The 72,089-nt window shown below is 40.4% G+C and overlaps 3 protein-coding genes across 3 annotated transcripts; 2 read left to right on the forward strand and 1 right to left on the reverse strand.

Moving 5' to 3' along the window:
* Positions 1–4,018: 4,018 nt before the first annotated feature.
* Rat1 (5'-3' exoribonuclease 2 Rat1) lies at positions 4,019–46,506 on the reverse strand. Its single transcript, XM_076201600.1, has 18 exons — positions 46,321–46,506; positions 21,797–21,973; positions 21,068–21,245; positions 20,017–20,168; positions 18,656–18,887; positions 17,059–17,262; positions 16,652–16,749; positions 16,133–16,315; positions 15,743–15,849; positions 13,085–13,291; positions 12,659–12,752; positions 12,242–12,462; positions 11,529–11,685; positions 9,892–9,968; positions 7,504–7,758; positions 5,489–5,644; positions 4,470–4,607; positions 4,019–4,361 (listed from the first exon to the last, which is right to left on the reverse strand). Exons 1-18 carry the CDS (start codon positions 46,393–46,395, stop codon positions 4,199–4,201), a joined length of 2,874 nt encoding a protein of 957 aa, XP_076057715.1. The 5' UTR covers positions 46,396–46,506; the 3' UTR covers positions 4,019–4,198.
* A 9,964-nt stretch (positions 46,507–56,470) lies between these two features.
* LOC143034751 (uncharacterized) lies at positions 56,471–57,829 on the forward strand. The gene is made up of 2 exons (XM_076201100.1): positions 56,471–57,370; positions 57,533–57,829. The coding sequence occupies exons 1-2, from the start codon at positions 56,471–56,473 to the stop codon at positions 57,827–57,829; spliced, it is 1,197 nt and encodes a 398-aa protein (XP_076057215.1).
* A 4,133-nt stretch (positions 57,830–61,962) lies between these two features.
* LOC143035083 (uncharacterized) lies at positions 61,963–68,023 on the forward strand. Its single transcript, XM_076201601.1, has 7 exons — positions 61,963–62,115; positions 63,103–63,266; positions 63,683–63,890; positions 65,150–65,323; positions 65,783–65,970; positions 67,413–67,584; positions 67,702–68,023. Exons 1-7 carry the CDS (start codon positions 62,113–62,115, stop codon positions 67,789–67,791), a joined length of 999 nt encoding a protein of 332 aa, XP_076057716.1. The 5' UTR covers positions 61,963–62,112; the 3' UTR covers positions 67,792–68,023.
* Positions 68,024–72,089: the final 4,066 nt, after the last annotated feature.

A 72,089-nucleotide genomic window follows, 5' to 3' on the forward strand; every position in this document is an offset into this window, starting at 1 on the left:
TCATTCTCCAACAGTCTTATGAAGTGACCTATTCAATTTTCTACTTCCATACTGACAGCCAAAGCTTGTTCACCCCCACCACTTCATTCCCTTGGTGACCCTCCCTCTTCGTCCACTCCAAGATTTTGTGGAAGACGACATCCTTTTGAGGAAAGTCATTCCTTTATCCACGTATAACCTCTTTCCATTTGTTCCTATCATTTGCACAACCTTGCTCAACAGATATTTCTTTTGCATCTAGTACCCCTTTCACCTCATCCATCCACCATATCCTTAATTTTCCTTTTAATTGAGCTCATTCACTTCCGTTTCTCACTCTATTTTTTTCTTACAAGTCTTTCTTCACTCTTTCTGTCTATATGCCCAGACCAACTCAGCATTGATCTACCCTGTCTGACGGCTCTGTCCACCTCCATTGATAATCACACCAAAGTACCTTTTCCTCTTTACAAGGGGGAATGGCCAAGTCACAGCAGAGCCACCCTACACTTATCCAAAATCTATTCATTGCCCTTCCCACAATTCTGGTCAAAGGCAATGCACCAAGACACTGCTTCTCCACAACAGGGTCTAACAACCGGAGCTGGTTTACCGATGATGCTTCATTATATGGTGACCCCCTCCGTCCCACATCCACTTTAAGAATTTAAGAAACAGAAAAACACCACTTATCACTCATCCCTCTCTCTTCCTTGCCAGACATTACTCTTTCATCCAATGCCCCTTGTACCCCATCCATAAACCTCATCTTTGGTCTTCCTCTTCATTTTACTCGATCCATTTCTGCTAACAACTTTTTTTTTTTTTGCTGGTCTTTCCTTATTTTTTCTATATGTTCAAACTACCACAGCACTTTTTCATCTCCCCTATATAACAACTCTTTTCCAATACCATTCTATTTCTCTACCTCACCTCTACGTTTCTCATTCTATCCATCCCTATAACACACACATACACATATACCATACATACATACATATACCAAGGCTTTTTCCCCCTTACAAGGGAGGTTGCCAAAAAGAAAAGGGCATAAAATCATTCCCACCCACTCCATCCCTAAATACACTCCACTCCCCTCCACCCTTCCTCTTATCTTAGCACCTCCTGGATGACGGGTCATCCCTGCATCTTGTCCACTGCCCTGGGTCAGAGGCAGTGTCGCAAGTCACAGCACATCCACAGCAAGGCCGCTTCATTAAATCGGCGACCCCCCCTGCATAAAAGGAGAAGACGGAGAGAAATCCCTTTGGGCTGTGTCAAACTTTGCTCACACATACTAACTCATCCCCCATCCCCCACCCATTCCACCTCATGCATCACAACCTCATCCATATACAACCATTCTCCAATCACCCGTCTTCTGTCCTCTCCCGTCCTTCCTCAACAGACATTCCCCTCTTTCCCAAAGCCCCCTTCACCCCCATCCATTCACACACACACACACATATATATATATATATATATATATACATAAATACATACCAAGGGCCTCTTCTCCACATACTCCATTCCCATCCATTCATATATATAATATATAAATATATATATATATATATATATATATGTATATGTATTATATATGTATATATATACACATCACACTTGATACAGCACTGTAATAATGATAAGGCAGTACATACATATATTTATATATAGCATGGCTACTCCCCTTATAAGGGGGAAGAAGCCCTCAGTATATTAATATACTAAAAGGCTCCTTTTCCCTTATAGGGAGAGGTGTTTGGCTGAGTCAAAGCATACACCTACCTTTCACCTATCCAATAACCTGTATCCCCATCCTGTGGTACTGACTACATGTTACCATGCACTCAATACTTCAGGAGATTTTTGAGGCACCCCATCAGAACACAGCCATCATTCATTGATGTTAATATTTACTCATACAGGAATGATGGTACATTTGTACTACTGCTGTCCCCTAAACCTGTCCTATACCATTTCTGTGACTCTGACCTTTTCCTGATCCCCTGGTGGTGAGGGGGAAAAGAATGTTGCCAGGATGACCCCCATATTTGTATTTTTCTCCTAGGGAAAAATCAACACCAAGATATAAGGTAATAAAATGAAAAAATATGCAAGCTTTACACACCTTTAAAGATACAATGTGCATTTACAGTCCTTTCGGAAACGAGTACAACAATGAAACTATGTCACTGTTCACATTCAAATTCTAGTGAACACTGGTTTACTAAAAGGCCAAGAGAGCATATCTTTCTTGACTGCTCCTTTTCCCTTGTCATAATGATCTGGATTAAATATTCTGACTGTGGGAATATCATGATGTTCATCTACAAACATGTGACCAACAACTGGTACCTACAAGTGGCTGCCCTTTGAGAAACAATGGAATCATTTCCAAGCTGACCATCTCCAAAATTCAAGCAACACACTCACTTCCATCTGGAAGTACAATCTTCTGACACTAAAATTCTCCACCAATTCCAACATATTTCCTCCATCTTTTAATGTGAGGAGAACTGACAACTGACCAACCGACAACAACTCCTATCCTCTTACTACTTCAAACCAATGACACAGAAGCATCCTACACAAATACAACCCACACAAGAGCTCAACATTTTTTCACAGAGAGACCTATGGAATGATATCGGATCAGTTGCCACCTGCTATTGGGCTGCAGGTTCCCAGTCAGTGAAAAAAGGCAACCATTATCATTTATGTGAAATGAAGTACCCATTCATGCTCAACATAAACAAATTCATAACTGCTTCTTGAACTGAGACTGGATTGTTCTACTGAACTCCACATTTGACACCCAATAAATGTTATGGACATGCTTGGATCCCACCACTACCACCTACATCCAATCAGCCATTACTTGTAAACCATGAGTTGACAAACAAAATCTAACAAAACGTATGTATTGTAAAAACAAAACCAGTTTGGACTATGGGCAAGAAGAAAAAAGACAAAGAGAATGAAAAAAGGGGGGGAAAAAGCAAGAAAGAATAAAGGGATGAAGGAGAGGAAGAAAGAAGCAAGTCTCAAAATCATGAGGGAAACACATCAGGTAAAGAGTTCCTGGGTTGGCAACAGAACGAAACAAGGTAGTCACATGATCAAGTTCCAAACCACTCTGGTATTCACGATTCGAACCAAACTTGTTTCTCAATAATACAAACACACACATGCACAGTCCAGGTAAGATGTTTGCTTTGACTCAGCTACCCCACCTTTCCAGGGGAATTAAGATATTGTTACGTAAATCAACCACTCAATTATATCTGGATGATGAAAACTGCAGGGAACTGAAAATTTTGTTGGCAACTACATCTAATGTTGATTTATATAGTTTCAGGTCATATGTGTACAAATCAACAAGTCTAACCTTTTTGCTTCAGCAAACAGACCACTAGACAATTCTATTTAGCTTAAGACATACTCCTAAAGTCAGTCTTTGAACCCACAACAGTCAACCTCAGTTAAAATAGGCTTCTTGCTGGTTACAATTATTCAGCAAACAGACTTTTTACAATTCCATTTAGCTTAAGAGATACTCCTAAAGTCAGTCTTTGAACCCACAATAGTCAATCTCAGTTAAAATATGCTTCTTGCCAGTTACAATTCTTGATACTGCCAGGCAAAGAAATTCAGCTGTAGTGAACCAATTAATCTTATGTTAAATGTGAAATTTTGTTTTGACAATACCTGATAATTTTATTTATCTCAAAGATAATAATCCTGTTAATAAAGTGGAGCAACTAAGTTGCATAAAATAGCCCTTTGTTAAAAATAAATAAATAATAATAATACATATACCAAAGGCTTTCCCCCCCCTTACATAATAATAAATATAAAATAAAAAGAATAAAATATAATGCACCTTTCTGACAGTTGGTAAATTGGAAATTATATCTGAAAGAGGCATGGAAGTAAAGGATATTCTTGAAAGAATATTATTTAAAAATGCCATGTGCTGATTTTCGAATGGTCTTTGAAGATTTTTCTATATGGGACTCACACTTCCCTTATCTTAAATATAAAATACAACCATTTTCTTCCCATATTCTACAGCTCTTTTGTGAGACCAGAATTCTAGTATTGGATAATCTGACTTTGCAGGACATTAGAAACAGGACCTGTGAACCAAAATTTCATAAAAAGTTTATGTCTAAAAAACCATTAAGCTACTACTAATGTATTAGATACAAATTATCTATCTTTGGTAGCTTGATGTATAATAACCATAATGACCACCGCTGCATCCTCCTCCTCCTCCTTTACCTCTGCCACTTCCTCTTCCACCTCTGTTTCTGTCATTGTACCCTTGGTATCCACCTCTCCCACCTCTGTTACTATTGCCTCCGTAATTATCTTGTCTGAAACGATACAAGGAAATATGTCAGTGCAAACATTTATTTCAATTAAAAGAAAACAAATGTGACATTAACACAGAGTATGAGCATATGAAACTAAGGGCACCTTACCTCTGGTACTGATTATAGTTGCCTCCATTGTTGTAACCACCACTATTTCTGTTGTTATATCCTCCTCCTCCACCTCCTCCTCCTCTGTTGCTGTATCCACTTCCACCACCCCGGTTGTTATAACCATCACGGCTTTGACTGCAAAATAAATAAATGATCAACACTGAGGGAGGTGACATGGATAGTTGGTACCTCACTGGGTGTAATTTGAGAGACAGCGAGCGAGCGAGCGAGCGAGAGAGAGAGAGAGAGAGAGAGAGAGAGAGAGAGAGAGAGAGAGAGAGAGAGAGAGAGAGAGAGAGAGAAAGAGAGAGAGAAAGAGAAAGAGAGAGAAAGAGAGAGAAAGAGAAAGAGAGAGAGAAAGAGAGAGAGAGAAAGAGAGAGAGAGAGAAAGAAAATGAGAGAAAGAGTAAGAGAGACTACATGTGTATGTGTGTGGAAAGTAATTTCCAAAAGATGAGAACCCACACACTGGGGGTGGTTACTAGATTATCCTTTTGTGCATTCCATGTAAGTAGTGTAATGATACAGAGTACAATGAAAGATGATAGGGCAGGAGGAGTGTATTTTTCAGATAGGAAATCTACCTATATACTAAATGCCTTTTCCCCCTTACAAGGGAGGTAGCCAAGTCAAATGGCACATACCCACTCCCACCCATTCCACTTCAATCCACCACCTTTCCCCCTCATCTTAGCTCCTCATGGATGATGGGTCATCCATGTATCCTGCCTGCTGCTCTGGCTCAGAAGCAATGTAGCAAGACAGAGTAGAGAGGTAGAGAGGAAATGGCTGTGTATATAAAATTCTCACTCTAAGACTGCTCAGCAGAAAAACATGAGAAAGAGAAGTAATTACAACTTCATTTTATGAAGATTTCTCCCCTGTATGTACATATATATGTCACAAGATGGACATGAATAAGAAAAAAATAAAAATGCACGTAATTCAGTTCTAATCAAGGAATGTTACCAATATCTGTGAATGTTAGTCACAATTACCAATTGTTGTAGACATACCTATGACCATAACCTCCCTGCTGACTCATTAAGGATCCATAGGTACTTGGTGCTCCCAGTAAGGACGACTGCTGGTTTGGTCTTGCTCCTAGAAGTCCCATTCCTGGTGGAGGGGCATTGCTGTACATACCCTGGCCTGTTTTTGGCGTGTAGTGTCTGAAAGAGTCATAATTTCAGCTACAAAGAAGCACAGAACCACATATGTGGATAGAGCAATATATTTCTAAGGTTTTTTTAGTCTTCCTACAAAATGAACTTTCCAGTGTTTTCTTTCCTTATCTTTCATATTTCACTTATACCCTTATCAACTTCTGCTTTCTCCTCACATCTAATCTACTCTCATCACCTTTCCCCTTCTTTACATAAACCCTATTACTCATTTTTATTAAATTCATACATACAATTCAACCAAGCGGTAATGCTGTCCCTACATTCTTAATACTGTCATGTACCACTCCTCTGAATATATATTTCCATTTTTGCATACCCCTGTGGTTGGGGAGGTAATAATATTGCCACCAAGTTTTCCCACTCATGTCATAAAAGGCTGGAGGATGGGACTAGGCATCCTGCTATCTGTAGCCCTAATGGATAAATTCCTACATGAAGTCAAGGCATAAGAGGTTCTGGTAGTTAATCAACCAGAAACCTAAGAGGTCTGTTGAGCAAGGGAGAATGCACGAGATAGGAGTGAGTGGTGAATGGATGTATATGGATGGTACTGTGAGGCAAGGGAAGGGAATGGGTGGGGGGAGTGGGTTAGGGTGTGGGCATGTGTGAACGATATTTTGATGCAGCCAGAAGGGGTTTCTCCCTGTCTTCTATTTTTCTGCACAAGGGGATGGGGGGGGGGGGGTCACTGATTAAGTGAATCAGCCTTGCTGTGGATGTGCTGTCTTGCTGCACTGCTTCTAACCAAGGGCTGTGGGTGAGATGCAGGGATGACCTGTCATCCATGAAGAGCTAAGATATGAGGGAGGAAAGGGTGGTGGATGGGAGTGGAATGGGTGGGGAGGAAAGGGTGGTGGATGGAAGTGGAATGGGTGGGGAGGAAACGAGTGAAGTGGATTTATGCCTTCTGATTTTGGATACCTCCCTGGTATGGGGGAAAAAAGCCCTTGATATATGGATGTGTGGATGCAGTAATATGACCTAACTCCACCAACCCTAAACCATAACTAATTGATATCTGTTCCTTGTGCCACATAACTTGTATATACTGAGGTGCAGACTATGGCAAATTGAGTTTAACTTCCATCAAGATCCTGTTTTGTTCAGCCTGTCTCCAAATTGATCAAATTGTCACTCCTGAAAATGGTTTATGCTCATTCATTCATATACCAATGGCTTTTTCCCCCTTACAAGGGAGGTAGCCAAAACACAAAGGCATAAAATCCACTCTCACCCATTCCATACATCTTTACATTTCCTTTTAACCTCACATTTACCTTCTCCAATATTTTTATATATACATCTACCCAAACTGAAAAATACATACACAAATCCTATATTCAAACATACATAGTGGAAAGGAATGAATCAGAAAGCTAGAGTATTTTATTCCTAAAATGAATGTCTGTATGGCAAAAATAATTGAATTAATTTTGTCTGTAAGACATTCCCTGTAGTTGGCTACCAAGCCAAAACATAGGAATAAAAATCTCTATTTTTGTTATTCATCTCATTCCACCATAATATACTCAATTGTCATGATGATGATATGGTTTAATGTCACACACTCCACCCCCCCTATTGGGAGGCTTGGGCAGTGCCTCTCACAGAGGGCTTTGTAGTGTGGAATTTAATGAACCATGCCCTTGGTTCAACTTCGCCGATGGCAGGATTCGAACCGCCCTCACCTTGACCTTCGCCGCAAGTAATAACATACTATCCTGCTCAGCTAGTGAGCTTCCTTTATGAATTCAGTAAATATACATATATACATAATCTCAAACAGATGCACCAACAAAACCTGCTATACACTTAATTATGACATTATCAAAATTGTTACATACCCTAATGTTCTGTGACCTGCATTTCCTAGTGAAGCTCGTGGCATATTCTGGTTGAAACCAATTACAGGACGGTAATTTCGGTTCTGTTCCGCAGGCAAGTCACCTGGCTTGAGAACCTTTGGTGGGTCAACTGCTCCTGGCAGTTTTTTTGCCTCAAAAACAAAGTCTGAAGGATACTTGGGATCTCTAAACCGGACTGTGACCACTTGATTGTCGTGAACTGGATCCATACCACTTACTGGTGACTCGAGTGTGCTGTATGAAAGAAAATTACAAAGAAATAGTACATAGGCTGAAAAATATAACAACCAACATACACACTCATATATATATATATATATATATATATATATATATATATATCTAAATATATATATATATATATATATATATATATATATATATATATATATATATCGGACTACGTCAGGGATGTGTTATGTCACCCTGGCTGTTCAACTTATACATGGATGGGGTGGTGTGAGAGGTAAATGCAAGGGTGGTGGGTCAGGGATTGGAGATGTTTAAAGAAAAAGGAGTAAAGTGGGAGGTGAGTCAGCTGTTGTTTGCAAACGACACTGCGCTTGTAGCAGGATCAAAGGAGGGATAGAGGTTGGTGACAGAGTTTGGGAGAGTGTGTGAAAGAAGAAAGTTGAAGATAAATGTGGGTAAAAGTAAAGTGATGAGATGTACAAAGGGTGAAAGTGGCAGCAGACTGGGAGTGAGCATTAAGGGAGAGCGACTGGAAGAAATGGATAGTTTTAGATATTTGGGTGCGAATGTGGCAGGAAAGGGTGGAGTGGAGGTGGAGGTAAAATGTAGATTGAGAGAAGCGAGTAAATGCCTTAGTGGATTGAAATGTGTAATGAGGAATCGACATTTGGGAATGGATGCTAAGAGGAAATTGTATGAAGGAGTGATTGTGCCAACAGCACTGTATGGGGCAGAAACATGGAACATAAGAGAGGAAGAGAGAAGGAGTTTGAATGTGTTTGAGATGAGGTGTCTGAGAAGTATGATAGGGGTTACTAGGCTGGATAGTGAGAAATGAGGAGGTGAGGAGGAGAACAGGGGTGGTAGGGGAGTTGGGAGGTAGGATGGATGAAAGGGTATTGGGACGGTTTGGACAAATGGAAAGAATGAGTGAAGAAAGAAGGAGTTTGACTGTGTTTGAGATGAGGTGTCTGAGAAGTATGATAGGGGCTACTAGGCTGGATAGAGTGAGAAATGAGGAGGTGAGGAGGAGAACAGGGGTGGTAAGGGTGTTGGGAGATAGGGTGGATGAAAGAGTATTAGGATGGTTTGGGCACATGGAAAAAATGAGTGAAGAAAGACTAGTAAAAGAGGTATGGAAGGCAGATAAGGAGGGAGTGAACGTGAGGGGGTCACCTAGGATGAGATGGATGGATGGGGTGGGGTGAAAGTGGCTCTGGGGAAGAGGGGAATGTCTGCTGAGGATGGACGGGAGAGGACAGAAGACAGGGGTAAATGGAGAATGGTTGTATATGGATGATGTTGTGATGTATGAGGTGGGATGGATGGGGGGATAGGGGGTGAAGCAGTATGTGTGAGAAAAATTTGATGCAGCCTGAAGGGATTTCTCCCCATCTCCTTTTCTGCATGAGGGGACGGAGAGGGGGGGGGGTCACCGATTTAATGAAGCGGCCTTTGTTGTGGATGTGCTGTGTCTTGTGACACTGCCTCTAACCCAGGGCAGTGGACAAGATGCAGGGATGACCCGTCATTCAGGAGGTGCCAAGATAAGAGGGTGGAGGGGAGTGGAGTGTATTCAGGATGGAATGGGTGGAAATGGCTATTATGCCTTTTTCTTTTTGGCTACCTCCCTTGTAAGGGGGAAAAAGCCTTTGGTATATATATATGTATGTATGTATGTATATATATATATATATATATATATATATATACAGAGAGAGAGAGAGAGAGTGTATGTGACTCAGCATGATCTTGGATCACGTGTTGAACTCGTGATTGACAGCTATTTCCCTCCCGGAAGAGAGCTCAGAGCTCATACATGACCGATCTATGGGTACTGTGACCTTACACGCACACACACCCCCAACTCCCTGCCCACAAGAGTTGGAGTAACGGCTTGCAGCGCAGCAATACCGAAATTATTTCAGCCATGGGCGGGATTCAAAACAAGACTACCATAGTGGCAGCTGGGAACTCTACCACTGTGCCACTGAGTTGTGTGTATATGTGTAGGGAGGGGGTGGAGCAGCATTTGCAAGAGTTGCATTAAATCCCAGAATAGTTTAAAATTTGATATTGTCCAAGCTAAATTCAAAGCTAAATCCAAAAACAATTCCAAAGCTAAGTATGACACTTGGGAAAAAGATCATTATCATAGTTATGATTTCTACCTACCCATTTGGTGGGACGCAATCAGACGCCAACAAGACCGTACCTCTTACGCCTTGGAAATCTTTTCCAGAAATTGGGACCTGCAATAAAATTCAATCCCTGGATCATAACATGAATAAAATTTTAGCAATATAAACACTATGTATCACAACACTACATTCATAATAAAATTTGACGAAGTCCTAAAACAGTAAAATAACATATATTTACTAATATGCTTTTCCCACCTTATAACAGGAAGGGAGGGGGGTGGTTGGGAGTGGAGTATGTGGGGATGGAATGGGTAGGAATGGATTTTATGCCTTTGTCTTTTGGCTACCACCCTTGTAAGGGGGAAAAGGTCATTGATAAATGTATGTTCATTTTGTTGACTGTTGGGAACCATGTTTTAGCAGCATTCTCAAAGATGGTTCATGAATTTTATGTCCACATTCTGCAGCTACCATTGATCTAAGGTTTATTTTACTGTTAATTTTTCACTGCCAAATCTTTGAAGTGTGGGCTGAAGGTAATATGCGAGACCTTGGATTTTTGGTTTTCTTCTCCAATGGAGGGTTGCCTTTTAATTCTACTAATGGGGGGGGGGGAGGTGTCGCTGATTTAATGAAGTAGGCTTGCTGTGGATGTGCTGTGTCTTGCGACTGCCTCTGACCAGGACAGTAGACAAGATGAAGGGATGACATCATCCAGGAGGTGCCAAGATAAGAGGGAGGGTACAGGGTGGAGGGGAGTTGAGTGTATTTGAGATGGAATGGGTAGGAATGGTTTTTATGCCTTTTTCTTTTTGGCTACCTCTCTTGTAAGGGGGAAAAAGCCTCTGTTATATGTATGTATGTTTCATTTACGGTCATCTGTAGTAAACAGTGTAACTAATGATTTTTGGGGTGGGGCTTGCATTCTACAATCTCTGAGCCATTGCTCTAGTTTGCCCAAGTAGGCTAAAGTGTTCTTTGCTGCCATTTTGTAGTTTCTACACTCAGTTATAATTGCCAGGTCATCTATGTAAGCAACTGCACCCATGTTACATTCTTGATCCAGTGTTGAGACATCACTTGGGATGAGGTTAACATAGGTGAGAGTATTGCTCCTTGTAAGACTCCATTATACATTGTTGTTGTCCAAGAAATCTGGTTATCTTGAGTTACTCTCCACTACCTACATGCTAAAAAGCAATTTCTTTTCATTGCTGTGAATATCCATCTATATGATCTATATAATCCTTCCTGCTGTGAAGGTGCTGTGTCTTGCTGCACTGCTTCTGACCCAGGCAGTGGGATGGGTACAAAGATGGCTTTTCATCAACAAGAAGCTAAGATAAAAAGGAAAAACTAATGGGTGTTGGATGTATATGGGATAGGTGAGAAGAGTGCATGTTTTGGCTGGAGCTTTATAAGGGGGAGATTAGGGGTTACTGGTAAATGTATGTGCATAGTGCACTGGTGGCATAAACAGAAGTGTGCTGGTCTTGCATCTGCTTGGTTGTGGGTTTGAATCCCTTACTGCTTTCCAATTCCCTGCAGTGACTGTTACCTGGCCTACCAGGCCAAGTACAGGGGGCAAAGGTGACAGTTGCCTCCTGGCACAGGCTCCTCACCAAAAGTTCAAAATGAAGTCGAAGCTAAAACATTAACTTTACGTACCTCTGTGTCCTTATCCATGCCAAGTCTATACAGATCAAGAAGCTGCGAGTATGCCTTATGGGAACGCTCCACATATAACCTGTCATCACCTCGTACATTACGCCTTTGTTCTTCATCTGTGAGGTCGCACTCCAGTTTTTTCAACTCTCTTTTCAATCTAGATATTAAAAGATAAAACCAGAAAAGAATTATACATACATACATATACCAAAGGCTTTTTCCCCCTTACAAGGGAGGTAGCCAAAAAACAAGGCATAAAATCCACTTCCACCCATTCCATCCCTACATACTCCACTACCATCTCCCCCTTCCCTCCTTCTTATCTTGGATCCTCCTGAATGACAGGTCATCCCTGCACCTCAACCACTGCCCTGGGTCAGAACCATTTATAAAATATTATAAATGCCCTTTCCACTTGCAAGGCAAATATCAATTAAAAGTCTCCAGGAACAAAACAATTAACTTCAAACCACCTAATTTTCCCCCTTCACAACTCATGAATTATATTTGGGTAATAAAATGAAAATGAACAAACAAGTAAAATGGTTCACTCAATGGTAGATATCATTCCAAGTCTTCAGTATAATGTGTGCATCAGCAAAAGAATTAAACACAGAAGTAACAGACTTTTTTATGTAAAACCCATACATATTCCCTGGTATATATTTGCACTACTTCAGCAACACAGTACTCCCTTTATCACCTTTCCTTACCTCGTTTCATCTACAAAAGGTAGAAGAGCCACCCCCTGCCATGCAAATTTCTTTCCATTCAAATCTATCTTGAAATCTTCTGGGTAAAAATCAATGATGGGTGATTCCGGATTAATCATCCGCTCACCCCAAGATTCTGGTACATGGTCCCTAGAGGCAGCTGGGAAAACACCCATCAATTGCTGTAGTGGTTTGAAAGGTTCTCCATACTCAAATTTGACCTGAAAATGTTATATTGAGACTATAAGAATGATAAAAAAGTTCTACCATGCATAACATACACTTACAGATAATGCCCACACATTTTCCTCCTTATAAGAAATTGGCCACCCACACACCTATCTGTTGTCTCTTTTTATCTTAAACTCTTCATTGATGGAATATCTATAAAGCAATGGGTCATACACTAAAACTAACCTGCACATTACCACAACTGACAAAGTCTGATGCAAAAGGAGCATAATGGAAGGGGAAGTACCACTTCCAGGAAACACAGCCTTGGTAATAGTACCTGTAATATCGAAAAAGGAGGATGAGAATTAGGTTTCAATACCAGTACATGTTAAATATCATGTTTAATGCATATTCCACAAACAGCTCCCTCCCCTATTTCTATCCACATTCTAAATGTTTTACAAACTACTTCTACAATTATCATTCACACTCTAAAACACAAGAACACACAGATTAACATTGAACAAACCTGTGTTCTTACTCATCTCCATATATTTTACTCCATTTCCAAAGCACACATATTTTACAAACACCTCATTTCAAAAAATATGCTACCAGTACTTCACCATCCATTCCATAAACAAATAATTCTTTAAAGATATGTCTTACTTCAGCACCCAACACAATCCAAGGGCATATTCATCAGCAACCATGTATCTGAAGCCGACATTGTCCGATGTCACTTCAAATTTAGATTCATAGTATCTGTCCTTTGCTCCCTCCTCATACAGTCGCACTTCATCTGGAGTTTCCTCCTCTTCATCAGAATCCTCATGTGAACGTTTTGTCCCGCGGCTTGTGTTTATTCCCATCAGACTTGAAATATTTTAGAGAGAGAAAAAAAAGAAGCACTTAACACTCATATGGAATCTAGTGGTGAAATATCAACTACCTTCCTTTACATCTGAAAGAGATGCATATGTTTTCTTTGTTATTTCAATTACAACATGAGACATCATTAGCTAAATTATTTCTTTTACTGACCATAAACACATTTCCTCTCACAAGTGGAAGGGCCAGGTCAAAGCACACAACCACATCATAAACAAATACATATAAATACCAATGGCTTTTTTCCCTTACAAAGAGAGTAGCCAACATCAAAGGCATAAATCCACTCCCACATACTCCACTCCCATCCACCACCCCCCTTCCCTTCCTCCTTCCTTGGCTCCTCCTGGATGACAGGTCACCCCTGCATCATGCCCATATAAACAAATAAGACCCATTAATCCCTCCCTCCATCTCGGTGCCTTGAGCATGAAGGGTTCCTTATCCTTCCTCCACCACATTGCTTGGGTAAAAAGAAATGCAGTGAGGCACAGCTCCTACACAGCAGGGCCTGACAGCCTGAGCTGGTTTACCCCCCCCCCCAAGACACCACTTTACCATAAGAACATAGGAATGATGGGGTCTGCAAGATACAATAAGGCCTACACTAGGCAGTTCCATGTCCATTACCACCTGTCATCCCCATCCATAATGTTGTCTAACCATTTCTTACAACAACCGATAGTTTCAGCACTCACTCAATATAAATCATTAAGCAGATAAGAATGACCTTTCAGGCTGTACCATCCCTTCATCCATTTACAAACTCCTTCAATTCTTTCTTGCTCAACTGATTTCCACATACATCCAAAGTCCCACTCCCTCCAACCATATCATCCTTATTATCTTCCATAACCCCTACAATACGATGATGCCTATATAGGCATCATGTGGCATGAGTGGGTATACGAGAACGCCACCTTCGGCGTCCTGGTTTTTATTTTGTTGTTGTAGTTGAGTGAACCCCCGTATTCTGTGAACAGGCTTGATTGTATTTTCTGTGGTTATAAACATTCTGGGTGAAAGACAACCAGTATAACAGCTGTTACTTTATATTTTATAACATTTGTATTGTGATGTATCCATCGTACATCAGGCAGCCTAATGTGTATGCAAGTATCTGACTCGTATTAAAGAGGTTAAGCCAACTCCATCCACTTCTCCTTTCTTTGATAGTCTTTCACCATTCATGATACAACCTCACCTCTGTTCCATCTTATCCACCAATTTCCCTTCCACCCATTCTTTGCCTCATCTCCACAATCACCCAATCTATTGCACTGGTTATCTAGTCCATGAAACCTACAGCCCCCTAGAACCAACCACATGACAGGTGGTTGCACATATGTTGTATTTGGTGGGCTGCATTACATAAGAACATACGAATGAAGGAGACTACAAGAGACCATAAGGCCTACACTAGGCAGCTCCATATCCATCACCACCTGTCATCCCCATCCATAAAGTTGTCTAATCGTTTCTTAAAACAACTGATAGTTTCAGTGCTCAATACATGGTTACAAAGTCTATTCCATTCGTTGACCACCCTATTAGTAAACCAATTCTTGCCTATTTCCTTCTTAAATCTAAAATTGTCCAGTTTAAATCCATTACTGCGAGTCCTGCCCTGTTGTTTTAATATGATGACCTTGTTTGCATCACCCTTGTTAAAGCCTTTGATCCACTTGAACACCTCTATTAGATCACCTTGCAGAGGAGGTGGAGAGGAGAGCAGGAGTGGAAAGGGAATTGGCTGATGAATATTGGGATGGTTTGGTATATGGAAAGATACAAAGAAAGATTATCAAAAATGGTGTGGAAGGCAGAAGTGGATGGAGTGAACTTGAAGGGAAGACCAAGAATAAGATGGATGAGGTGAAGGGGGCCTTGGGCAAAAGGGGAATGTCTGTTGAGCAGGGAAGAGTGGTCTGAAGGGAATTCTCCTCAAATACTCTATTTCCACACAAGGGGACAAGGAGGGAGTCTTGCTGCATTGCTTCTCAACCAGGTAGTGGGTGGGAAACAGGGATGTCCCTGTGTGAAGGAACTAAGACAAAAGGGTAACAAATGGTGATGGATGCGAGTAGATTAGGTGACAGTGGGTTTGTGCCTTGGTGGGCTAACTCCCTTATAATGGGGAAGAAGCATTTGGTATATAGATAAAATAATAGAAAAAATTCTTGGACCAGTCCAACTGAGTGTCATCAGGGAGCTAACTCTGTCTAATGTTTATCTTGCTTGACCACCACTAGCAGGTATTCATCACTACTACTACTACTACTTAAACCAATCCTACTGATTAAACTGTTCAGTGAATAGAAAGTAACAAGTTAAAAGGAAAATTAAAAATATTTAAGTGATATTCAATGAACAAAAATATGGCAATGATGTGAAAAGAATACAATGGAAGAGTTCAATTATTTGAATTATACTTACGCACTCATATTTGCATAGCGTTGCTTCATAATTTGACCATGGGCTCCATGGGCAACAGCAGTTTCTCCTGCTGCCATTACGCCTAATGCTCCTTGGCCAATTTGATTCTGGAAGTAATTGAAACAAATGAAAAGTGATTAAAATTATTTGATTATATATTGTTTCATTATTGATTTAATGCTCCCTTTTACAATTGGCCAACAGCAAAGTAGCTGTGGTAACAGCCAATTTTTTTTTTTCATACACCAGTCAAATATACTTGTAAAAACAACACAAACACCAAAATAGGACTTGTCTGGATTTTCTGAACTGTGAGTACATATAAACTTTGCTTAAAATAAAGTATTGTGGTTGTGAAGTGACAAAAATTTAAATTACAAGATACTCTACTTTAAACATATTGGCTGCTTCCTTCTCCATCTTCTCCCTCCTGCGCTTCTGCTTCTCCCTTTCACGAAACTGCAACTCTCTCCGCTGACGCTCGCGGAATATTTCATCTTCAACTCTGCCTAGATTCTGCAAGATCATCTGCACACGTTTCATATTAACTCGACCACTGTCTGTTACCCAGCCCTAGAAAGAAAGAATACAATTAATCTGCTGCCTTGGTTCTCTCCTGCAGACCTGTTGCACAAGTTATCATGTAACAGTCCAAATGGACTCACTGGTCATAAAAAGAAATGTAGTACCTGTAGCCTTATTCAAATGATTCAATTCCTTAACTTGTTAGTTCCTCTCCCCTATTCAGCTCAGGGTAGCACACATGAAAGAATACTTTCAAGCCAGATTACTTTACCATAATACAATGCCAAGAACTCACCCCCCTCTTACTTCTGATGTGTAAACTCTTAACTAAACTAACAATACATTCTACTTCAACAAGTCTTCTTTACCCAAGGATGCACTTACCCCAGTTTTATAGCAGCAATCCTTATACAACTTCACAAGCCTGTCAATAGCACCTTCCCTAATCTCCAAGGATGGTAGATGTGGTAAGAAATCATTACCTGATAACAAGAAATACTTTTTAGTATAAAATTTTAATTGTATGGACATAGTGGATAACGAGTAACTATAATCAATCTCTCATAAAATAATACTGGTATGATAAACACTGCCTTCATCTTTTGAGGTTTGACTTTAAAACTAGAGTACTGAATTTCCAGGTGCATGCCACTCAAAACAGTGACACTATCCAAAATTAACTTGCCCATCAGCATAAGCTTTCACTGCTGACAGACAGACAGAACACTATTCCATTTAGTGGAAAAAAAAACTAGCAAAACAAAAAGAAACTACATATCATGACAACTTACCAACAAAGAAACACATAAACACCCAGTCATCAAGAGCTCGGTCAAACTCGTATTGAAAGGGTAAATTTGGCATAGTCAGCTCTTTCTCTAGATATTCCCTCAGCACATTTAGACGCACAAAGATGTACCTCGTCTCTTCAAATACTTTATCTGGTTCCCCACTCGATCCCTCAGGTACTCCAACACATTCCTTCAGCTCATGACCTTGAGTAAAAATTAGAAATAATTTAGGTACAAAGGATATTGAAAACATGCATACATATTGGATTAAGGGAACAGGGAGAGTGAGGAGGCCTGAAAAAGAGACACAATGAAGGAGTAAGTGGTGTGGTAATTCCGAAACAGAGGTGCAAGAAGAAGCAAGATGTCTACCCTAACATATTAACCTATCCTTTTCTTAAGAAGGGTGATGAAATTAGCCTCACTGTCATCCTATTTTATACATTTTCAGGGTTGGACGAGCCCACAAGTGGTGACTGCATTAGCAATCCTCTTTAAGTAGAAATCTACCACTTATGATATCTTCCCCAACATCTATGTACCTGCAAAGTGAGGTGGCTTGACATAGTAGAGGAATATCTTCATCCCTTTCATTTTCATTCATCACTTACTCCTGACTGTATGTGCAGTTCAGCCTTAATGCTCCACTACAGGACCAGCCTACCCCCTGAGGGGCAATATAGCCTTTGTATCTTACCACAGTAGCTTAATCTGGTTTGGTAAGGTTGTATATATGGTGAGAAGTGCATGTGAAATTTCTGGTATCTTGGAATGGCTGTGTTTGTGAATGACATCTGAAATCAGTATAATCAGCTCTACCACACTGATTAGGTACTAGCATATACAGTGTATATGTGGCACTGATCTGCCACACCTCTGATGTCCACCATTGTGGACAGGGGTTGGAAAACCATAAAAGTGTTTTGCACTTACCAGATCAAACCTGGACCTATCACATTCTGAGATTAACCCAAGGGAAAATAAGACCATACTTCTTCCTCTATCAACACTGCCAATTCATCCTTAGTATATCCCTCTAATGTAAATCTATAAACTCTTTTCCAACTCAATCCATCACCCATGCATATTCTTACATTTTGACATCCCATATCAAATGTCTTCCTATGTTGAAGTTCATGATTAAGACAATATGCCCTTACTTCAACCATGCACTGGATAGGGTTCAAATTGTCATTTCAGGCTGGTCACTTCCAGCAAAGGCTCTCTAGCCTACTTTAGCCACCATGTTCACTGAGTGTTTACCCTGATACAAACAAGGTAAAAGTACTCATAACAAAAGTACCCATAAAAGCTTCTGACAGACCTAAACAATTTTCTCCATCCCACAATTTCTCCATCCCACAATTCCTTCCTGTCAACCCTGTCATAACCCTTCTCAAAATCTATAAAAACCCACAATACATCCGTACCTTTTGCCAAAGATTGTGGAATTAGTTTCCAAAAACAAACAAAAAGAAAATCTATGATTGTAATAATTTTCAGAAGCATGAATTAATTTCATCACAAAAATTAATATGCATCAACAACACATTGCAATGAATGACACAGCAGATAATTTTATTATTAAGTAACGTACCTATTTGTCCACATATGTCACATGGCTTGGGCTTATTGGGTTTGAATTCTTCTCGGATGATTGTGAAATTTGGTTCGTGAGTTGCAAGTCCCAACATTATCAAATCAGCATCAGCACCACAGAGGACATGATGAGTGTTGGGGTCATGATCTGGCTGCCCTCGCTGACGACGAATGTAGTCCATAATCTTGTGTTCACCTTCTCCAGGAACATTAGCATCAGATAGAACAACCTGGTAAAAAACAGAAGTTCCTTCTAATGAAACTCTTCCATTATATATACATACAAGCCCTTTCCCCCCCCTTACAAAGGAGATGGCCAAAGTCAAAGGGCATAATTCCACTCCCATCCCCACCTACTCCATTCCCATTCACCACCCTGCCTCCCTCCCTATTTTCTTGGCTCCTCCTGGATGACAGGTTATCCCCACACCTCACCAACTACCCTTGGCCAGAAGCAATGCATTATAGTCAGATGAATTTATAAACTGCTCAAAATGTATGTACTCATATATGTTTGCATTTGTTTACCTAAATGTAATTTATAATATAAAAGTCACATGGAGGTTCCTCCCTCCACACCTTTCTCTTTGCCTGCACTACTTTGCTTTAAAATTGATTAATTAGAGTATTTCCTCTTAATTCTATTTTAAATGTTGATGAATTTATATGAAAATCTCTCCCATACTTAAATAAACCAAAAGGCCTTTTCCTCTTCTGTGCCAGTGGCATAGAAACAGTTTTATGCTAGTAAAATATAGACAATAGTAAAATGACTCTTCCCAGAGATCAATGAGAGGACCTGAGGATCATTGCTAGACACTGTGAGACTGTTTCTCGTCAGTAAAACTCAAAGCAACAACCATTATTCTATCTATATACTAAGGGATTTTACCCCCTTATAAGGTAGGCAGCCAAGTCATCTAGTTTCTGCCACCCGTTCCACTCCCAACCACTACCCCTTCAATCATTATCATAAACATCCATACATATACCAAGGGCTCCTTCCCCATTACCAGGGAGGTAGCCAAAGTCAAAAGGCATAATTCCACTTCCACCCATTCCACTCCATCCACCACCCCTCCCTCTCTCTCATCTTGGCTCCTAGTGGATGATAGGTCAACCCTGCATCTCGCCCACTGCCCTGGGTCAGAAGCAATGCAGCAAGAACACAGCAGATCCACATTAAGGCCACTTCATTTAATCAGCAACCCCCCCCCCCCCCTCACACTCTCTGTCCCCTCATGCAGAGCCATTGAAGATGGGGAGAAACTCCAACACTGAAATTTTGGTATTTCAATCATTATTACTATTACAAAAACCTTTCAGCAATGGTAACTCCCTAGCTGTTAAACCACTTACTTTGATTCCCTTCCATCCAGGGTCAGTGTTTAGCCGATCATGTACATATGTATGGAGACATTTCGATAATCGATCCATAAAAGGTGTGCCGGGGGTGATACAATTTGAGTCAAAATGCGCCTCCTTGGGTTTCTCAGGAGGTAGGGTGAATCCTGTGGTAAACAAAGGAGCAAATTTTAAAGGAGTTGCAAAATGGGGATCCAAGTAATAATGCAAATATACACAATTAGAAACAAATGAGGGGCTGTGAATGGATTTTTTATATGAGATAGCATATACTCTGATTAAGCTACCCCCCTTATAAGGGTGAAAATTCCATAGGTATGTGTGTGCTAACTGCTGAGTAAGAAGTGTGGAGGTAAGGCAGAGAGCATGGATGAGAAGAGAGCTATTGAATAGGATAGACCAGAGCCGAGATGATTTAGGTATTTGGAAATAATGAATAAGGAAAACAAAGAGCATGGAAAGCAGAACTAGATGACCAAGAATATGAATGAACAACCAAGAGATAGATGGGTAGGGTGAATGGCTCTGGATGCACTTGAAATGTCTGTTGAACTGAAAAGAAATTGCAACAGATGGGAGTGGAAGGAGACTGTGTATGGATGATGTAGTCTTCTCATTTACTTCACAAATTATTTAGGACAAGGGAAGGGGTTACCATAAATAAAGCAGTGGGGGTAAACCAGTTTCAGTTGCCAGGCCCTGCCATGGATGTGTTTTTCCTCACTCCCTCCATTGCCTTCAACCCAAGCAGTGCGATGAGGGACAGGGTGATCCTATCCCTGAAATATCACTTAGCCACCCCCTTATAAGAGGGCAAGGACCTTTGGCAATTACAGTTACTGCATTGGGAGGGGTGGCTTACATATGCTGGGAGCTTTGGTTTAGCCAACTTTATTATAAAAAAGGGGATGGACATTTTTGTGTGTGTGAATGTAAAACACATTTTTAGCCACTGCAACACACACAGTGATTGGGAGAATGAAATATGCAAATATAATTTGTTAATGAAGAAATATGGCATAGCTAACCTTTGCTATTCACTGACCTTTCTCAAGCATTTCCTGTCTGACTCGAGCCACCTCCAATTTCTTCTCAATGGACTCCTTTGCAGCTCTGAACCGTCTTGAACGCTGCTGGTTCATCTTAGCCCTGGGTGCCACACCATCAATGGCCATATAAAGCAACTTACGTGGTCGTACAATAGCAAAGATTCTGTCGATGCACTGCAGGAAATGAAAAGATACATAAAATAATTTTTAAGGGAAAAAACATATCTTACAATTATGAATGCTGAATATATGGGAATCATGACAGGCAAAGTCTATGAACTTTTACAAAACTAAAAATCAAAGTGGCTGACTCGTGTAATTCATTATCTCAAAACCCTTAGTAAAATGCACACTGACCTCATAGAAAGGACCATTTGAAATCTTATGAAAGTATTTGAATGACCAAAGTAACACATTTGACTTGTCATTACCCACAATGGTAAGAGGCTAGGCTTAGAAAAAAGAATATCACCCCTTTCACTCCTCTCCACTTTTTAAACCCACTGTTTGAACGGGTTAAGGCACTATTACTTGTGGCAAAGGTTGAGGGGATGGCAGCTTGAACCCTACCACCAGCAAAGTTTAACCAAGGGCATGGATCATTAAATTCCACACTACAAAGTCCTCTGTCAGGGGCACCGTCCTAGCCTTCCGATTTTTTTTTTGGGGGGGGGGGGGGTGACATTAAACCATATATCAAAGATTACATCTCATAACAGACTAACCTCAAATATTGCCAACATCATCTCATCTTCATTCTTGGGTGCCGGCCGATCCTCTGGATGTGTGCACGGATGAATAATACCATTCATGTCCAGGTACAGGTTATCAAACTCCACGCTATTTGGATTAGGCTTGCTAGCATCAACTGGTATTTTCTGGCCCTCATCTGTGTTGTATTGCTGTAAAAGGACAAAAGAATATTTTCAAAACTCCATAATAATAGTGCAGTGGTTCCTTGCTTATCTGCTAATCACCGTTCATGACCCTGCATATCTGCAACTTTTCCCGTAGAATAACTTTAACTAAAGTGTATTCACCATCCTCCCACCTATCTAAGAGGGCTATGGATCTTGGCACTAGTACTTAAAGCCCCCACTTTTTTTTTCTAATTTAATCTTTAAGGGTATTCTAAGGCATTTTTAAGGGGAGTGCCAGTTATCTGCAGTTTTTACTACTTGCAAGGGGCCTTGGAATCTAACCCTTGGGAATACTGTGGGATCACCGTATTGGGTAAGTTATAAGCATCTGAGTTCCATATCACCTCCAAGAGACGAGTGAAAAACAAGGACTGTAGGCCACTGCAAAAAAACCTAGACACTATTTTCCCATGGAGCCAAAAATGGAAAATAAATTTCAATACCAAAAAATGCAAAGTTCTAGAAATGGACAATAGCTGCAAAAGATTACATCTGAACTATTCCTTGGTAAGTGAAATCATTACAAAAGCAAACAACTCCACAGCAGGGCCCAAAAGCCAAAGATAGTTCACTGTCACTGTTTCATTTCATGGGAACCCTCCCATCTTTCTACTTCTTTCAAATTCTCAAACAACTACCTCACCTCATTCACACTTCTCTAAGCTTCCCTCACCATGCACTTTGTTTCCATCCCTTTTATTCTAGATCTTGGCCCAGGGCAGTGGACAAGATGCAGGGATGACCCATCATCCACGAGGTGCCAAGATAAGAGGGATGGAAGAGGGTAGAGGGGAGTGGAGTATGTAGGGGATGAAATGGGTGGGAGTGGTTTCTATGCCTTTGTCTTTTGGCTATGTCCCATGTAAGGGGGAAAAAGCATTTCAACAGCTGTATCAAGTGAAACGTCATACTAATAAATACTCCGTCCTCACTTGTGGTGTTTATTTCGATAGACTTCTTGCAACCATCCTCATATGGGATAGTGACTCCACAACTATTCCATAGTTGACAGTTTAGGAATTTTGATGACACCCCTATGGACAGGGGTTACATGGCAATCTTTTATGATTGGTGACTCTACTCAAAAAATAATATCCATACCTTTAAATCTATACTATCCCTCCCTCCTGTATAATCCTTCATCACCACTATAATCATATCTCTTCAGTACAATAATCCCAAAGGATAGAAACATTCATTACTGCAAACAAAATAATATACTTTGCAACCATTCTTCATATGTGCACTTTTCTTCTGCCACTATACTACTGACATCTTCAATCCACCATTGGGGCCAATGATAAATACTTGCAAGTAGTGGCTGAGAAAATGGCAGACATGGTAAATCAATGAATGATGAGATGGTTTGGGTATATAGAAAGAATGTGAAAGAACAGTCTACAGAAAGGTAAGGAAAGAACAAGTGAGCTTGAGAGGAAGGCCTAGAAAGGTGGTTGGATGAGGTAAATGGGACTCTTAATGCAAGAGGAATGTCTGCTGAGCCAGATAAAGTATATCTATATATCATGGGCTTCTTCCCCATTATAAGGGAGGTAGCTAAGTCAAAGGCACACACCCATTCCCATCAACCATGTTTGTTTCCCTCTCATCTTAACTCCTAGTGGATGAAGGTACATCCTGGTCTCCTGTCCTGGTCAGAACCAATGCAGCAAGATACAGTACAACCAGAGCAAGGTTGGTTCACTTAATTGGTGAACCCCCTCCTCTCTGTCCCCTTTCAGGTTACATCAAAGTATCATCCATACATAGCCATTCACAGATGGAGTGCAAAATAATAATTCCTAAATCTCAAGTTCCACTGAGTGGCGAACATACAGCCACAGAGCAGGTGGCAATAGTCCTCAGGCCATTTCACAGATCTCTCTGAAAACAAACTTTGGATTACTGTCTGTGTTGTCTTGGAGTGAGCCTGGCTCTATGTCAGCAACTTAAAATTGTAGGGGGCAGGAAACAGTCACCAGTTGTCAGCTCTACCATGTGTGAAAAGGTGCAAGAAATACATATGAAGTCAACATACTCAGAGACTTGGACCAGTCAAGAAACCAACTGTCAACCCCTTAAAGTTACATCTCTTCATGGAGGCGAGGGGGGTTGAGGAGTTGAAAATAGGCAGCAATGCTAGCCATCTTGTGGGATCACCACAAGCAGGTACACATCAGTGGTCCGAGAGAGTGCAAAAGATTGAAGTGAATGGAGAGTGGTTACAGGTAATACATAAGAACATAAGAATACAGGAGACTGCAAGAGACCATAAGGCCTACACTAGGCAGCTCCGTATCCATCACCACCTGTCATCCCCATCCATAAAGTTGTCTAATCGTTTTTTAAAACACCTGATAGTTTCAGCGCTTACTACATGGTTACTAAGTTTATTCCATTCATCGACCACCCTATTAGTAAACCAATTCTTGCCTATTTCCTTCTTAAATCTAAATTTGTCCAGTTTATACCCATTACTGCGAGTCCTGCCCTGTTGTTTTATTATGATGACCTTGTTTGCTTCACCCTTGTTATAACCTTTGATCCACTTGAACACTTCTATTAGATCACCCCGCACTCTACGTCTTTCCAGAGTGTAAGTTTAGGTGCCTAAGCCTCTCTTCGTAAGGCAAATTTCCGAGTCCATGTATCATTTTGGTCATTCTTCTCTGTACTGATTCTAGTGAATTGATGTCCATTTTGTAGGACGGAGACCAAAACTGTACCGCATAGTCAAGGATGGGTCTATCGCTAGATAGAGTTTAATAATTACCTCTGCACTTCTATTCGTTACCGTCCTAGCAATGAAGCCTAATGCTCTGTTAGTTTTATTTCTGGTACTAATGCACTGCTTCCTATTTTTGAGGTCCGGACTCACCAGAACACCCAAGTCCCTCTCACACTCAGATTTTTCTAAAAACGTGTTATCTAAATTGTATCTATTTTAGGGGTAGTGTAGCCCTACGTTTAACATGCTACATTTAGAGATATTGAAGTTCATTTGCCATTTCACCAACCATGTTAACAATTTATCATCCTGCAAAATCTCTGCGTCGTCTCCTGACCTAATTAGGCGTCCTATTTTAGTGTCGTCCGCAAACTTACTAACATCACTTTATCCCATCGTCTAAGTCGTTTATGTACATAATGAACAATAAGGGACCCAAAACTGAGCCCTGGGGGACCCCGCTAGTAACATTGCCCCACCTAGATTTTATTCCATTTATGTTGACCCGCTGTTTTCTGTTACTAATCCAAGCTCTAATCCATTCTAACACTTTTCCTCCTATGCCATGGGCTTTGATTTTATTTAGTAGTCTCCGGTGTGGTACCTTGTCGAACGCTTTGCTAAAGTCAAGGTAAATAACATCACAATTTTCATTGTTATCTGACGCCTTATATACTTTAGTGTAAAAGGATAGATTAGTCACACATGACTTACCCTTGGAGAAACCATGCTGTGAATCACGAATTAAATTATGCCCTTCGATGTGTTCTCTGAGTCTATTTACTATAATTGATTCAAGCATTTTTCCTATAACCAATGTCAAACTGATTGGCCTATAGTTGCATATAGATGATCTATCTCCCTTCTTAAAAACAGGAACAACGTTTGCCTGCCTCCAAGCAGTTGGCACAAAACCAGTGTCTACCGATTTATTGAATATTTCAGTTAACTGGTCGCAGATTTCAAATTTACACTCCTTAAGCATTCTTGGAAAATTTTTGTCTGGACCCGGAGATTTTTTAGCTTTAAGTCTGTCAATCTGCTTGATTACTACTTCTTTACTAATGCTGATATTAGATAGACTACTTTCTTCATCCCCTCTGAAAATTGGATCGCAGTCAGGTACTTTATCTAACCTCTCATTAGTAAACTCCGATAGAAAATAATTGTTAAACTTCTCACTCATTTTTTCTTCCGATTCTATCGTGACATTTTCTTCGTGTTTAATTGATCCTATTCTTTATTTTTTGTTCTATAGAGGTGAAAGAAACTCTTTGGGTTGGATTTTGCTTGACTGGCAACCTTAATTTCATAATTACGTTTTGCTGAACGTGTATTTCTTTTAACCAGCTTTGCCATTTCGTTACATCTTGATCTAAGGTGTGATTCCCCGTTTTTTATTTTTACGTAAAGTCCTCTTTTCATTCCGATCTCATGTTTCAATCTGTCCGTTATCCATTTGGGAGTATTACTATTTTTCCGTATTGGTTTTAGGGGGATAAATGTGTTTTGTGCATTAATAATTAGATCAGTTATATTGCTATACATTTCTTTTAAATCGCTGACCTGACTGTTGGGCCCTCGCCCCCAATTGACCTGACCTAAGGTATGCATATTACCCTCCGTAACCCAGACCTCACTCCCAGCCCCGCTCCGAGAACCAAGAATGTTCCAAACGTCCGTATGGCATTTCGTATTCAATTTCAAATAGGTTTTTATATTGTCAAAGTTTACTTTCCTGAAGTCTGGTACTTGAACGTTATTTGTACTTTTTAATTTTTCCCAAATAACATTAAATCTTATTTCTTGATGATCGCTAGACTATCTCCCACTATTACACTGCTAATTTGGTGCTCATTATTTGTTAAAATTAAGTCCAGGGTATTTTGTCCCCTCGTAGGATCGGTAATCACTTTTTTTTAGGAAATTATCCTGCACCACATCTAGGAATTTCTTCGCTTCATGATCACCTATTTAAGTTTCCCAGTCAATGTTTCTATAATTAAAATCTCCCACAATCACAACGTTTTTGTACTGGGATGCTCTGTGAATTTCATGAATCAGGGGATCAGTCTGCTCAGTGCTGAGGTTAGGAGGTCTAAACAAGACGACAATAATAACTTTCTTATTCTTGCCTATAATCTCTACCCAAATAGATTCCGTAGTCCTCTTCCTTAATCGAATTGTTGATAATACAGTTTAATGTATTTTTAACGACAACTATTGGAATGTTCTTATTTGTTCTGTAAATTTCTCAATTGGATAGGGCAGCATTTCCTAACCTGGGGTGCTGAAATCAATTATAGGGGGTGCTGGGATGTGATGCACACAAAAATCATATTGATATATGTATCATTGATTACCTAGTTGTGCATATTAGACTTTTTCCATGTTATTTTATTTTCCTAGAGTGTTCTTATTTCTTCTACAAACAACATTGTCAATTTGTTTCATTTCTAAGGAATCAAGAAAATAAATCATCAAGCAGTACACTTCACTTTCTGGCGCCGGTTTAGTATGTGGCCTACCTCTTTGAAACTGGTTTAGTATGTGGCCTACCCTATTTGAATGTGTCCTACCTCAGGAAAATTTTGGAACAAACAACAATACTTTGAAAATGTTTTAATTTAATAATTAAAAAGCAATTTATTAACAAGTCATACAAAAATTTCTCGGATATCCTGCAAAATGCATAAAATAAGTCGCCATCAGGTCCCTTTGAATACCGCCAGCAGTATTCATCAAGATGCCCTTGGACCATCGATTCTCCGTCCATGATTGCGATTATTCTCAGCAATTTCATCTTCATCTTCTTCTGGTGCATGATCACCGTCTAACATGCGACCTCTATTGTACTTTCTGCAACCAGCAAAGCGTGCCTCATCTATTTGTACTGGTGAAAAGTCAGTGCCCTTCATCTGACCCCTCTTTTCAAGAGAAACTATTGCAGAGCACACTTCACGGCAATAATTGAAATTTGAAAAACGTACCTCTGTTAAACAGTGATGACAAAGGAATCACAGACGGAGAACTGTTATTACTTAAAGATTACAAACTGTATATACTGCAAAGCTTGGCACGTTCCTTGGTGCATCGAATAGGTAGGCCACATACTATACCAGAGAAGAAAAAAAATCGTAGACCACATCAAAAAGGTAGGCCACATACTAAACTGGCACCCACTTTCTTTTATCCTTCTAATAACAAGATAGGGGTGATGGACTGCTTAGTCATGACAACAGGGGATGCTATGGTCGGAAAAGGTTGGGAAAGGCTGGGATAGGGAGACATGGGAGGTTTACCATAAAATGAAGCAGATGATAACAGCTCTGGATGTCAAGCCCTTTTACACTGCCTTTGACCCAAGTACTGTAGCAGGGTACTGTGATAACCCTTCATCCACAAACTCCTAAGATGGGAGGGACAATGTAGCTACGAGTTTTGGATTGATTCAGGGTGGGTGTTAATCTCAACTCGGTCATCCCCTTATAAGGTAGAAAATGCATGTTTATTGTAGTTATAGCCTTAATAGTTCACTGCAGGACTGGTCTATCTCATGGGAGGCAATACAGCCTCTGCACTTCACCACAGCGGCTCAATCCAACTTGGTAAGATTGTATGATGAGAAGTGTATATGAAGTTTTGGTATGTTGGAATGGTTGTGGTTGTGAATGAGATCTGAAATCAGCATAATCAGCTTGATCTTACTGATTAGGTGCTAGCATATACATGTGACAGTGATCTACCACACCTCTGGTATCTGCCATTGTGGAAAGGGGTTACACAGTATGGTAAAAATTAGAAGGTTTCCTCCAGATGTTACAAAACATTAACTAGAAGGATCCATTTGAAGCAACATGATCAGTAGGAGTCCAGTGGGCTCAGCTTTTAGATATAATGACCCTGTGATGTGAGTGAAAAGCACTTCTTGTAGGATGAAGTGATAGGAATTTAAAAATAAATCCAAGTAAAAGCAAGGTCATCAGATGTGCAATAGATGTGTGGTGATTGGTTTGGCGACGGCATCATCACCACTAGACAGTGATACTAGTGATACTAGTTTTCGTCATCGCGTCGCGTGCTGGGTACCTAGTGATACTAGTTTTCGTCATCGCGTCGCACGCTGGGTACCTTATCAGCCCATAACACTTTCTGTCTCGTGAGGTCGTCCTTTCTATAATGGATTCGTGATCTTTGACCCCCGTATGAATTGAGCCTTGTTTACGGAAGGCGGGAACTTAGAAGAGGCGTATGTTTCTCACGTGTCCCCATTGGCCATTTCTCCCATACAGAGAGATTTTTAGCAAATCAAAATTAGTTGTAGGAGGAGCTTATATCATTAAGAGCTTTCTTCCTAGCCAACATCTAAGTCAAGTTCAGTCTGCTCGGACACTCAAAAGTATTCAGTCAAAGTTGTCAGAGCTCTAAACTATTATATATCAATCTAGCCTAAAGCTAAGTACAAGTGATTCGTTCAACGATCAGAGGTTACAGTTGGAACTGCAACCAGGATTCATACAAGGTCGGTGCCTATTAATTAAGTCCAGCCTCCCACACCCGCACACCCGTACACAGCACAGTCATTATTTTGACTCTGAAGTAATAATATCAAAATAATAAAAGTCACATATTTGAGAAACACTAGTCTCATTCACCACCAAATGTGAAGTAAAAACTATATGTATAAAGTTTGTTCGTGTTCCTTGTGATCTAAACTATCTTGGCCAGCTACCACCTACCAATCTATATATTCATATTTAGTCGTAAACAAGGAGCACGACATTGGTGGCCTCGCGGTGGGATAAAGTTCCCTGTATACATTAACGATTAAAGTTACCTGTATACATTAACCACAAATACATTGCTAAACAATACACTCGTGAGAGGAGGACATTGTTGATGAGCATGTTTGAGATATTTATGAGCATATATGAGATATTTGTGAAATATATGACTTGATATATTTATACATATATATTTAAAAAAGTGTGCTTTGTGACATGAAAAATCTATATACCTGGCGTACTCCCCTAAAAACAGGGTGTCAAAAAAAAAAAAAAAAAAAAAATTATGTAAGAATTTTTTGGCGATTCCCTTAAGGTTTCGAAATGATAAGCGGGCAATGTTGAATGAAACCTATGAGGATATCTATTATAAGCGGGCAACATTGAAACCTTTGAGGATATCTATTACAAGCGGGCAACATTCAAACCTATGAGGATATCTATTATAAGCGGGCAACATTGAAACCTATGAGGATATCAAATATAAGCGGGCAACATTGAAACCTATGAGGATATCTATACCCTTACATTTCACATGCGGCAATATCGGAAAAAGTCTACGTAAAATATCGAAATGAAACGAAAGAAAAAAAAAATCGAAAGAATTTGCGGGCAGAAATAAGAAAACAGTGAGGATGTCAATTCCCTCTCTATTGAATGTATGTGCGGGCTACTGTACATATTAGCGGGCTGATGTATTTGCGGGCTATGAATATATTAGTGGGCTACTGAATGTATTAACAGCTAATGCATGTATTAGCTGGCAAAAACACAAACCATTGTAGCTAAGGTTCAATGGCATTAAACGAGAATTATGAAATCACGGAGGAAGTCGGTTCCCTCTCGGTTTGAAATATATATAGAGGAAGGAAATTACCTCGGTTTGAAAACACATGTGTCGCGATCTAAAATTGGAAAAATAATCAGAAAATATTTTGGAAAATATTTTTGTGAACCGATGTCCAGGTTATACCTTTTCCTAGGAAAAAAGGAAGTACGAAAAGCGCGGTCCTGTCCAGGTTATACCTTTACCTAGGAAAAAAGGAACTAAAAAAAATCTATGTTGCAGGTTATACCTTTACCTAGGAAAAAAGGAACTACAAAAAATCTATGTTGCAGGTTATACCTTTGCCTAGGAAAAAAGGAGACACAAAAAATAGAAAGTCCCGCCAGAAAATGAAATGATTTATAAAAAAAATAAAAATAAAATAAAAATAAAATAAAAAAAAGGAAAACGTGCGGTTGTGTCCAAGGTTTATGCCTTTCCTTGATGCAAATGTAAGTCCCGCTATTAAAAAAAAAAAAAAAAAAGGAAAACGTGCAGTCATGTCCAAGGTTTATGCCTTTCCTTGATGCAAATGTAAGTCCCGCCAGAAAATGAAATTATTAAAAAAAAAAAAAAAAAAAGGAAAACGTGCGGTCGTGTCCAAGGTTTATGCCTTTCCTTGATGCAAATGTAAGTCCCGCCAGAAAATGAAATGATAAAAAAAAAAAAAAAGGAAAACGTGCGGTCGCGTCCAAGGTTTATGCCATTCCTTGATGCAAATGTAAGTCCCGCCAGAAAATGAAACGATTTAAAAAAAAAAAAAGGAAAACGTGCGGTCGTGTCCAAGGTTTATGCCTTTCCTTGATGAAAATGTAAGTCCCACCAGAAAATGAAATGATTTAAAAAAAAAAGGAAAACGTGCGGTCGTGTCCAAGGTTTATGCCTTTCCTTGATGAAAATGTAAGTCCCGCCAGAAAATGAAATGATTTAAAAAAAAAGGAAAACGTGCGGTCGTGTCCAAGGTTTATGCCTTTCCTTGATGAAAATGTAAGTTCCGCCAGAAAATTAAATGATTTCAAAAAAGGAAAACGTGCGGTCGTGTCCAAGGTTCATGCCTTTCCTTGAGGAAAATTGTAAGTCCCGCCAGAAAAATGAAATGAATTTAAAAAAAAAAAAAAGGTTTGCGCGGTCAAGGTTATGCCTTTCCTTGATGAAAATGTAAGTCCCGCCAGAAAATTAAATGATTTCAAAAAAGGAAAACGTGCGGTCGTGTTCAAGGTTATGCCTTTCCTTGATGAAATTGTAAGTCCCGCCAGAAAAAAATAAATGAATTTAAAAAAAAAAGGGTTTGCGCGGTCAAGGTTATAACTTCCTTGAGGAAATTGTAAGTCCCGCATGGAAATGAAATTGATTTTAAAAAAGGATTTGCGCGGTCGTGTTCAAGGTTATGCCTTTCCTTGCTGAAATTGTAAGTCCCGCATGGAAATAAAATTTATTTTAAAAAAGGATTTGCGCGGTCGTGTTCAAGGTTATGCCTTTCCTAGATGAAATTATAAGTCCCGTATGAAAAATAGATTAAAAAAAAAAGTGGGTTTGCGCGGTTGTGTCCAAGGTTTATCACTCCTTGATGAAATGTAATTCTCACAAGAAATGAAATAAAAAAAAAATTATATGCGCGATTGTCGTGAAAGGAGCCTATCTAAAAATGTGGAAATTACAAAATCCTCAGTACCTGAGGCATGCGCGGTTGTACATGTTTCAAGGATGAAAAATTCCCTTGGTATATCGGTACCTGAGGCATGCGCGGTTGTACAAGTTTCAAGGATGAGAAATTCCCTTGGTATATGAGATCAAACAAAAAACTGTGTGAAACACAATGATCCCTCGGTAAATGAGGTTTTGAGGTTGAACCTTTCCCTCATCGAAAGTAATTATGCATGACACAATTTAGTGAGGAAGCAACATTCCCTCAATGGAGACAGCCCTTCATGTCAGTAAAATAGTAAAAATGAAATCATTCTTCAATATATAAAAATCCCAAGAATTAAAGTTATGCCGTGGAATATTCAAATCCCGCGAGTTTGAGCCAACCCCTCAGTAAACGAACGTCCAACATGTTAAAGAAACAATATAAGTGAAATTCTATAACTCAATATGTGAGAGAAATTCTCGCGTGCTAAGATTTAAACGAGGTTGACATTAAATCCTCGGTAAATTAAAGCCCCGTGAATAAATAAGGAGGACAAAAAGCTTTCCTGTGATTGAGATTTGCGCGATTATACAAAAAAAAATTTCTCCGTTACATTACGGTTTTCTATATTTCAACAGCTATTGAGACAGACATTCCCTCAAAAGCTGGATAGTCACAGTTCCTGTTAAAGGATATTATATGAACCAGGCGCGCGCGTGATACAAAAAACATCTTGTACAGATGTTAGTGGCAAATTAAATTGCTTGTGTCCTAATGAAATCCGTTGGTGACTAATTTCTATACCACAACGGCAGTTACGGTCAGCAATAAATCTATGCATGTCAGTGGAGTGCGTACCGGGTTGTGTACATGCTCATTTCTGATGCATTGTCTCGGACTTGTGAAAAACAGGCCACACTGTTGCCTTAAAAAATCATATGTGTAAATATGAATACATAATCTATATATTTAAATAGATGTTTGCACCCATAGAAAGGAATGGAAGTTGAGCTCCCATTAAAAGTGAGGATATTAAGCGGTGCTTTCGCGGAAATAATGTAAAGTTCCAGAGATGAGGACGTTGATGTATTGGATGATGTTGTACATATAATTAGCATTAATGCTAATAGTACAAATTTATTGCATCTAAAGGAATCAGGTTCTTCTTGCACATTGCCTGCCCTCTCTTTCGGCTATGGATGAACTGAAATGTTTAACTTAAGTAGTTTGCGTGTTCACCTATATGATTTCCGATATAAACGAATTGTGAAGCGGTGCACTGTATGTCTAACATCATTATCACTCTGACTTACAGGATTAATACAGGAACCTATTAGCCAAATACTGAAGAGCTATGTCTACATTACATAAAATTGGAATAAACAGATTATCTTAATTTTCTGCATATGTCACCCGTGACCGTGAGTGATCAACTTCTGTCAATAACCAGTGATTTCTATATATGTCATTACGTTATACCAGTGTCATAATTTGGATTCTGCCTACACTTCGAGACCATGGTAACTTGAATAAATTGGTTCAAGGTCTACGTCTTGCTGTTGCCAAACCCAAGACAATATTTGCCAAACTATTTGTCTCATGTCAAAATGCCGTACAACCATTGACACATGATACAACTTCCGCGTGTTATTTGAACACCGTACTTCTGATCAAATATTGCAGACATTACACAAAATAAATTATTCTAATTCAAGAACAATATTAACAAGGAACATATTAAATGAGATGCGAAGCCCCATCTGATTTAAATCTTCGCTCACACCGCCGCGATTGAATTCCTAAGGACACCGTTAACCTGTTATAAGGGATGAGTATGCCAGCTGATTGCAACAAATCTGTTTAGTCACAAATGACTAGGGTGTTGGGAGTGACATTGTTGGACTTGGACCTGTATGCCGCGATATTATTCTTCATCATTCCTCGCGTCCTAAGACGGATAGACAAATTACACATCGTTGTATCCACAACGATTGTTTGGACAATTGTGCTGCCTCTAAGACTGTTTTGCAGATACGCAGTGGACCGGTCCCATAGGATTTGGCCAGGTGCTGAGACAACTCTGCAGCGGACTTGTCATCACCTTTGACCCGAGTCGCCCGGTTTGTGGGAGAGCACCCACGCTATTCTCCTTTGGCCTATCGCCCGGTTTGTGGGAGAGCACCCACGCTATTCTCCTTTGGCCTATCGCCCGGTTTGTGGGAGAGCACCCACGCTATTCTCCTTTGGCCTATCGCCCGGTTTGTGGGAAAGCACCCACGCTATTCTGCATTGGACCACAACTGAGGCCCTGTCTTTGTTGCCTCAGAGATAATTGGATCACATTGAGGCCCTATCTTTGTCGCCTCGTGGATGCATCTTCCATATCATCAAGAATTACACCTGCATTAATATTTTAAAAAAATTATAAAAATATTTTTAAACATTTTATTGTCTACAAGCTATTTATATATATATTTTTACGGAGGTTTTTTACACTCTGGGCCCATCGTTCTCATGGCCGGTTGATTTCCACTGTGTGGACATCTATCTCTCTGAGTTCGAGGCCCCTAGAGTTTTTTCCCTCCTCCTCAGCCTTGTTTTGTGTTGGAGTGTGCTGGGTCGTTTAAGGCTGTGATATTGGTCATGGCGTGTGGGGACACACGCTTCTTCGGAGGGGGGCTATGTGGTGATTGGTTTGACGACGGCATCATCACCACTAGACGGTGATACTAGTTTTCGTCATCGCGTCGCGCGCTGGGTACCTTATCAGCCCATAACACTTTCTGTCTCGTGAGGTCGTCCTTTCTGTAATGGATTCGTGATCTTTGACCCCTGTATGAATTGAGCCTTGTTTACGGAAGGCGGGAACTTAGAAGAGGCGTATGTTTCTCACGTGTCCCCATTGGCCATTTCTCCCATACAGAGAGATTTTTAGCAAATCAAAATTAGTTGTAGGAGGAGCTTATATCATTAAGAGCTTTCTTCCTAGCCAACATCTAAGTCAAGTTCAGTCTGCTCGGACACTCAAAAGTATTCAGTCAAAGTTGTCAGAGCTCTAAACTATTATATATCAATCTAGCCTAAAGCTAAGTACAAGTGATTCGTTCAACGATCAGAGGTTACAGTTGGAACTGCAACCAGGATTCATACAAGGTCGGTGCCTATTAATTAAGTCCAGCCTCCCACACCCGCACACCCGTACACAGCACAGTCATTATTTTGACTCTGAAGTAATATCAAAATAATAAAAGTCACATATTTGAGAAACACTAGTCTCATTCACCACCAAATGTGAAGTAAAAACTATATGTATAAAGTTTGTTCGTGTTCCTTGTGATCTAAACTATCTTGGCCAGCTACCACCTACCAATCTATATATTCATATTTAGTCATAAACAAGGAGCACGACAGATGTAGATGGCAATAAATTGGATACAAGTCTTAAAGGAGAGTTGAGAGGAGATGGATAGTTTTAAACCCTTGAATATAATGATGCCTATGTAGGTGTTTTTTTATTAATCTTTCTTCACTCATGCTTTCCATTTTTTAGGCCATTAAATTATATCAGGAGTAAATTAAAATGAGGGAATCACTAATTCAGCCAACAATATAATCACTACATAATCAACTTACAATTTATTAGCATTGTCATCACATTCTTTTAGCCCCAGCCATTGTGCAACAATACCTATCCTTTCTTAATTCTATCAATCAAAAACTGGTAAATCTAAAGAAATGCACACCTAAACAATATATCAAATTGAAAATTAGGACCACATGAAGAATTGTCACCCCCGAGATCCCACCTGAAGAATTGTCACCACAGTATGCCAAATGTCAACAGTGGAATAAAGATTAGGTTAGGTTAGGTTGAATGAGGGTTATGCTTATTGTCATCAACTTATAAAACCAAAGAATTTTTAACCCAAGAAGAATTGTCACCCGAGGATGGCCCACATGAAGAATTGTCACCCTTTTAAAATCTAGGGTGATAATTCTTGACGTGATTCAAAAATTAAATATCAATTTTGTAAATTATGATACAATGTAACATACATTTTCATTGGCAAAAATCAAAAATAAAAAAGTTCCTATAAGAGATACAACTCCAACAACTCAGACGTCAGCAAGCAAGAAGATGCCATGTTTGTTTTTGTTTGTTGTGGAAGACAAACTTATGGAAGTTGATCTAATCTAGGCTTACGTAACCATTTGTGGGATATGCAATTAGCATCCCTAGAGGTCATCAGGGTTGTCACAAGCTGGGAATAATACTGACTGTATAGGACTGATTACATACATACATATACCAAGGCTTTTTCCCCCCTTACAAGGGAGGTAGCCAAAAAGGGAAAGGCATAAAATCATTTCCACCCATTCCATTCCTGAATACACTCCACACCCCTCCACCCTCCCTATTATCTGAGCACCTCCTGGATGACGGGTCATCCCTGCACCTTGTCCACTGCCCTGGGTCAGAAGCAGTGTTGCAAGACACAGCACATCCACAGCAAGGCCGCTTCATTAAATCGGCGACCCCCCCTCTCCGTCTCCCCATTGCATAAAAGGAGAGGACGAGGAGAAATCCCTTCGGGCTGCATTAAATTTTACTCACACATACTACCTCACCCCCCATCCCCCCGCCCATTCCACCTCATGCAATCACATCATCATCCATGTACAATCATTCTCCATTCACCCCTGTCTTCTGTCCTCTCCCATCCTTCCTCAACAGACATTCCCCTCTTCCCCAAAGCCCCCTTCACCCCTTCCATCCACCTCATCCTAGGACATCCCCTCATGTTCACTCCCTCCACATCTGCCTTCCATACCTCTTTTACTAGTCTTTCTTCACTCATTCTTTCCATGTCACCTCCTCATTTCTCACTTTATCTAGCCTAGTAACCCCAATCATACTTCTCTGACACCTCATCTCAAACAAATTCAAGCTCCTTCTCTCTTCCTCTCTTATGTTCCATGTTTCTGCCCCATACAGTGCTGTTGGCACAATCACTCCTTCATACAGTCTCCTCTTAGCATCCATTCCCAAATGTCTATTCCTCATTACACTTTTTAATCCACCAAGGCATTTACTCGCTTCTCTCAATCTACATTCTACCTCCACCTTTTCCTGCCACATTTGCACCCAAGTATCTAAAACTATCCACTTCCTCCAGTCACTCTCCCTTAATGCTCAACTCCAGTCTACCGCCACTTTCACCCCTTGTACATCTCATCACCTTACTTTTACCCACATTTATCTTTAGCTTTCTTCTATCACATACTCTCCCAAACTCAGCCACCAACTTCCTCAATCCCTCCTCTGATCCTGTCACAAACGCAATGTCGTCCGCAAACAACAGCTGGCTCACCTCCCACTTTTCTCCATTTTCTTTAACCATCTCCAATCCCTGACCCACTACCCTTGCATATATCTCTTGCACCACCCCATCCATGTATAAGTTGAACAGCCAGGGCGACATAACGCATCCTTGACAAAGTCCCACCTTTACCTCGAACCACTCACTCTCTCCATTTCCAATCCTGACACAAGCTCTGATTGATTTATGAGTAAAATTCTCATGTGCAGCATCAGCTGCTGTATGTATGATTCATCACACTACTCGCATTATAAATTATAAAGTCACTGCTGTATAACTCATTCTCTTTTAAGAGTACTCTGAGTAACAATAAACACTGAAAATGTGACCAATCCAGTTCACAGAATCCAGAGATAACTCATGTACAACTATCAACTGGCCCTTGCAAAGAGGGACAACAGGTCTGACAGCAGCAGTAGATCACTATGGCTGTGAAGACTGACCTTGGAACTTCACCAAGTAAACCAAGTATAGTAAACACCGATGCCGACATCCTCGTGTACCCACTCGAGCCTCATGACACCTATGGGTCATCTTACCGAAGTAGTTGATATTGATTTCCACCAAGAAAAAGAGGGTATCTTTTTTAGAAGTGCACACCTACGCAGTATAGCATAAGAAAATTAAATATTAATTTTGTAAAGTATAATACATCAATGTAATACACATCTCTTGGTGGAAATTAACATCAGAAAACAATGCTAAAACCTACATAGCAATGAATTAATTGGCTTCGACTTTTTTAGACGCTATCTTTGTTTTGATAGATTCAGAGGTTGGAGACAATCCTTATGACCTCTAGAATTACAGGTACCACATTATTAAATGCAGGTTAGGTTATGTTAGGTTAGGTTAGAATAGACGAATTTATCATACTTTAATTTCTTCAACTTCCACCTTTACTGAAGCAAAGATGGCATCTCAAGCAACCAAAGCGGCTACATTTGTTGGCTTATAGCTTTTAGCAACCTTATCTATTATTAACTTCTGCCACAAATAATGTAATTACATTGGTGTATTATAATTTACAAAATTATTAAAGTATTTTTTTAGTTTCAACCATGGGCACAATGTAGCAATAGAAAATTGATTATTAATTTTGTAAATTAAAATGTATCAAGGTAATATGCAATTTTGTGGGCGGAAAATAAAATAAAAAAATACCTTGCAAACACATCACAAACCCTGTGGATCGGACCCAGCACCCTTAAGCAATGTTCTAGGGTCTGAAAAGACACAAAAGTGCCCAAGCGGATTTTTTAGGCTTGGTAAACGGCTTGAACACAGCCCTAGATCTACTGACCAAAACCATACTACATGGAAGAGAGGAAACCAACAGGGTACATACCACTGCCGCCTCCGCAGACAGCAATACTACCCAGCCAACAATTTCCCTGGCTCACAGCAGCACAAACAAATACACACTAGAAAACATCATCATGGGTAACATACAAGGCCTCTACCCTTAAACTAACCAAAGTAAAGTTCCTTTCATCAAAGAACTAACAGTGCTAGAGGACCCCCTGTTTGTTGCCCTGACTGAAACACACTTGAGGAAGGAGGTGAAAGATGCATAAATAGCAATGGGGCAATATACCCCATATAGAGTAGATAGAGAAGGGAGAACGCATGGAGGTGTTATCATATATGTAAGGAATACCCACACCTCAGACACAAAGATCCTCCTTACACACACAGACAGTCAAGTTGAACTCATAGCTCTACATATAACCACACTCAACCTTATTGTCATTAACTGCTATCGCCCACCCCAGTGTGACACTGAAAAATTCAGAAGAGGGATAGAAAAGATAGACCTCCTACTAGATAGTCTGCAAACACCAATGCCTGACATCATCCTGTGTGGGGATTTTAATCTACCATTTATACAATGGCCAGAAGGTACCATATCAGGAAGAACAATAGAGGACCAAGTCCAAGCCAAACTCCTGCTGGACCTAGCTGACAGGGAATTTCTCACACAGATGATTACCAAGCCAACAAGGATAAATAATATCCTCGACCTTTTCTTCACCAACAATCAGGACATTCTCAGCAACTACCATGTAGAAGAAACAACGCTCACTGACCACAACCTCATCACGGTGAACACCACCTACATGAAAACAGGAAATGTACAAAGTACACCAACCCCATCGGAGGATACTCACCTTGGGCACTTCAATTTCCACAGCGACTCCATAAAGTGGGAAGAGGTCAATGCTAGTCTTGGTAAGGTAAATTGGGACCAGATCATGGAAGGCAATAGTCCAGATGACACGTTCCATGCCCTAATAAAAACTTTACTAGAAATCTGCAATAACCACATCCCACTAAAACGAAACAGAAGACCTCAACAAACCACCATACCGAGAGACAGAAGAATCCTGATGAAGAAAAGAAGGTCCTTAATTAAACAACTGATTAAAAGAAAAAGTGAAGAAAAGGAGTCCCGAATCAGGACCAAAATAGCTGAAGTTGAACAACAAATAAGAGCATTCCATGAAGCACAAAGGAGAAATGATGAAAGTCGGGCGATAACAAACATTAAACAAAACCCGAAATACTTCTACAGCTATTGCAAGAGGTACATAAAGACAAAAACCCAGATTGGCCCCCTAAAAACAGACAAGGGAACACTAACAAAAGATCCGGAAGAAACATGCGAAGTGTTGAGGCAACAGTACAACAGTGTATTCAGTACACCAAGAGCGTCCAAATTTGTCAGCAACCCAGCAACATTCTTTGAAACGGATAACCCCCAGTCACCACAGCTCACAGACATACTGTTCACAAAGAACGACATAAAGAACAGCATAAAAGAGCTCAAATCAAACTCGGCAGCTGGACCAGACGGAGTGCCAGCCATCATGCTCCTATAATGCAAAGAAACCCTAGCGCAACCCATAAGTATGTTATGGAGATCCTCTCTGGACAAAGGAGTGGTCCCGGCACTCCTCAAAAAAGCCACTATAAGCCCCATCTACAAAGGAGGGGACAGGAGCCTCCCACAAAATTACAGACCAGTGGCACTTACATCTCATATCATCAAAGTGTTTGAGAAATGTGTGTGGGATAAAGTCACCAAGTATATGGAAGACAACAACTTCCTAAATGAAACCCAACATGGGTTTAGAAAAGGGCGCTCCTGTCTATCAAAGCTACTGGATCATTACAACTGGCTCCTACACAACCTTAGGAATTGGAAGCAAACTGGGAAACTGGCTATCCAGTTTCCTCACTGGGAGGACACAGACAGTGGCAGTGGATGGCCGCAAATCTGTAGAGGCCGCAGTAAGTAGCGGAGTGCTGCAAGGTTCAGTTCTGGGTCCACTCCTATTCCTCATCCACCTGGGTGACATCGACAAATACATAGGCTCCTCAGTTCTCACCTCTTTTGCTGATGACACAAACATCAGCCACATAGTGACCAGCCAAGAGGACGTAAACCACCTACAAGAGGACCTCAACAAGGTGTACACCTGGGCTGCAGAAAACAACATGCAGTTTAATAAGGGAAAATTCGAAATGCTGAGATGTGGTCCATACCAAGACATCAAGCGGGAAACTGCTCTGCACACTGAGGGAGACTTAGTCATCCCCCCAAAGATGCATGTAAAATGCCTGGGAGTCCACCTCAGCGATGACGCCAGCTTTCATCATCACATTGATGAAACAATAAAGAAAGCCAAGGGAATGGCAAGCTGGGTACTCTGTACTTTCTCATCAAGGGAACCACAGGTTATGCCGGTATGACTAATTACCCCACCGGACCTTTACAAAAGCTAAAACCTATCCCACCGGAGGTGGAGATTGATCGTTGGTCAAATGGAATGTGTATTTTGACAGTTTGACCAGTGGTATAAAATTTGGCTCATACCTACCCCACCGGATCGAGTTTCTATCACTAGAGGTACCGTAGGCCTAAAACCCCAATGATCGAGAACCTGAGTCAATTCGAGTCCGAGTTTCATCTGACCTCTACCCTTTGATCTGTCCATGGAGGTCTTAATAATACCTCCATGATCTGTCCATGGAGGTATTATATACCTCCATGATCTGTCTGACATGGGTGATCCTACCGGAGTTAATATAAAACTCCAATTCGGGCATAGATCTCTGGGTCAACAAGGTACGCAAGCTACTTCACCACGGCAAGGTATCAGACTCATTGAAGTAGAAGAAAGGAAGAACAAAGAACAATTAAAAGCAAGTTTGACCACTCTATTTATTCACATTAATCACAGGGTTTGAAGATATTTATTTCTTAAGATGATTACAGCACATCAGCAAGTTTGACCACTCCACGGAGTTAATCACATTAAAAGCAGATTAGAACACAAAAGGATAAAATCGTAAAATGTAATATTCAACCAGATTCGTATTCTATGTATTCCGTCCATCAGTTTAATAAAGTCACGATCGAATCACCTTAAAGTTCGAGGCGAACACGTTTACTTTTGGGTGTGAATGTCTTGGCGTTGACTTTCCTCTTCCGTTGTCCTGGCTTCTTCCCAGCACTTGGAGCAGACCATTCGTCGATGTGACCGTGGCGTCCTTCTGTGGGATCCTTGCTCTGTCCTTCTGTTCCTCGGTCATCGCTGCCCATTTGGCGTAAGGGATGGCATGAGATTGGTAATGTTCAGACAGTCTGTAATTACCGCGTCCAACAAGTGCCCGTTTCACATCTGTATACATTGCAGTGATTATGTCATACAGAGTGTCTATGAGTCTGTCTGCCGGTTGTGCCTTCCAGTTTACTGCATTTTTCAAGATGTGGTTCCCTGACTCAGCGTTGTTGTTGGTCCATTTTAGGTCGGCACAATGGCTTTTGGCGACGTTCTTCCGATGGTCTTCTAAAAGTGGGAGGAGTTGTCGGCTAAGGTAGTTTGCCAGTATGCTTGATTTTTCCTTTATTTCATCCACAAGGGCGTCTGCATTCACCTCAAACTCGATGACATCGTCGAATAAGAGTCCCTTTTCTCCAAATATTTTGTTGATAACATCCTGTCTGTCTGTCTTGTCCATGCCAACTTTGTCCTGAATGTAATGTGAAAGATTCTCTTTCAAGTGCCGCGTGCAATAAATGATCTTTGCTTCGGGGAAGGCGCATTTCAGGGCATTTCGAAGAGCTTTTTCGTCATCACTTCCAACGGTCAGATTGTGCAAGTCAACACTGATTAGTTCACATCGAATCCGAGAAAAAAATTCGTGATAGTCCTTCAGAGTGGACGTCCCGTGTAAAAACATTGGTCCAAAAAATATAGGGTGGTCTTTTGTATCTGTTCTGATGACTGCGCAATTCTTAAATGTTGTAGTTGTGACAAACACCTCTCCCAAATTAAAAGTTCTGTCTACCCCAAGGACACTTCCTCCAGTACAACAGAAGTGCTTCAGGTCCTGAACTTGATCATCGGTATACAGTATTATGCATGGAACCTTGTTTTTTGAATGCGTTACGCCTTGAACAAATGGGTGGCTTTGAGTCATGTTGGTCGCTTTCAGGATATGATCCGCAAAATTCTTTCTGTATTCCTTGTCTTGATCCTTCTCTGGTCGTTCTTTCCTTTAATCATATTTTTTATTTCGTATCTGTTCAGGGTCTCGTGGTGCATCCTCTAATGGTCCTTCAATGAGTAACCGGTTGTAAACAGTCATAACTGGGTTGGATTTTGCTAACTCTCCTATGGTTTGAAGCACGTGTCCCGGTGTCCTTTGATAGTCATTCGTAGCGTTTTTGCAGTTACCATGTGGTTGAAGGCCAGGGTGTTTTCCAATGTATTCTACAAGTGCTATCGGCTTTTTTTCACAAAAATTTGGTGGCGACTTGGTGACAATTGTGACTCTCCTCTTGAAAGTGGCGTCCTTCTTCAGTTTGTTATATAGTCTATAGACTTCGAAGATCTCATCCTCAGATGGCTGTGGTTGTAATGGGACAGACTCTTTTCTTGTTGATCATATTTTCGTAACAATATGCGCCATCACTTTCATACAGTCGGCGTAGTTTCTCTTGCTCTATCAAATGAGGTACTGTTGTACAGTTGCTACTGCTGCTAAGCCAGACCCCACAGTCGTCATGGTACTCATAACGTCGTCCCTTTTCCTTTCTTTCCAGATTTTCCCTGTTGCAAACAATAAAATAGGAATTGTCCTTGTTACATCAAAACCACGCGGGGTTCTTTCGTCTTTGAAACTCCTCTTCCGCAGCATTTTCTTGAAAAGGGTTCGGCGAGAAACTCATTCGCGGTTACGGGTAGGGTAGTAAGACCTTATAGGATGACCTATCACTGAACTCAAAGCGTAAATGTGCGTCATCTCTGAATAGCGTCCTGTCTCCCGTACGGCAGCCAATATGTCCTCGTACGTCCCTGTCAAGATGCGGTCATCGTGAATGAAGTCTTTGAAGTCCTCATGCTGTCTGTCATACGTCGCCCGGTTCTTCATTATCTCTAGTGCCGTTAATAAACGTAGCAAAATGTGGTAGGTCTCACACCCGTACAATGCCAAGGAAACAGCCCGATACAAACAATTTCCGTCCCCTCCAACTGCCTTGGGTACATAATCTTGCAGCACAATTGGATGGAACAAGTCCAGGATTCTGACAGACACCTGGTCTGTTTTGGTGCCAATCGTTATGTCTGAAGTCGGTCAAGGCAATTCCACACCGTACGTCTTCAAAAGTAAACGAGCAGATTCCGTCGCGTGGTCGTAGCCAGTCCGCAGCAATTTCAACACAACATCCAGATCGATATCTTCATCATCAAAGATGCACGTGGGGGCAGATAAAAAGGAGATCAGTCTTGTCCCATTCTTTGAGAAGTGTCTGTGTCATTGGTATTGGTACTATCAGAATCAGATAAATGTTTATTGTTCCGTATAAAACATTGATGTACATTTTATTCAGGTAGAAGTACAATAAAATAAGCCTCCGGTGCGGTCCCATACAAACTCTCTCGAACCTCTCGGCATGCAACGTCAAGTGGTGTTACAAATACAAGTCATGTGCAAACTGTCAAAATACACATTCCATGCTAACCTACGATCAATCTCAACCTCCGGTGGGGTAGGTATAAGCTTGGATAAAGGTCCGGTGCGGTCCGATGGGGTCCGGTGGGGTAATTAGTCAAACCCAGTTATGCTAACCCTATGGAAGGCCCTAGTCCAACCCACACTAGACTACTGCAGTCAATTGTGGTCACCCCATAAAAGAGGGGAAATCCAGCGACTGGAAGCAGTTCAAAGAAGCTTCACCCGGCAGATCCAGGGATGAGGGAACTAAATTACTGGGACCGCCTCAAGAAACTCAATCTGTTCTCCCAACAAAGGAGGAGGGACCGGTACAGGGCCATCTACCTGTGGAAGATCCTGGAAAAGCAAACACCAGACCCCACAAACTCCTCTACACTGCACTCACAGGGCGAAAGTGCAAAAGAAGAACCCTTCCAACCAAAGCCCCCGAGCGAATAAAGACTTTACTTGCTGCCAGCCTGGGGCATGAAGGACCAAGGATCTTCAATGCACTCCCTAAACAAGTAAGAGACATAACAGGCTGCACGGTGGGCACATTTAAGGCTGGCCTGGACAGATACTTAACATCCTTACCAGATGAACCACCGGTACCAGGCTATACAGACATCTGTTGGGCAGACTCAAACTCCATCACGGATCAAGTGGACCTACTAACTAGGGACGCCAAAACCAGATTCAGCGGCGGATCACTGTGACTGTGAGGGATCAACCTCAGAACAACACCAAGTAAACCAAGTAAGTAAACAAGCAAATATGCTAATGAACGAAGTCGGTAACATAGGATCGGGACGCCATCTTGTCGTCTGTCAATTGATGGCCTTGGTACTTCCGACAGTACCTCGCCAGGTACATTTTCTTGAAGGAATGTTATGGAGATACATGCATTCCTTCAAGCTGCAAGAACTTTGTGTACCCTGCAAGCTGAGAGAGTGGTTGAAAAGCCCACCAACGTCTCTCACAACAAGGACGAGCCGGATGACATTAAATTTGCAGGTTAATTTATTAAACACAGGTTAGGTTAGGTCAGGTTAGTTTAGTTTAGGTTAGACGAATTTATCATCCTTTCATTTCTTCGACGTCGGCATCTATCACAACAAACATGGCATACCATTCGTCCGACACGACTTCGTTACTTACAAAATCTGTTTTAGCACCTTTTTGTTTTTTTTATTTCCGCTCACAAAATTGCATATTACGTTGAAACATTATAATTCACACAATTAATAATTAATTTTCTATTGCTATATTGCGCCCATGGTCGAAACTAAAAATTTACCTTATTTAATTTTCTATTGCTATATAATATTGCATAGGTGTGCACCTCTAAAAATTTACCGATAATAAGAGATATTCCGTTGATATACTTTAATTTACCAAACTGTATTTTGTATTGATATACTGCATAGGTGTGCACTAACTTATTAATACCCCAAAACCCTTACAAAGCTCTAGATATAATAATAATAATGGTACTCTTCATGAGTTGTCTTAATTTACCATTATTTATTTTATTCAAAGCGACTGATATAGTTTATGTTCTTTCTCACCTGGACAAAGATGAAAATCAAGTCGGATTCTTGCAACAAGAATAACACTGTTCTTCAGTTATAATGATATACTCATCTTTACCTCAACAATGGTACTTTTAATTTGCTTAGGTTTAATTTCTATGTCATGACTTCTTATCAATGACAACATACCTCTATCAAGCCCAGATATATTCGGTAAATTGTCGGTGATATACTGAATGCCTAAGTAATATTCACTCCCACCCATATTTATTATAAACAAATTGCTACAACAATAAACTACTGTCTGGATATGCATTTCCAAAAATCTATGTACTCGTGCCCGAATAAGTACAGGGTACAATAAGGTGCGATGAACTCCATGCTGAAGACCCGTTAGCAATTTCTGAAATACTATATGACTGAGCATCATAAGTACTTACGGTTTCTTCCACACACTCAATAATTACTGAGGCATATTTCCTCGACAGCCATCTAAAGAAGGCCGGAACTCCCATCGTAGTAATACAATTGAAAACAACACTTTCATACGATTGCACTCGCGTCCCCTCTCTGCGATGTAAACAAAAGATATGCCAAACGACATGCGCAATAAAACGTCCGCTTGTCGTTTGGTACAGCCGACTGATATTTTTCTTGGATAAATTTCATAAACAAGATTATATAAATAATATTTTAGTCAAATATGGTATGCTTTCATCTATAAAAGAAATAACTCATTTTTGTTAAACTTATTAGCATACTTTCTCTCAGATCCATTTAAGTAATTTTCGCACTGACACGAGTTTATAACCTGTCCCTATTATAGAAAACGACATTGTAGGTTGAAAAGTGAGGGGTAATTTTAATATAGAATTATTGTCATGTAGGCTTCTTCATGCTAACTTACCTTGAAGTTAATTCCGTCAGTTATCAACGCAGCTGAGATGGATTTCCACTGAGGCCAGCCAGCTCTCTTCCCTCCATGATCCAGTGTAGTAGGTTGTTGGAGTTAGAGCTTGGGTATCCTGACGTGGGTAAACCAAGCATCCCGGTGGTGTTTGAAGGTTTCAGGTGATACACCACTCAGATTCTTGAGTTTTGCCGGGATGCACTTGAAGAGTCGTGTTCCTTTATAGGTGAAACTGTGGTGTGTCAAGGTTCTATTTTATATCAGATGCTCCGGAGAAGGTCCTGACTAATACAGCCTTTCTCTTCTTGGAAGGATCTTTTCTGTGATGTTAACATTAGGGACCATGTTTTCTGAAACTTTCTGAGTATAGATAATTATTTACTCCCGCTGGAGGGAGTCCAGATGTAGCTTTAGAAGTCTTACCCAGTAGCTTAGGTGTTATAACCCTTGGATCTTGCTTGTGAAAGACCGTTGTGGGCATTCCAGCTCTGTTATATCTGAAATTTTGTTTTGGGAACCAGAGTTGACAGCATTATTCAAGATGGAGTAGCACTAATGATTTCTATAGGGTTTTCATGCATTCTTCACCTCTTGTATGGAAAGCCCTAAGGATCCTGATAGCTGCGTTACTTTCCCTGTTATTTTTTGTGAAGTGGCTTGAGAAAGTGATACCTTTGTTTATTTTCACCCACAGGTCTATTACCACCTCCTTAGTCTCAATATCTTTCTGGCTACAAATGTATTTTGTCGAGCGTGTAAGGTTTTCTAATGTCCTATAACGTACAATCTCAAACTTTTCCCTGTTGAGGATAATGTAATTTGTTTCTGCCCACATCAGGATCCTATATAAGTCTTGTTATAGATGCGGTGGAGTGTTCCCAGTCCACGTCTATCTCCCCAACCTGACAGAAACTTGTACAGATTTGCCTTGTCTAGTCTTACATTTTGTCGTTGGTCAACATTCTTTTTTCTCTCTGACACATCACCATAGGGTAACTACTACCTCGATTGTAATATGGACAATGCTGGGCGCGTTCCTCGTTGCGTTCCTAGGTGCGGTCCGTTTTAATTTGGCCGCAGTTTAGTGCTCACAAATTATTAAAGTTTAAGAGACAGGTTCATACCGAAATAAAAGTCCGGTAGGCCACATACTATACCAAAGAAAAATTTCGTAGGCCATATACTATACCGGCACCTCTATTGCTTGGACAAACCTGTAAAGGTGACTTGATAACCTTTAAGAAAGCACCGAAGACCCACTTATTCACGAAAGCATATGACGTTATTGATATGTGCATTAAGGGCAATTAATTATCGGTGTTGATACTATATCTACGACGGTCCAGGAGAGCGCCGCGTTGCCAATGGAGCGGTGCCTGGAACTGCATCAATGGTAAAGGGTAAGACTGTCTTTGGTCCTTCATATTTCGCATAGAGTAAGTAATTGGCCCTGCAGGGATGTGACAAAGACTCATGCAAAGAGTCACATCAGTTTATTTATTTTTTTTCAGAATTGAGGAAGGACAGAGTTCACGAATGCGAGCAAAAGAATCGTTATAAAGAGTTCAAACCTACTGGAGGGGAAAATTCGAAAACAGTACGGCTGATTACAAAAACCGTGAACAGAATTCAAGTTGCCAAGGGCGGAAGACTCGAAAGCGTAAAACGTGGCCCACACTAATTGTTTGCAGATCCCTTACATGCCTAGGTGTCACCCTGGGTCAAAGTTCTTAGTGACGCCCCCCCCCTTTCCCCATCTCCACCATTCCTTACTGCTTCTTATAACTATTGGCTTGCGAAATTATTAAGAAAAAATTATCTAATATCCCTATCGCAGGAAGGATTAGGGGATTATTTCATATTCTGTTTATTCTAACGCAAAATTTGTATAGTATATTACGGTGAAATATTCAGGGCTCCTCTGACCTTTTTTATTATAATTATTTTGTCAACTTTGTGGGCTGCATATCCAGACTAGAATTGCCGCCTTGAAGCAATATTAATTACAATGGTAAGTATTATTCAAATGACTCTCCTACCTCGATGAAGGAAGCCGCATCTGACTTAGAACTAGTGACAGACACATCTATGAAATTTCATCAATAAGTATTGTCTAAAAAGCTGGACGACTGTCAAATTCTACTCTTAAAGCTACAATTAATGGTGAAGCTTCATTTATGGTCCCATTATACATCTCACACATTCGCCTTTTATTAGATAATACTTCTTCGATATGGAATACAGGTTATGCGTTAAACCTACGATTGCTTGAATCTATGCAACGTAGATGGACTAACAACAATCGTGGTCTGGAAAAGCTGCACAACTCGGTGAGGCTGTTAACCTTGTTCTCAGTTAAGGATAGGTTACTTAGGCATGATCTCGTTAACTATTGGGAGATTTGTCATTGTTGTTCTCCTATTCCAGATATGCTTTCCCCCCATTCTATGTTCTCTGGCACAAGGGGACACAAGTTTAAAACCGCTCATACAAAGCATCAATTTGAGTTACAAGGAAGTTTCTTTAATGTAAGGTGTGTATCCATTTAGAAGTCCTTACCGGATCAAATAGTATCTGTTAATAGCATGGCATAATTTAAATTAGTTCTCACTCTCCATCTTTGTAACTTCTTTATGATTTTTGCTAATACTCTATACTCCGTAATAAAACATAAAATTTATTTACTTTTCTATCTTCACTAGCTCCTATGATGCACTTTCCAGTCTCAGCATATACCCTTTCTTTCCCTGACATTATTCCTTGTGGTGGCTGGCGCATCAGCAATGTGCGGCTTCCGTGGGCCTCTCTCCCGCCAAATAAGAATACAAGGTAATAAGAATGGAAGAGCATTAAGCAAAGACTAGTCTTTGGCATTAAGGTGCTGCTGAAAGGATGTAAACAAATATAGTAAACTATCTATCAGGAAATTGAGTTCTTCCACGTAGAATTACGTAATTTGGCGCAAAGCAGACCATATTCATCTGTGATTACTAGGCTTTGACGTGATGAACTGATGATGTAATTATTTTAAGCCCATACGAAATAAAAAAAAAAGTATTGACGGAGAAGAATAGATTAACTTGGCGGCAACTAGAATGACGAAAGTGCCACCTGATATGGATGGAGTTAATTGAGATAATGAATTAAATTCTTCGTAGATAAATAAGATAAGCTGGCGACAGCTGGAGTAAGAAAATAAGTCACCTATAACCAATAATTAAGATGGATGGATTGGCGCCATTAGCAGAAAATATAGCAGTTCAATATCTGTAATGTGTGAGAACGATGGCAACAAAGTTCCTCTCTTGGCACGGTCATGTGATGAGAATGGAGTACAATAAGACAACCTACGTGTGATCGACAATAGATTGAAGAGATGTCGAATACTAAATAATGTAATACCCACTACATCACATGTTTGGAGACCTGAATGAAGCGTGATTCTGAACAGTCTTTCGCACACACGTATTATTTTTATTTAACAAACTTCTCTTTGAACATGAAGACCGTGACTTAGGGAATTACCCAAAAAAGAAATGGAAATGCGAGGGAAGCGAGATCAGGGTACAGAGAGAGAACGTGTCTGTAACCACCTGAAATTAGAAGAATGTTGTGAAAACGGTGAGAGTCCGTCCATGATGACGACTCCTTGAGGGAACTCCTCTGCGCATCTATAGTGTCAACTCTTTGGGTGAGGGCAGGGCCCGAGCCGGGACTGACCCTACAGCTATCTGGGATTTCCCGGCTGAATAAATAAAATCGCCTGGCGACAGACATTGTATAAGTCGAGGAGGCCATTCCAAGGATTAATTGAGATCATGATTAATCTTTTGACTCCCTGGAGTTTTTTTTCTGAATAGAAATAGTTTGACTGTAGAGAGAAAAAAAAAAACACAAAAGTGAAACCAACTGCCATAAGCTGTGACGTCATCAACATCTATGGCAGAGTTCAAATCTAGGGACGGTAGTCACTAAAGGTTAGGAGCTCTAGAATGTTGGCACAGTAAAGAGAGTGTCCCAAAATTGTACTAATACTTTCAAATGTTTCAAAAGAACGCTATGATATATACGAAGAAATTATAATTGGTGAATGCTCAACAGAATTTAGCCAAACTGACTACAACTTTGCTGAAATAAAAATAAGAATGCTAAAGGAAGAAGTACAAATCGCAGTAACTAAAGGGGAAGAAGGGATTACTATAAAACAGATGAAGAGGCAATGCAGAACTATAGGGAAACTGTAGAACTTAAGGAAAAATGTTGTAGATATAGAGCAACTAAGAGAGGTGGATGAAAACTTATAAACAACATACTATAAAGTAATGTCGTAACACATTCGTAAACATTCAACAAAAACCCACTGTGTTGGATAAGAAGAAATGGAATAAATGAATTCCATATATTTCGATCACGGACTGTGATCCTCTTCAGTGGAATACAGAAAGGTAGAGCAAAAGGCATGTCTTATATACAATAACAATAAGGGACAAGGGTAGGACTCAGGTAGCGTCTAGTACTTTGCGGGGCAGGTCACCCGCCTTCACCAACGATGGTAACAATTTGTTGACTGCCCAGGTGGTAATACAGTCAGGTGACCACTGTCCATATGATATATTAAAATTTGGAAATTTGTTAATCAGGGATGATTCTATTATTTTTCTTTTAAAACTGCATTTTGAATTAAAGATAATCGGCAGTTTGTATCTTCCATCATAGCCAGCAAGAAGAGGAAAAACCAGTGTCAGTTTTTAACTAAGTGTCTAGAAGAACAAGTGTGCCCGAAGTCGTTTGGCTTCCTTAAATACAGTAACCTGGGTCATAGTTTTCCCGCCTACATCAGGGAATTCCTACTCGAACGCATTAAGCTTGCTTCTTTGGAGTGTGATGAGATTTATTACCAAGTAAGGGTTGCTACGAGGAATCTCAAGTTTTTGTGCCCAAATGTCCACACCTATAAACTTTTAGCTCAGGTTGCTCTGGAAAAAGCATCTAGAATAAGTGTTAAACATCAAGACATACAACTCAAGAAGTTAGAAAGATTGTGTAAAAACAGTGTGTGGTCTAAATTCTCTGTGATAGAAAATGTAGTAAATCTGTCAGATGTTACTTTTACGCGCCATGAACTAGAGGTGCTAGGCTTAGGTGTCAATTTTGCCTTGATGCCTACAAAACATCATTCCCTAGACCATATTGTGGAATTTGATAGGTATTTAGCGTCCAGTAAGTATGATAAAGAACTTTTGTGTCTCAAAGGGATTCTATTACAAGGCATAGTGGATTGTTTTAAGGATGAATGTGGTTTGCCTAAGCGTTATAAGTTAGCAGTAGACAGTCTCACGAATCGTAAAGATGTCGTCATTTCCCGTGCTGATAAAGGAGGGAAAATAGTTATTCTGAATCAGTTGGAATATGAAAGCAAAGCCTTTGATCTTTTAAATGATATCAGGACTTATGAAAAACTAACTAAAAACCCTCTCAAAAGTACTGCCTCGGAATTCAATAGAAGAGCACGCAATATCGTGGGAAAAGAGTTTTTTAATACTAATTTATTAGTCATAAACCCACAACTACCTAATTTCTATGGACTCCCAAAAATTCATAAAGAAAGTGTTCCCCTAAGACCCATCATTTCAAATAGAAATTCTTGTACGAGTAAGACATCAAAATGGCTCACGAACATTTTATCACAATTTGTAGGGTGCTTTTCCGACTCGCATATAAAACATTCAGAAGATTTCATAAGTAAGATCAAGAATCATCATTTATCTGGGCAGAGAAAATTACTAAGTCTTGATGTAGTTTCTTTGTTCACCTGCATCAACGTAGCTGAGGTTTTAGCTTTCTTGGAAACAAAATTACAAAATTATCGGGACCAACTACCAATCTCTGTCAGCAAAATCATTAAATTAACGGAATTATGTGCTAACACTAATACCTTCTCATTTAAAGATCAATATTACAAACAGCAGTTCGGATGTTCAATGGGATCTAATCTCTCCCCAGCGTTAGCTAACCTATATATGGAGTATTTCGAGACAGTGCTTTTACAAGACATTAGCCACAAGGAATGTTTTGGTATAGGTATGTGGACGATATCTTTACGATTTGGGATGACGAATGGGGATCTTTTGATGCTTTCTTTGAACAACTAAACAACTTCGCCACTAATATTAAATTCAAAGTTGAATGGGAGGTGGATAATAGACTACCATTTTTAGATATCCTATTAATACGGCATCAGGACCAATTGTCCTTCACAGTGTACAGAAAGCCCACACATATGGGGAGTTATGTGCACTTTTTCAGTCACCATCCTGATAAAATTAAATATAGTGTTGCCTCAGGTCTTTTCCTGAGGGCACTTAGATTATGTAGTCCACATTATTTGGAAATGGAGATAACAACCATCAGGAATCAATTAAAAAGAATAGGGTATCCTGATTGGTTTCTAAATAGAGCCCTAAGTAAAGCCAAAACTAGTTACTTTGGATCCACTTCCCATTCCAGTAAGAACTTCAGTTGGGACAAAAACTGTATTAAATTGCCTTATAATAGGTCCTTAAATGACATTTCTCAATTTCTTCCACAGGAAGATATTAAAATTGTTTTTAGTTACCCCAATAATTTGTTTAAGAAAATAGTCAATGTACATCAAAGACCTAGAGAAGATATACATCAAGGTGTGTATAAACTCCCTTGCTCTGATTGTAACAATGTATATTGGGAACAAACAGGTAGAGATTTATATATTAGGATGCAAGAACATAAAAATTCAATGAAATACGCACAACACAATTCCGCTGTCTTCCAACATGTAGACAAGGAAGGCCATCATATGGATTGGAATGAGGCAAAGATTATCTTTAATTCAAAATGCAGTTTTAAAAGAAAAATAATAGAATCATCCCTGATTAACAAATTTCCAAATTTTAATATATCATATGGACAGTGGTCATCTGACTGCATTACCACCTGGGCAGTCAACAAATTGTTACCATCGTTGGTGAAGGCGGGTGACCTGCCCCGCAAAGTACTAGACGCTACCTGAGTCCTACCCTTGTCCCTTATTTTTATTGTGTATAAGACATGCCTTTTGCTCTACCTTTCTGTATTCCACTGAAGAGGATCACAGTCCGTGATCGAAATATATGGAATTCATTTATTTCATTTCTTCTTATCCAACACAGTGGGTTTTTGTTGAATATTTATAAACAACATACAAAAGAAAATATAAGTACGAAGAAAAAGAAAGTGAAAAAGAGGAAGCACAGTGAATTGCAAAAACAAAACAAAAAAAATCAAGACAAGGAATAAGGTAAAGGGTACCATTCAGTGAAATGCAACAACACAACAAGGGAAAGGAAGGAATAAGAAATATTACCGAGAAGAAAAAGGTACAGAAGATGGCGAAAAAGTATTTATAGATATAGAGAAAAGTGACAAGAGATAAAGAGCAGTAAATAAATTACAAAATGTGGCAACACATAGATAAATTTAGAAACAAACCAAGAGAAGAAAAAAAAAATCTGCAAATATATTTGATGGACAAAGAAACTATTTCGGCAAGAAAGAAGCCAGCAGAAGCATAATGGACTTCTACTGTAGATGAATCTTTACCAAATGCTGTCTATTGCTACATTGCTTTTGACCCAGGGCGGTGGACGAGATCCAGGGATGACTTGTCATCCAGGAGGAGCCAAGAAAAGAGGGAGGGAGGGGTGGTGAATGGAAGTGGAGTATGTGGAGATGAAATGGGTGGGAGTGGATTTATGCCTTTGACTTTGGCTACCTCCCTTGTAGGAGGAAAAAAGATGTTGGTGAATATATTATAATAATATAGACAAAGTATAGAGTGGGGAAACAAAAACAAAGAACTAGCTGATGCCGGGACAAAGAGAAAAAGGAAGACAAAGTGAGAATACTATATGAAGCAGGAATTCAAGAGCACATAAAAATGGTAGCAAAAACAGAATTGTAATGAAATGTAGTAATTCTTCTCTTTACTTTTAGTTACTTATAGTTAGTATAATGCCTCTACCCTGTGCCAGGCCCCAAGTTTACGCCTGGAGGCAGAACGTACTTAGTTCTTGTCGTGTACCTACGAAATATACTCCCGTGATATTCGATGTTTCACTTAACCACAGAAATACATAAGGGGCACAGAAGTGACATGTCAAGTGGCGAAAAATACAAAAATAATTAATAAATACATAAAATAAAATAAAGTGAGCAGCTGGACTAGATAACAAATCCAAAATATGTAAATATTTAAAAGGGAAATAAGGAAAGAATCGTGGAAACAATGACAGATTGATTTATCAGTTACGAGTATTAAAGAATGTTTGTTGGAAAGAGCTGTTGGAAATTTTTAGTTTTAAAATATTTTATATGACACTACATCATCACCATCATGGACATGCACCAGTGAGCGCGTTGCTTCACTCACACCGGCTCCAGTCCCCACGGTCTCTACGGCCAAGCTCCCATGCAGTCACCCTTCCCACTCCAAACAGTACTCGACAGGCTCGATTATCTTGCTCCAGCCATCGACGGTTGTGTCTTGCGGAAACAACCTTGTGAATAGGATCAAAGGATTACAAAGGACGAACATGCCGACAGTAGACCTTTTGGTCCATAACTAGCTAGGATGCGAACAAATTATTATGATGATAAATAGATAAATAAATAAATACATTAATAAATAAATGAATGAATAGATAAATGAATAAATACGTTATTGAATAAATAAATAAATAAATACATTAATAAATAAATAAAATTATAATAATATAAATCATAATAATAATATATAAATAAATGAATGAATAGATAAATTAATAAATATATTAATAAATAAATTAATCAATAAATAAATACATTAATAAATAAATAAAATTATAATAATATAAATCATAATAATAATATATACGAGTAATATAATGTATATAATATAAATAATATAAATATAAATAAATAAACAAATAAGATAAATAGGTAAAGCTGTAGAGTCCCAGGACAATATACTTTCCTCCCTGATGCAAGGGAATCAGAGGAACTGGCCACCACTTCAAGCCCAGCCGGTGTTCTCCTGGGCATCAATCGTCCATACCAACTAGAGTCCATCCTAATGGGTAACATACAAGGCCTCTACCCCAAAAGCAACAGAAGCAAAGTATCCTTTCTGAAGGAACTAACGCTAGAAGAGGACTCAATGTTCATTGCCCTTACGGAGACTCACCTGGCTAATGATGTGAAAGACTCTGAGATACTAATAACCAACTACACCCCTATTTCAAGCTGACAGAGAAGGAAGAAGCCATGGAGGTGCAATGGTCTATCTCAGAAATGATCTAGCTGCTCACTCCAAAACACTATTATCCCACTCAAACGGGGTGACAGAACTCCTAGTCCTACACATAACTAAAATAAAATTAATCATAGTGAACTGCTACCGCCCTCCCCAGTGTAGTCTAGTAAGCTTCTCAAACGCTTTGAACAGACTGAATGAAGTATTGGAGACCACATCACTTGCCATGACAGATATGATTATGTGTGGTGACTTCAACTTCCCCTTTATATGTTGGCCTGATGGCAGGTCCTGCGGGGGCACTCTAGAATACCAAGCCTAAGCCAAACTTCTTCTAGAGACTGCCGACAAACTATTCCTAAACCAACATATAATGGAGCCGACGAGACGGAGCAATATCCTCGACCTCTTTTTCACCAACAGCGATGAGTCGATCAGCAATTGCAGGTTAGAGAAAACAATCTCCTCTGACCACAATCTAATCCGTGTTAACACAACCTATATGAAAAGTAGGACACCACGGGAATACCTGACTCCACCAGACATGACCCCCCTCGCCAACTTCAACTTTTTCAGTCAAAAGGTAGACTGGGAACAGTTACAGCAGGGTCTTAGGGATATTGACTGGAAACTGGCACTGCAGGAAACCGATCCCAATTCCATTCTTAATACACTATTGATGATCCTGCTGGAAGTGTGTACTGCATACGTGCCACAGAAAAAGAAGAAAAAGGTTCACAAGCACTCCATTCCACGCGATAGGAAAATCCTCATGCGAAAGCGCGTCACCCTCAACAAACAACTCAGCAAAAGTAGCAATGAGACCCAAAAGCTCTCAATCCTCTCAAAAGTAGAGGACATAGAGCAGAAAAGCAAACACTCGCACGAGGAACAGAGAAGAATGGAGGAAAACCAAGCGTTAGAAAATATAAAGCACAATCCAAAATTCTTCTACAGCTACTGTAAAAAATTCCTAAAAACCAAGTCACAGATTGGGCCCCTAGTAACTGATCAAAGGACCACAACGGACGACCCGCGGGAAACCTGCCAGATGCTGACACACCAGTACAACATTGTGTTCAGCATACCAAAGAAACAGTCAGAGATCCCAGAATCTACGACCTTTTTCAACCAAGCGACCACGAACCAGACCCAACTTACCGACCTTCAAGTGGCGGTAGAGGATAGCAAGAAGGCAACAAAGGAGCTATGGATAAACTCGGCCGCTGGACCAAACGGCGTTCCGGCGATCCTAGTCCTACAATGCAGCGAGGTCCTAGCGATCCCAATCCATATGTTGTGGCTATCCTCCTTAGACAAAGGGGAGATCCCGGCACTACTAAAGCAAGCCATTATAAGCCCAATATAGAAAGGAGGAGACCGGACCTTGCCTAAGAACTACTGACCAGTTGCCCTCACGTCCCACATTATCAAGGTAATCGAGAAATGCGTAAGGGACAAATTGTTCACACACCTTGAAGTGAAAAACCTCATCAAAGAGAATCAGCATGGTTTCAGAAAAGATCGGTCCTGCCTCTCAAACCTATTAGCACACTACGACTGGCTACTACGAAACCTGTCAGAAGGGAAGAATGTTGACGTAGTATTTCTAGACTTCGCAAAAGCCTTCGACAAGGTGGACCACGGTGCCCTCCTCCACAAGGCAAAAGATCTAGGAATCTCAGGGAAGCTAGGAGTATGGCTTCACAACTTCCTGACAGACCGTACATAAACAGTCGCAGTCGATGGTGTGAATTCCAGTGATACCAAGGTAATAAGCGGAGTACCACAAGGTTCTATCCTCGGCCCCCTCCTGTTCCTTATTCATATGAATGACATAAACAGGAGAGTGGACTCAACCCTCCTGTCTTTTGCCGATGATAACCACATCAGCTATGCAATGCGGGAAAGGGGGGATGTGCAACATCTACAAGACGATCTCAACACAGTGTATGCATGGGCCAATGACAGCAACATGCAATTCAACAAAGAGAAGTTTGAGGTCTTCAGATATAGCACAAACCAAGGCATAAAAGACAACACTGAACTGCACACGGAAAGAGGCTTAAAATCACACCCAAAACCCATGTAAAATACCTGGGCATCCACCTAAGTGATGACGCCACTTTACAACACCACATCACGCAGTCAGTGAAAAGAGCAAGAAGGATGGCCAGCTGGGTACTAAGGACTTTCTCCTCAAGAGAGGTACATGTAATGCTTGCCCAGTGGCGGATCCAGGATAAAAAAAAAAATTGGGGGGGGCTAACCTGAATTCCTTCCTCTGAGTAGTCTGATGTATCAGAAGTCTGAGGTATACTTAACTTAATAATGTTTTTCAGATTTTTCTGTATTTTAGACATATATAATAGAATGTATATTCGTTTTATATTGTTACACGCTTGTGCTAGTCAGTGATAAGGCACTGGCACGCGTATACTCTCGCATAGAGAGAAATTATTGCAGGATCCGTGTGTAGTGTTAGTGCACATGGACTCATGGAAGTAATAAAAAATAAAAGTAGCTTTAAAAAACAGAAATACAAACAAAAACGTGTATGAACTTCTGAACCTGTTAATAAAAGTATCTAAATTACATTAATAACACACAGCATTGTTCATGGGATCTCACACGAACATCAACCTCCTGTTTTTTGGGGCAAATACATTGATTACACTGTCTATTTCAATATTGATTTCATTGCGAACGCCGAGTAGCGCCAGGCCGTTGAGGCGATCTTGACCCATAGTATTCCTTAGGTAGGTCTTCAGTCGCTTCAGGGTTGAAAATGAACGCTCGGCCTCTGCGTTCGAGACTGGGAGCGAGATCAAATCTCGGAGGAGCTTGGCCAGGTTCGGATACATTCGGGTCTGGGCGTGGGCAAGGGCATCTCCAATGGATTCGAACTTCATTGTTGTTGAATACCAGCGCTCTGCTTCCGCCTTCACGAGGCTCAAGGTCTCGATGTCCTGGAGGAGCCCCTCTGCCTTCTTGAAGATATCCTGGAAGCTGGTCAGTGCACCTTCCCGGGTCTTGTTTAGATGCGTCACCACATCACCAATCGTAGCGTACGCTGAGACTAGATCGACCATAGGGGACTGCAGGGCTCGGCTCGGCTCCACAGTGTGAGCTAGCACAAACTCAGCGACGGCGAGACCAATCAGAAAGCGCGGCTCTCGGATTGCTATTAGTAGTAGTCCCGCCGTCGCGTCCGAGTTGCTCTCGTTCTCCAGAAAGACGGCAATAACTGGCAGGAATTCCATAAACACAATGACTGAGTCGTGTCGCTCAACCCATCTAGTAGCGCAGAGGCTGACCAGCTTCTTCCGCTTCGTGAACGTGTGGTCTTTTACGAGCTCAGTAGACCTCATCGAGCGCATGTTTGAGGAATAGATGTAGTTATACACCTCGCTGAGAGTCTGAAGAGCGAGCTTTGCCTCCTTGGTGTCACAGGCCTTGGTCAAGACGAGGTTGAGACGATGACTGAAACAATGAATCGTCTTTGCGAGCAGGTATTCTCGCACTACCACAGCTGCACACCCGCGAAACTTTCCCATCATGGCACTGGCACCATCAAAACAGAGGCCACGGCAGTTGCCCATGTTGAGGCCGACACTCTTTACTGTGCTAAGCAGGAGGCGAGTCAGGCCTTCCCGAGTCAGATCCTTGGCGTGAACAAAACCAAGGAAGTCCTCCCTTAGCTGACCTCCGCTGAAGTGACGGACGCAAATGGCCGCAGTTTTTCTAGACATTAAAAAGGCTTTTGACACAGTTGATCATAGTATTCTATTGATGAAAATGGCTGAGTACGGAATAAGAGACTTTGAACTTCAGATGTTTCAGTCATATTTATCTAATCGTAATCAAGTTGTCTTATTTAACGGTGTTATGGGGGTACCTCAAGGTAGTATTCTAGGTCCTATTTTGTTTTTATTTACATTAACGATATCTATAAAGCCTGTGGTATTCCTGAATACTTATTGTTTGCAGATGATACTCCTTGATTGATTGCTTCAACTTGATTGCTTCAACAACACAAAACAATCATATACGTGACAATACAGGTATGTTAAACGGCCAACGAACGCGGTATCTCTCCTTTCCATCCCTTTTCAGCGCAACTGAGACACAACCCTGGCAACCCTAAAACACGCGCATCACAAAACAGATAAATGGAATGAAACAAATACCAAACACAGCACAATTCCGCCCAAATACCGCACACATGCTGTCAGTTTATTTAACCCCCGGACCTGGCAAAACATCAGAAAGTACTAAAATCGATTAAATGACATCCTTACAATGATTCATGGAAGAACAAATTTTGGGGGGGGGGGGCTTCAGCCCCCTCAGACCCCCCCCCCCCTGGATCCGCGCCTGTGCTTACCCTCTGGAAGGCGCTTATCCAACCAATCCTGGACTATTGTAGCCAACTCTGGTCACCACACAAGCGCGGAGACATCCAGAAGTTTGAAGCTGTCCAAAGGAACTACACCAGGCACATCAAAGGGATGAAAGATCTCAACTATTGGGATCGCCTGGGAGCACTGGGTCTCTACTCCCAACAAAGGAGGAGAGAAAGATATAGGGCCATTTATACATGGAAAATCCTAGAAGGCCTTGTTCCGGACCCCACGCCCTCAACAATCAAGCCGTACCACAGTGTAAGGCATGGGCGTAAATGTGAGAGACAAACTCTCCCACTAAGAGCCCCGGGAAGGCTAAAGACCCTACTAGCATCCAGCCAAGGTCACGAGGGTCCAAAAAGAGGTGAGAGAGAAAACCAAATGCTCGGTGGACAGCTTCAAGCATGCACTGGACAGTTTCTTACGGAAGGTGCCAGATGAGCCCCCAGTGCCAGGCTACACCACCATCAGTAGGTTTTCTTCAAACACAATACCAGACCAACTGGCCCTTGCGAGGAGGGACAGCAGGACTGGCAGCAGCGGTAGACCACTACGGCTGTGAGGACTGCCCTCGAAACTCCACCAAGTAAACCAAGTAAGATAGTAAATAATAATAAATCGACAGATAAATAATAATACATGATAATCAAGCAAACAGTAATAAACATACAGGCAAATAATAACAAAGAAATAAACAAATAATATCAAATAAATGGGGAAGCGTGCCCAATTAGCAGGGGTGTTCACTACACTAATGAGGAAATTAGAATGTTACAAACAATAGAAAAGACAGTATCAAGTCCACCAAGATATTCCCAAATATGTACACAGGGAGATGTAAACGCAATTAACATGGAAACCAGAATAAGAAGAAACCAAATGAGATATAGAAAATACACTCCATAAATGAAACAACAGACCGTTTATAAAACGTTGCAAGAGAGAGGAGAAAATATAGTCGCGAGTTTATGAAAGAAACAGAATTGCCATTTGAGCAAATAAAAAGAATGAAACAAAGAATTGATACAAAGAATACAAATCTTGGATAGGAATAAAACAAATAAAAGAAAAGCCAAGTTTTATCATGTATTCTAAATGGAAAGAAAATATAAAGGAAGATGAATATTTACATGACAATAGACAAAGAATGAACGTATAGAGCAAAAACGAATAATCTGGAGAAACAAAAAATGAAGTAAAAACTCAAGCTACACCATGTTGTGACCATGCTATGGAAAACATGACCAACTTTTCACACCGGTGTATTGCATATGGAACGGAAAGAAAACAATAACTATGATTATACATAGAGGAAGAAGGAAAATATTGGATATCTACTCTTCGGTGAGAAAATAAGATAAAGCAAGCAAGAGACCATATAAGATTTCTGAAAAATTAAAGAAAAAAGAAAAAGATAAGATAATTAGAAAAAGGAAGGGTGGAAATAATAAACAGGTAAAAAAGTATTAAAAGGAATATTGCAGCGCTATTGTGAAGGCACACGCTTCTCGACGTTCATCTCCATATGAACCAGGCGATGGTGGGAAGTTATGTTTACGTTACCGCAGAGAAGTTGCTCATTGTTTAGTGACTAGGTAACAAGGCAAAAATGGTAAGTAAACAGTGACAACAGCACTAAGTTGGGTAGTTATGGAGTTTAGAGCTGAAGTATTAGATAATTATATATAGGTCGGCCTATATTTAATATTACTAACAGCGTGGCCGTGCAATGTCATTGGCGAAGTGCTCAGCCTGGTGTTTTTTCACATATGTCCTGCCTGACGCCGGGTGATTTTATTCAACACAGGGGTTAGATAGCGGTAGAGCATATAATAGGAACTCCATTATTGAGGGCCTAGTATTTTCGCACGTCATTTCCTTAGCTGCGTGAAATTACTTGTTTTATTAAAACAAATTCTGTAAAGGGTTGTTAGAGTCGAAGGGTGCACATGTCATTATGATTATATTTATGGGAAAAATAAGCTGTCATTCATTGTAAGACAGTATTTCGAAATATTTTGGAAAGGTTGCTGTCTGTGATTCAAGTAATGACATGGTTAGTGTAATGACTTCTCAGTATGATTATCACTATCACTGATTATTTTAAGGAAGGGACTTAGTCTTAGTAGCATGATTTTATTCCATGTATTTTGGAAGAAAGTATAATTTATTTATAGTGCTTTGACAAGTATACATTTAGAAGAGCCGTGTTAAAAGTGACGTGGACCTGGAGTTTGGAATTTCATTATTGAAAGGATGATGTGGCCTAAAGCATCGTAGTTGTTGAAGTGGTACTGGTAAACTAGCTCTGGTTGTATTTTGAAAGTGCTGTCAGTGTGTCTTGCTCTGCAGTGTGGTGGGGGACCAGGATGATCAGTCTTCCATAAGGTGCTGAGATGGGAGGGGGATTAGATTTATTTTAATTGTGTATGAAGTGGGTGTAACCACACCCCTGGTAAGGAGGAAAAGCCTTTGGTATATGACATGTACATGTTTGTACGACTGTCATCAGTTATTATAAACATTTGCAGTATGTTCTTTTCTTAATGGTCATTGATGTAGCATGTATTTGCTATTCATAAAATTATTTTCTTTACAGTTTTCTTTGGTGCACAAAAGAGATAATGGTCATTCAGAGGGCATCTGGGCTTGTGCCTGGGGACACTATGAGCCGAAAGAGAAAGACCCTGCCAGTAATCAAGAAAATGGGGAGAACCAAGAAAATCAAGAGAATCCACAAGAAGAAAATAATTTGCCTGATGTGTAAGGATACTTATATTTATATATATATATATATATATGTCTTTTAAATCTTCATGATTTTGGTTTTCACAGTAACAGAATTTCAAATATTCATCACCAAAATCATAAAGTGGCATCTGATGGTGTCGATAAATGGTACCACTGTTTTCGGGGAAGTGGAGATGATCTTTTTGAGACAGTTTTTTTTTTTATGAAGAGTTTATGTGGTTCAGAATATAGTAGTGGAGGGTTCCATTGGTCTGGGTAATGTTATTAAATATGCATATCATATAAATTTAGGGATTTTTGATATTGTTAAATCTGAATTCTTTGACAGTGTAATTCTTCAAGCTTCACTAATATACTGGGATTTTTCATCCTGGTTATATAACCTGGTATGTTTAGTGTAGTTTAACCCATTCTTTCTGATTGAACAGGCCCCAGAACTATATCGTAACAGGAGGATTAGATGACATTGTCCGTGTTTGGCAGTGGGGGGACAGTGGTGAGATGAGTGCTATGCACATGCTGGAGGGACATTCCTTAGGTGTCATTTCTGTTGACGTCAATAGTGAAGGTACCTTGGCTGCCTCGTCGTCACTTGACTCTACGATTCGACTCTGGAACCTTCAAGCAGGAGAACAGGTAATTCTTATTCGGAACTCTTATTCTACTATTGAGAATGTGTCAGATGAATTAGATATCTTGAGAGCTTAGCAAGACTGATTCCCAGGGCTGATATGGAAGAGCAGATGTGACTACACATTTATGCTGCTTATACCCAGTTTACTTTTTAAGTAAATGGGAGGGTTGCCTATTTAATGAAGCCGCCTTGCTGTGGATGTACTGTGTCTTGCGACACTGCTTCTGACCCAGGGCAGTGGGTGAGATGCGGGGATGACCCGTCATCCAGGAGGTGCCAAGATAAGAGGGAGGTGGGTGAGTGGGAGTGGAGTATGTGGGGATGGAATGGGTGGGAGTAGATTTTATGCCTATGTTTTTTGGCTACCTCCCTTGTAAGGGGGAAAAAGCCTTTGGTATATGTATGTACACCCAGTTGAATGCTTTATAAATTTGTGTTAATCATTAGGCTCACTGCATTGCTTCTGACTCAGATTAGTGGGCAGGAGACTGGGATGACCCATCATCCAAGAGGAGCTGAGATGAGAAGGAGGAAAGGGTGGTGGATGGGTGGGAGTGGGTATGTGTCTTTTGATTTGGCTGCCTCATTTGTAAGGGGGAAAAGCACTCGGTATATAGATAGATAGTTATTCATTAGCTAGAAGTATTTAACTTATGCATTGAACATTGTTTTAAAGTTTAATATGCTTGTGGGGGAAGGGGGGTCCCCCTTGCCCCAGGAGGGCCCCTTACTGAGGATAATGGTTGACCAGACCCACGGAGTGAGGTGTTTTTCAAACAACACACAGTGTTAGCGGTAGAAACTTTGGCTTACGCGAAGGAGTACCTCAGGTTTGTACATACATACATACATACATACATATACCAAGGCTTTTTCCCCCTTTCAAGGGAGGTAGCCAAAAAGGGAAAGGCATAAAAACACTCCCACCCATTTCATCCCTAAATACACTCCACACCCCTCCCACCCTCCCTCTCATCTGAGCACCTCGTGGATGACGGGTCATCCCTGCACCTTGCCCACTGCCCTGGTTTGTATCAGGGAAAAATTAATTTTCCTGCAAAAATTACATTTTTAGTCATTCACACCACTAAGGATGCATTGGTGTGTCTAGTCATGTTTGCTGTTATTAGGATAAGAATTGAAGTATAGTAGAGGATAGGGTTAAGTAATTAATTTGGGTTATTTTGGTTTAGGGAGTTGGTGTAGCACACATTAACTGAAACTTTGTTTAGATCTAATAAATTTATTTTCATTTTTTCAGAAACAAACAATAGACTGTGGTCCTGTGGAAGCCTGGTCTGTTATGTTTTCTCCAGATGGAAATCATGTAGCTTCGGGTAACCATGCTGGTAAAATAAATATCTACTCAGTGGATGGAGGGAAACACGTCACAACGTTAGACACTCGAGGAAGATTTACGTATTCAATTGCTTATGTGAGTATGAATTTCTCTTTTTCCAAATGTTGGTTTGAGTGTGAACCACTTAATTAATCGGTTTCCATGAGGCCCCTAGAGCCACCAGTTCACCCTACGGGTCCCTTGGTGCAGATTTCATAGAGTTGTCTAGAGTGAGTGCAGAATAATGCAAAGCAAAATTTTGTGTTGTGTTCTGTGTGGTGATTGTGTCTTGGTTGATTGATGTCTGTTGCCAGACCTTTTTCTCTTCTTTTCTTTTCCTGTCTTTCTTCTGTAGCCTTAGGATATATTGCTTCTTGATTTTAGTCTGAGTGAGCCTTTATGTGGAATTATTTGTATGCAAATATTTTAGTTATCAAAGTCTGTTCCTTTTTCTATGTAGTCCATATAGTATTTGCATTTGCTTTGATTTTTTTTTTTTTAATTGAATGGTTGTATTATGTACTTATAGAATATTTTTATACTTATATTTTTCAGAGTCCAGATGGAAAATATGTAGCGAGTGGGGCCATCGATGGTTTCATTAATGTGTTTGACATTGAGAGTGGTAAATTAGTCCACACCTTGGAGGGTCATGCCATGACAATCCGATCTCTCGCCTTCTCACCTGACTCGCAGCTTCTCCTCACAGCTGCTGATGATGGCCACATGAAAATTTATGATGTGTAAGTATGCTGTGGATGTGTTGTGTCTTGCGACACTGCTTCTGACCCAGGGGAGTGGGCAAGATGCAGGGATGGCCCGTCATCCAGGAGGTGCCAAGATAGGGAGGGAAGAGGGTGGAGGGGAGTGGAGTATGTTGGGGATGGACTGGGTGGGAGTGGTTTTTATGCCTTTGTTTTTTGGCTACCTCCCTTGTAAGGGGGGGGGAATCCTTTGGTATATGTATGTATGTATGTATGTAAGTACACAAAAGAAAGATTATCAAAGAGGTTGTGGAAAAGAGAAGTGGATGGAGTGAGTTTGAGAGGTGGACTTAAGAATGACGTTCACAGATGGGGTGAAGGGGGCTTTGAATGCATGTGGAATGTCTGTCAAGCAAGGAAGAGAGAGTGCAAAAGATGGGAGTGGTTGGAGGAAGATTGTGGATTAATGGAAGGATGTTATGGCCTGTAAGAATCCTGTTGGAATATAGATAGCATACTTTGACTCGGCCACCCTATTCGTTATAAAAGGGAAAGAGCCTTTTGTAAAGTGTATTAACAAAACTTTTCATTGTACAGATTTTGAGCAACATAATTTTTTAACATCATGAATTAAAAACAATGTGATATGCTCCAAATGAAATCTTGCAACTTGATCATTCTTATGGAGCTATTGCCAGATATCAATCCTTGTTCTGTCTTGGCAAGTCCAGCATTTTGTTCAAACAGGCTGCTTTTCTTGAAGTAGTATTTCTGCCTTGTGCTTTCCCACCATACTGCCACACATAGTTTCAACCTCTGTTTACACATTATTTTACCATGTCTTACAAAGTTTTAGGAAAACATGACCTCCACACTTTACATTTGCATGTATTCTTAAAGGAAATTTAGCTTCATCTTGCACAAAAATTGTCAGTGTCTCCAGGAATACATGCATACATACATACATACATACATATACCAAGGCTTTTTTCCCCCTTACCAGGGGGTAGCCAAAAAGGACAAGGCACAAAAACATTCCCACCCATTTCATCCCCGAAAACACTCCACACCCCTCCACCCTCCCTCCCATCTTAGCACCTCCATACATACATATACCAAATGATTCTTCCCCCTTACAAGGGAGGTAGCCAAAAAACAAAGGCATAGAAACCACTCCCACCCATTCCATCCCTTAATACTCCACTCCCCTCTACCATCTTCCCTCCCTCTTATCTTGGCACCTCCAGGAATATATATACCACATAAATTGAGTTACTTGTATGCATACATACATATGAAAATACTAATGCACACACATACACACAATCCATGGGACTTTCTCAGGGTTGGGCCCAAAATATCTCTTCCAACTCCCAATTCAAAATATTTTAACTTTTCTCATAAGGAGAGACAAAAAGTGCCACCTGTTCCTTTCCTCAAACTCCCTGAAGCCGCTGACATGTGATTATTTGTAATTACAGGAAAAGCAGTAACCTTGCTGGCACATTATCAGGACACGGGTCATGGGTACTGAGTGTTCACTTTGCGCCAGACCAGAACCATTTTGTGTCGTCCTCTTCTGATCACACTGTCAAAGTGTGGGATTTTGCACAACGCAATTGTGTTCACACCTTTAAGGATCATCATGATCAGGTAATTTTATTGTCTTGTGTATGTGAGAAATACTTTTATACTCTGGGATAGAAATGTAGATGAATTGTCAGCAATGAAATATAGTATCGATACATTTATATCTTTTTATATTTTCAGGTATGGTGTGCCAGATATAACCATGACAGTACTAAAATAGTTAGCGTATCTGATGATAAGAGTATCATAGTTTTCAATTCGCCTGTCTAAGTACTTCGTCAAGAAATGACGTGAAGCAGGAAGAGAAGCAAGGGCATCATAACTTTAGTAAAGAATTTGTTTACTGATGAAGTGTTTTGCGAAGTCAAAGGCCAAAGGATGTGTTTTTTAACTAATGTAAGTTTATCATTATATATCGAAAAGAGGATTTCAATACATCTTTGATATGATTTTTCTGATTTAACACCACTTGTGGCAGTTGGCTAAATGCTGTGGTTTATATTAAATAAAGAACTTGGATCTGTATCTACAATATTACAAGTCCCAAGTGCCAAGATTATCCAAGGTGTAAAAGAAATGCAATGTATGTGACTTCCACGAAGTTTCAATGTTTGTAACAACAATCCAGAAAATTTAGGCTTTCCAAAGGGAAGCAGGACTGTACGCAGTACGTGACTGAATAAGTTTGATGAAAAGAAGAAAAATTCTTTGTATTTTATTTTGAAATTAGCTGAATTGCAATTGGTGCAGATTCTGTAATCTGCTTTACTGTCTGAACAATTAAATATTGTGCAAATCATGTCATTGTTTTTATTACCATTCCATTTGGAACATATTTTCTCTCTCCAGATCACTTTATTTTGTATGTACATATAACTATCTCTATCGAGAGCTTCCCTTACAAGGGAGATGTCAAGTCAAAAGCACATACCTAACTCATTTCACTCCCCTCCACCCCTCACATCTTTGCTCCTCATGGATTATGGGTCATCCCTGTGTTCACCAACTGTCCTGGGTCAAACATAGTGCAGCAATACACAGCACATCCACAGTAAGGCTGCTTCACTCAATCAATGACCCCTGCACCCCCCTCTGTCCTCTCGTTCAGAAAAAGAGAACACCGGGAGAAATCCCTTTGGGCTGCACCAAAATATCATTCACACACAAGCACCCCCATAACCACCCGCACCCATCCTTCTTGCATAACAGTATCATCCATACACATTCTCCACTCATCCCTATTTCCTGCCTACTCCCTTCTTTGTTCAACAGACATTCCCCTCTTGCTCAGTGCCCCCTTCACCCCATCCATCCATCTCGTCCTCAGTCATCCCCGCAAGTTCACTTCCTCCACCTCTGCCTTTAACACCTCTTTTACTAATCTTTCCTCACTCTTTCCATGTGTCCAAAAGCATCCCAATACTCTTTCATCAGCTCTATCTGCCATCTCTTTTTTACACCTCTCCTCACCTTGTTTCTCACTGTCCAACTTAGTAACCCTTCCCACACATCTCATATAGCACTTGAGAATTATCTGAACCTACAGCATGATCAAAGCTACTTGTACAATAAGATTATTTCATGGGTCCTCATTACATAATTCTTACTATCAAAGCTACTTTGTGGTTTGTGCAATCAACAAAGTAGACATTAAGGTGATGGATGATGATAATTATTTCCCCCAACTGGAAACCCACAGTAGCTGGCAATGGTCCTGTAGATTTTGCTGAAAAGAAAATGCAATGTTGTGGGTGTTTATGTAAGGAGGAACCAATAATGAGTAACTGCAAGTGATGGTCCTGTAAGATATTCTCAAAATCATATTGTTGTCCATATTCAAAACTGAACCCCCTTAATCTCCATCTAGAGCTACAACCCCAAGAAGTTGATGCATAGTATGGACCAGGCACAAGATATTTCTCTATAATTTTCAACTGTACTTCCTGTACCCTTTTTACATAAGAGCTGACAACAAGCAAATTCTTTTGTCCTACAACTGTGAGCTGCGAGAAACTCCCATTCCAATATAATAGTCGGAAGTTTCTCTCGGGAGGAATCTATAGAAGGGCCCAAGGACCATAACTAGCCACTGTAAGGCAGAGTATCTGGTCATTGATGACGTAGTCAGTACTATAGTCACTTTCAGTGGCACCCCAATGGCCTAGAGCAATGGGTCTTAATCTTTTTCGGTTGCGACCCAAAGTCCTGTACAGATCAACCATGGCGGCCCTTACCTTCATAAACTTTTATCTTAATTGTAAAATACTTATGCTTGTAAAAACGTGTGACAGAAACAAAAATCATATGAAGAGATATTTATTAATGCAAGTAGTACATTGATATAATAATGATCCATGAGAAATAAAACATTGGGAAAATACTAAGTCCCCAAATCCTTGGTGATCCATTCAAATGGCTTGGTGACCCAACTTTGGGTCATGACCCAAAGGTTAAAAACCACTAGCCTAAAGCCACACCTTATTTGTCTATTGATTAATCAATCTGTTGCTCCTAACATCTCTTGCAGAAGACCTATAGTCTTCAGGAAACTGGGGCCGAATTTATAAAAGATCCTAACCCTAATGGCGAAGATTTTACCTAAATCCCTATGTCGGCGACCTAAATGCTTATGTCTAGACATAACCTTGACATTATGGACAGCTGATTTAGGTAAAATCTCCGCCATTTTGAAGATTTATGTCTAGACTTAGGGGTTAGGATCTTTTATAAATTCAGCCCCTGTCAACAGCCTCTAGGTGGGACTATAAATCACTTAGAGAAGAGATATCGTGTTGTTTGGAGATTGTTAGTGTGGGGTGTCGTAATATGTGGTGTTTGTGTTGTGATTGCATCCGAGACAGTTTGTATCCATGGTCAGGCCTATTCTATGTCGGTACTGTGCTGGATGGTGTCCTGAATACAGGCATGCCCATGTGGGAGGGTTTTGTCTATAGGGTTTGTATCAGGGAGTTGTTTTTGGGTGTAAAGTTTGGTTGTCTCTTGAAGGGATTCTTTAGTAACCTGAGTGTGTATGTTTCTGTTTGGTAATGGTGGTAGGTTATTATGTTTACAACCTACCACCTATACCACACAAAATAACCGTATAGAAACAGCGACTATCTCTTCCTTCTCTGATCCCATTGCAGTGGGGAGAAGAATGCCACTACAGTGTGCCTATGTGTGACATAGAAAGTAACTAAATGGGATGGAATGAAGGGACTAGGGAGTCCCATTGTACTTTTCTCTTAGTCAACACATAAAGGGATCTAGGAGTAGAGCTCCAACGAAAACTGATTAATTGATTTAATAAATATGTGGATATGGTGAAAGGGAAGAGATTGGAGGTGAGTTTGTGAGAAGAAAGATGTAGAATTGTCACCCCAGAACGCCCACATGAAGAATCGTCACCCCATGAGATCCCACCTGAAGAATTGTCACCCCAGTACGCCAAATATCAACAGAGGAATAAAGATTAGGTTGCATTAGGGTTATGCTTATTTTCATCAACTTATACAACCGAAGAATTGTAAACCCAGGATGGCCCACATGAAGTATTGTCACCCTAGGATAGCCCACGTGAAGAATTGTCACCCTAGGATAGCCCACGTGAAGAATTGTCACCCTAGGATAGCCCACGTGAAGAATTGTCACCCTAGGATAGCCCACGTGAAGAATTGTCACCCTGTCGAAGTCTGGGGTGACATGGATGTGTTGGTGCCGAGTGAAACAAAACTAAAAGGAAAGGGTGGGAGGCTGAAGGATAGTAATTCCTTGAATGCATGTGAGATACTTAATTAATACTCCCTTGACCGGAACCCATATATGAGCAAAACGCAAAATGAAATAATATAAAATAATATGACAAAATACATACATACATATACCAAAAGGCTTTTTCCTCCTACCTGGGGGGTAACCAAAAAGAAAAAGGCACAGAAACCACTCCCACCCATTCCATTTCCTATATATTCCACTCCCCTCCACCCTCCTCCCTCCCTCTTATCTTGGCACCTCCTGGATGACGGGTCATCCCTGCATCCTGTCCACTGCCCTGGGTCGGAAGCAGTATCGCAAGACACAGCACATCCACAGCAAGGCCGCTTCATAACTTCGGCGACGTCCCCTCATGCAGAAAAGGGGAAGACGAGGAGAAATTCCTTCGGGTTGCTTATATATATATATATTTTTCTCATACATACTTCCTCACCCCCCATCCCCCACCCACTCCCCTTCATGCATCACAGTATCATCTATACACAACCCCTCTCCATTCACCTCTATCTTCTGTCCTCTCCCGTCCTTCCTCTACAGATATTCCTCTCTTTTGTAATGCCCCTTTCACCCCATCCATCCATCTCATCCTAGGACGCCCCCTCATATTCACTCCTTCCACCTCTGCCTTCCACATTTCTTTTACTAATCTTTCTTCACTCATTCTTTCCATGTGTCCAAACCATCCTAATACCCTTTCATCAACCCTATATCCCAGTTCCCTTTCCACACCTATTCTCCTCCTCACCTCCTCATTTCTCACTCTATCTAGCCTAGTAACCCCTATCATACTTCTC

The sequence above is a fragment of the Oratosquilla oratoria genome, chromosome 18 (assembly GCF_046742065.1).
Source record: "Oratosquilla oratoria isolate Oo_2021 chromosome 18, ASM4674206v1, whole genome shotgun sequence".
NCBI classification, from domain to species: Eukaryota; Metazoa; Arthropoda; class Malacostraca; order Stomatopoda; family Squillidae; genus Oratosquilla; species Oratosquilla oratoria.

Bases quoted from the DNA above. Each gene is read 5' to 3' on its own strand.
- Rat1 (XM_076201600.1), bottom strand. From the start codon at position 46,395: ATGGGAGTTCCGGCCTTCTTTAGATGGCTGTCGAGGAAATATGCCTCA. The intron at 9,969-11,528 runs GTACGTAAAGTT...ATTTTATTGCAG, and splicing joins GCATGGATAAGGACACAGAG to GTCCCAATTTCTGGAAAAGA. The intron at 7,759-9,891 runs GTAGGTAGAAAT...TCTTTCATACAG, and splicing joins GATTGCGTCCCACCAAATGG to CACACTCGAGTCACCAGTAA.
- LOC143035083 (XM_076201601.1), top strand. The intron at 65,324-65,782 runs GTGAGTATGAAT...TATATTTTTCAG, and splicing joins TTACGTATTCAATTGCTTAT to AGTCCAGATGGAAAATATGT. The intron at 67,585-67,701 runs GTAATTTTATTG...TTATATTTTCAG, and splicing joins TTAAGGATCATCATGATCAG to GTATGGTGTGCCAGATATAA.
- LOC143034751 (XM_076201100.1), top strand. From the start codon at position 56,471: ATGGAGCCGACGAGACGGAGCAATATCCTCGACCTCTTTTTCACCAAC. The intron at 57,371-57,532 runs GTCCTAGCGATC...CACATTATCAAG, and splicing joins TAGTCCTACAATGCAGCGAG to GTAATCGAGAAATGCGTAAG.